Here is a 70,610-nt window from a genome sequence, read left to right on the forward strand (position 1 = left end):
GTGTGTCTCTCTGTGTGAGAAGTAAGTCAGTTGCTCATGGAGACTACTGGGAAGTGAAACCAAGAGCTCAAAAGCCCCTGTGGGAGACTTGGGGGGATTTGGAACCCAGGTTCTCCAGTGCTGTGAGCTACTGCACTGTCCTTTCTGGTGGCAGCCCTCAGTAAATCTCTTTTTCTGAACAGGTCGGTGTGGATTCTTCCTACTTGTGAGCATTCATAACCAGCCCTGTGTGGCGTGCATCATCACCCCCATCTTACAGAAGGAGAAACTGAGGCTCACCAGGTTGTGCAGAGTCATGTAACTATTATGCGGCACAATGAGATTCTGCCCTTCTCTTCTGATTCTGCAAAAATAAGGCAGAATTCCTTTGTCCTTCCACAGAAATCCCTTGGCTCTCAGTCCCTACTTAGGCAGGTCAGAGACATACCCCTCCAGTGTGCAGCCTGGTCCCATGCTGGTGGGTGGGGTTGTAAAGATCCAGGCCACTGGCCTTGCCTTAGCTCTAACTCTGAAGGTCTCCTGGGCCTCAGCACCCCTCTAGGGTGGGCCAGAACCTGCACTGAGACTCTCCGCTCATGCCTCTGTCCACCGTGCCTCCCTGCCTGACTTTCCTGGGGCTCCCAGAGGCCTCCCACACTGACCTTTCTCTCAGGGAAAGCTTTCCAGGCTCCCAGCCCTGGGACACGGCAGTGGTCAGAGAATGCACCGGCTGGCCTTGTAGGCAGTGAGAACCCTGTTGCTGGAGGTGGGGGAAACAAGAAGCTGCAGCATGAGGGCTGCCACTTTGTCAGTGTGAGAGGAAGTCCTGTTGGGGGTGACTGTGGTTGAGGGACAGGGACAGGGTAAGGCAGAGGGCGGGCAGTACGGATACCTGTTGAGTTGCTGTGAAACACGGCAGAGGCTGAGCTGGTCTGAAGAGCTGCATGGTTGGTGGGGCAGGGAGAAGGACTCAGTCTCCAGGGAGGACCCAGGAAGCTGAAGGATCAGTTCCAGGTCTGACTCACAGGAATATCTGTAACTCCCAGTCTGGGCAGGCTGGCAGTGCCCAGGTACAGCCTGAGGGTGGCAGGCCTCAGCTTTGATGTGTGAAGGGGTTGGCACTTTTACAAATCTGGAGCTCCCTTGTTCTCCAGAAACCTCTGAGCCCAACAAAGGGATTCCTCCTTCACAATGGAAGCAAGCACTGCCTCTCTGGCTGGGGTGACACAAGGGCCTGGCACTGCACAGCAACACCAGTCCCCGGGACCTGCCCCAGGGCCCCTGCTGGCCCCAGCATATCCAGCTGGAGAAAGCATATCCGGCTCTGGCTAGGGAGGAAGAGAACAGTAGGGCCCAGCCAGTTCCCACCGGCAGGGGTGGGGAGCAAGCTGAGTGCCGGATGGAGAAGTTATTTGCACAGAAGGGCAAGGGAGGCAGAGCACAGTGTGGTGGAAGGGAGCGAGTGGACTTGGGAGTGCCACTCTGACCACAGGGCTCAGCTCTGCAGGGTGCCTGGGTGGTGAAATACCCTTAGGATGCCTCTGGGGAGCAAGGGACATACGGTGGCCCCTGTGGGTGATGGCAGTGCCAACATTCACATGGCAGATGGTGAAGGGCTGGTGAGAGGCACAAAGAAGTGGGGGTACATGACAGAAGATGTTCAGTGGGAGGCTGGAGACCTGCAGAGAGCTGCCATCCATATGAGGGCCCAGGAGATGCACTGGTTCCCATGTTCCCTGCATGGTGGAGGCAGGCGGTGTAGACTTACTCTGTGGGTCAGGCTGGCTGTAGAAGAGGGTGTTACAGAACAGGGACCACCCAGGGAAATTTGGATGATGGAGCTTAGAATGACAGAGGCCAGGTGTCAGGAGCCTATGGGTACAATTGCCATATCTGGGAGGTGGGAGAGGCATTGGGGGACCCTCACATCCCAGATATCCATGGAGAGGCTCAAAAGAACACAGTACCCCCAGGGCAGAGCAGGCACGTGGCCAGCATGGGCCTGGAAGTGCAGCTGATCTCTTCCAGAGGAATCTGGGACATGCTGGCAGGACCTGACAGAGTTGCAGCCTTGGACCAGTGGCTGTGGCAGAAACCAGTGTTCCTCCCACTCACCATCCCTTATAAAGTCCCCCAGGAAGGGTGGACCACCTGAGTCCTGGAGAAGCTGCCAGGTTGTGACCAGTGGCATTGGACCTGGAAATGGACTGCCCAGGTCCCCTGTGTTGAAGGAGGACTTATTAACTGTCATCAGCCCCTGGGAGCACCTGGTGGATGGGGGCTCAAGGTCACATCTCTCAGGGTGGTCCACATCCAAAGACTGGCTGACCACTCAGCAGTTTCTGAAGGGACATCCAGCCTCAGACCCACTGTATTAGTCTGTTCTCATGCTATTAAGAAACACCTGAGACTGGGTAATTTATAAAGAAAAGAGGTTTAATTGGCTCACAGTTCCCCATGGCTGGGGAGGCCTCAGGAAACTTACACTCATGGTGGGAGGCACCTCTTCACAGGGTGGCGGGAGAGAGAATGAGAGCTGAACAAAGGGAGGAAGCGCCTTATAAAACCGTCACCCCCATGCTTCAATTACCTCCCGCTGGTTTCCTCCCATAACACATGGGGACTGTAAGAACTATAATTCAAGATGACACGTGGATGGGGACACAGCCAAATTATATCATTCCACCTTGGCCCCCTCACATTTCAACACACAATCGTGCCTTTCTAGCAGTCCTCCAAAGTCTTAGTTCATTTCAGCATTAACGCAAACGTACAAGCCAAGAGTCTTATCTGATTCAAGGCAAGTCCCTTCTACCTATGAGGCTCTAAAGTAAGCAAGTTCGTTACCTCCTAGATACAACTGGGGTACAGGCACTGGGTAAATACACTGGTTCAAAACGGGAGAAATTGTCCAATGTGAAGGAGTTACAGGCCCCATGCAAGTCTGAAATCCAGCAGGGCAGTCAATTGTTAAAGTTTCAAAATGATCTTCTCTGACTCCCAGTCTTACATCCAGGTCACACTGATGCAAGAGGCGGGTTCCCATGGCCTTGGGCAGCTGTGTGCCTGTGGCTTTGCAGGGTACAGCCCCCACCTGGCTGCTTTCATGGGCAGGCATTGAGTCACTGGCTGTTCTAGTTTAAGCTGTTGGTGGATCTACATTCTGGGGTCTGGAGGATGGTGGTCCTCATCTCACAGCTCCACTAGGCAATGCCCCAGTAGGGACTCTGTGTGGGGGCTCTGACTCCGCATTTCTTTTCCACACTGCCCTAGCGGAGATTCTCCATGAGGGCTCTGTCCCTGCAGCAAGCTTCTGCCTGGACATCCAGGTGTTAATATATATTCTCTTTAATCTAGGTGGAGGTTCCAAACCTCGTGTTTTGAATTCTGTGCACCCACAGGCCCAACACCACATGCGAGCCACCAAGGCTTGGGACTTACACCCTCTGAAGCAATGGCCTTAGCTGTGTGTTGGCCCCTTTCAGCCACAGCTTGGACACAGGGCACCAAGTCCTGAGATGGCACAAAACAGCAAGACCCCCTGGGCCTGGCACAGGAAACCATTTTTCTCTCCTAGGCCTCCCAACCTATGATGGGAGGGGCTGCTGTGAAGACCTCTGACAGACCCTCGAGACACTTTCCCCATTGTCTTGGTGATTTAACATTTGGTTCCTGGCTACTTATGCACATTTCTGCAACCAGCTTGAATTTCTCCTCAAGACACAGAGTTTACTTTTCTGTTGCATCGTCCGGATGGAAATCTGGATTTTTATGCTCTGCGTCCCTTCACGTGTCTTGTGACTTCATAAAGCCGAATGTTTTTAATGTTGCTCAAGTCACCTCTCAAACACTTTGCTACTTGGAAATTTATTCTACCAGATACTCTAAATAATCTCAAGTTCAAAGTTCCACAGATTTTTAGGGCAGTGGCAAAATGCCACCAGTCTCTTTGCTAAAACACCAAGTGTCACCTTTATTCTAGTTCCAACAAATCCCTCATCTCCATCTAAGTCCAGCTCAGCCTGAACCTAATCGTCTATATCACTATCAGCATTTTTGTCAGAGGCATTTAACAAGCCTCTAGGACGTTCCAAACTCTCCCACATGTTCCTGTCTTCTTCTGCGCCTATCAAGCTGTTCCAACCTCTGCCTGTTACCCAGTTCCAAAGTCACTTCCACATTTTCAGGCCTCACTACCCAGTACCAATTTACTGTGTCAGTCCCGTCCTCATGCTATGAAGAAATATTCGAGACTGGGTAATTCATAAAGAAAAGAGATTTAATTGACCTGCAGTTCTGCATGTCTGGGTTGGCCTCAGGAAACTTACGATCATGGTGGAAGGCACCTATTCACAGATCGGCAGGAGAGAGAATAGAGCCCAGCAAAGGGGGAAAAGCCCCTCAAAACCCATCACCCTCCTGATGTAATTACCTCCCACTGGGTCTGTCCCATGACAAGTGAGGATTATGGGAACTACAATTTAAGATGAGACTTGGGTGGGAACACAGCCAAACCATATCACCCACGGGGTTGCCGACATTCTTCAGCAGATGCCCCACAGCAAGAGTTCCCTTTCTTCTGACTCCCTCCCTCCCTACTCACAGAGCCTTTGTAGTAAACCACCTTCAATCCCACATCCCGAGGGGCAGCGCAGGACAGGAGAGAACACAGGACAGAGGACATGGTGCTGGTGGCCAAGGAGGGGCGTGGAGGGCTCAGTGCTGTTTCTCCACTTGTGCTCACTCACAGGAGTCAGAGGTGCTCCAGGGCCGTGTCCTCAGGGCTGCATCCTGAGACTGCTGGGCTCCCTCAAAGAGATGGAGCCTTGATCTCTTCCACCATCAGGCCTCAGCAACTTGTCCCCTCCGTAGAATGCAGAGGGCAGCTTTGGAGGCCTGAGGCTTACTCAGAAGGAACTGGAAATCTAGGTGGATGTTCCCAAACCTCATTTCTTGACCTGCATGTTTTTGCCAAAGTCCAGTGTTCTTCGAACACCACATATGGCATCCGCGGAAATCAGGAGAGAATTTCTAGCACCTGCTGGGGAGGCTGCCTGGACAGGGTGTAGCCTCCGTGGGCAAGGAGAGGAGAGGCTCCCTCAGTCCTGGCCAAGGCCCGTGGCAGTGAAGGGAGCAGCCCAGCACCTCCCTGTGGCCAGACTGACCCCTGAGTTACGCTGCTGGCCTCATGTGGAGAATTGCTCCCCCAGCTTTGCATGAGTTTGTGACCCACACAACTGTGAGATATAATAAAATGAGGGAATTGTTAATCCATTAAGTTCTAGGGCAATTTGCTATGAGCAATTGATAAATGGGGCAACCAGTGAAGTCTGTTAAGGATGTTTGGTGAGGGTTGTATGCCAGCATGTCCCCCGGCAGGGTCCCCATGTTCTGGGAGTGGTGTCCTGGAGAGCTCGGAAGTGGCCACCATGTTGCCTCCCGTCAGTGGACCTGGTGCTAGGCAGACAGGGTGTCCGCAAAGGTCTCTACTCTGGTCACGGAGGCAGAATCTCCTTCGTTTTTATCTTTCTCAGCACCTGGCGCAGCCTTTTTTACGGGAAGCAAGTGGGCATCTGCAGTGACTGTGGGCAATAGAACAGTGAGTGTGGGGGCGGCAGAATGCGTTGCTGCAGGGACGTTGGGGCTGGACAGAGGAGCATGTGCTGAAGGCTGGAGGGCTCTGAGAGAAAGCGGGGAGCAAGACAGGATGGGGGAACCCGAGGGGGGTGGAGGGGGCCCCAGGGAGAAGTGAGAGGACTCAGGAGCCAGACCATGCGTGAGAGAGAGAGTCAGGTGGCAGACGGCAGAAATAACAGGAGGGCGGGGATGCGCAGATGTGGAAATGCCTGATTCTGCAGGGCCCCCCCGGCAGAGACGAGGTCTTGGGATCACCCACCCATGTGGGAGCTGCGGGGTCTCTGGGGTTGGGGCACTCCCAGGGCCGCACCTGGGTTCTGGGTCGTGGAACTGGGTTTTAATCCTCACCATTGCTGTGCGCTCTGAACCGGCTAATTCTCCGGTGAATATGAAAATTAAGGAATTGAACACGTCTAGGATGCTTTGGCTGTGCTGGGCACCAGGTTAGTATTCGCAGTCCAAGGAGCAGCGTTTCCCTGGAAAGGTGCTGGTGGAGACACGGGCCCTGGACGCCCGCCAAGGTTTAGCCCCATGGGAAGCTGGAAGGGGAAAGACTCCCCAGACGGCCCTGCTTATGGCAAAGTAGACCTGGCATCTGCCGACTGCAGGTGATTGGCACAGAGGGGCTCTCATGACGTGGCTGGTCACTGTGGTGGCCTCATGCCGTCATCTGGAGAGCAAAGGCAGGGCAGGTCACCAAGCTCAGGTACAATGAGGCTCTCGGGGGCACAGAGGCCTGGCTCTGAATGAAGAAGGCAGGTATTCCAGGTGTGCACGGCAGTGAGAAAGGCGCCAGCACCCACCCACCCACCACGAGAGGGGTTTGCTCTTGGCCACACATGCCACACACCGTCTTACTGAATTTCAACACAAAGGCCATCAACTGCTCCATTTATAAATGAGGAAATGGAGGCACAGAGAGACTGCGCTGGCTGACCAGAGTTGCTGGGCTGAGGACCGGCCCTGCCAGGTGGGCTGCAGGCTTTGGGCCCCCATGCCTAGACTCTGCACTGGCCTGGCTGCCTCTAGCGATGATCGTGGACCCAGGCCCACCCAGGCAGGCTTGTGTTGCTTGTCCCACCTCTCTCTGAGGGTTATTCAAGGTGGCCGTGCTCCAGGATGGCCTGTCCTCCTGAGATGAGTGTGTGCACACATTCCCGGCAAATCTGGGAAGACTCGGCCCGTGGAAATCTGAGGGGCTCAGTGGGAAACCCAGGCTCCTCTTACACAGTTGCTCCCTGGCTCTTCCTGAAGGGACAGAGCTCCTGTTTCCATCCTGAGAATGGTGTTATTTGAGTAACACTCATGTTCAGTGTGAAACAAAGAGAAACCACGAGAGTGAGGCCCTCCCCACGCTCAGGCCAGAGGTTCTAATTTATTCCTCATCATACCCTTGTGACGTGGTAAAAAGACCAATAACACTGCATATCTCAACCACACCTCAGCGTTCTGTTGAAACTGCTGTCATAACCCAAATGTGAATAAGTAATTAAGGACTGTGATCCCCACCCTCCCCAGACGATGTGTAGACGAATGCTAATCTTGGCTTTTGTGAACCACTTAAGTAACTATCAGAATGTCAAATAGTCCCCTGGCCGTCGGAATGTCTGAAGCCCCTCGCCCTCATCCCCGCTCCTCACCCCCACTCCCAAGGTGGTTTTACGGGTATAAAAAGGTCTTGTCACTCTTCTTTCTCTGCCACGGGTTGGAGAGACGTGAGTCCTCCGTGGTCACCAGCAATAAACCCTGCAATTTGGCATCCTTTTGTCTTGGTGTTGACTTTCTGTGCTCGGTCCTGTATAACACCCTCGGTACAGGCACACCTGGTCCTATTTTTAGGTGAGGAAACTGCAGTTTAGGGACATTTGGTGATCTGACAAGTTGCATCGCCAGTGAATGGCAGAACCATAATTCAAAACAGCGTCTGTTTTACGGGAAACAAACAAAAAACATATGTAATTCCTGGTCCGCTTATTTCCTTATTGATTTTTCCAAAAGTCAGTGTTACATCCTCAAGTGGAATACGTGCAGACTATCCGTCTTCGCGAATACATAATTGTTCCAATACTTTCTTTCAAATGTTCTGTTACTGCCTCGGAAGTCTGGCCATAGGGTCCAGAAGAGGGACAGGCCCGCTCTGGGAAGAGCTGTGCTTGAAGATTTCTGCAGAGCTGCCTGCTCCCGAAGCCCGCATCCCCGGCTCTGCTCGCCAGGCACGGCATGTGTTTTCTGAGTTTACTTCCCCTTCAAGAATCTCAAGGAAATTTGTACTTTGAAAGGGAAGAAAACTCCTTGGAGAAACGGTTGATTCTGGACGAATGCAGTGAATGTACAAGATGAGCCCAGAGCATCTTCCAGAGCCAGAAAGCAAGGAAGTGCTCAGAACCCAAATTAAAAACAGCATCCAAACAACGGGCGGCAAGGTCGGGGGACGCAGGAGCCGACTGCGAGGACTCTCCGGTGGCTGAAGCTGCGGCAGTGTGAGCAACAAAATAATGTGATGTTGAATTATAACCCAGAGCACAGAATGCATGCAGTGCTTTCCTACAAATGCAGACATATAACTGAGTAAGTGGAGAACAGACATCTCTCACGCAGGGAAATTCTAATTTGTGAAGATCCCACACCTTCCTGCAGGCAGGGCCGAGCTCCTGCCCCAACAGAATGTGCTGTGCGCAGTGACTTCTCCAACAGAGGCAGCCCCCAACGGGGAGGGTCATTTTCAGTGAGAAGCCTCACAAACCCCTCCTCGGCCAGGTGACTACGTCCCGCAGCAGCAAAGGTAAGTCACCCTGGTGGCAGGCACCGGTGATAGGACATGTTACCTCTGTGTCATCCTCCCCAAACCCAGAACCCAAGTCTAACCATGAGGATAAAGCTCAGCAACACCCCACCTGAGGGGGCACCCTACAAAGCACACCTTGCCAGCACCCCTCACAACTGTTAACAAAAACTAGGAGAGTCCCAGAAACTGTCTCAGCCAGGTGGAGCCCAAGGGGGCGTGGTGGCTCAATGTCCGGTGGGATCCTGGGTGGGAAAAGGTGGCAGATAACAACTGTGTCCACCTGAATACATTACAGGCTTTAGGTAATAACGTAGAAATGCTAACTTACTGATTATGATAAATGAACTGGACCTCTGTGAGGTGTTAGGAATGGAGAGGGGTGGCTACATGGGTACTGGGACTGATCTTGACAACTTTACTGTAAAACTATCCAAAAATAAAAAAATGATTAAAACAAACACAAATAACTGAACGTTTTAATAAACCTGGCTTTCACATAGTTTATTGATATCTCATTTAAAAATGAGCCCATCCCAGTCCATCCCAGCTGAGAGGTTGGCGTGTGCCTGTTTGGGTGTCCCCACCCAAATCTCACGTGGAATTGTAATCCAGAGTGTTGCAGGTGGAGGCGGGGGGAGGTGACTGGATCGTGGGGTGGTTTCCTGTTGCTGTTCTCATGTTAGTGAGTGCTCCAGAGAGCTGGCTGTTTGAAAGTGTGCGGCGCCTCCTCCTCCCTCTCTCTGTCTTCCTCTTGCCCTGGCTGTGTAAGACATGGCCGCTCCCCTTTCACCTTCCACCATGAGTGAGCGTTTCCTGAGGCCTCCCAGCCATGTTTCCCATAGAGCCTGCAGAACTGTGAGCTGAGTAAACCTCTTGTCTTGACAGTTACCCAGTCTTGGGTAGTTCTTCGTAGCAGTGTGAGAACAGCCTAACTCAGCATGCCACAGGACTTCCGTCACCAGGGGGCCGCAGCATGTTCCTTAACAGAAGCTATTTTTACTTTTCTTGAGGTTAACACATTTGGGGCTATGAGACATGTAGGATCTGTAAGTATTTAAATAAGATAATGGTGATAAAAGGACCTACCCAAGGACCTACCCATGCAAGCTGTGAACTGAGGGTGATGGCCATTACCAACGGTGAGAGTCAGCAGGGGCTCCAATACGGGTAGATCTGACATCCTTCTGAAAAACTTCAGGCACCCTAGAGTTGCCACAGCTGGGAGACAGGTGTGGGCGTGTGGTCCAGTGAGAGCACCTGCTCTCCTGGGCGGAGCCAGCTGCTTCCGTACTTAGTCCATGGGATTAGGGTCACACATGCACGTGGCTTCTGAGGCTGAGAGGAACGTGAGAAACGTCACTGATGGATAGAGGACTCTGTTGCAAAACAAACAGTTCTGCAGCCTCTGAGTGTACATGGCCAGGCCATGCTGTAGCTCCGGGCCTTGGACGTGGGAGTCAAATAATGACAGACGAAAACCAAAGATGGAACCCAGCAAACGTCTTCAGAACAACTCACAGAATAAAGGGGTGAGAGGTGTGTTCTTTCTTCGGCTGCCACGGTCCTCAGCACTGAGAATCTGGGATACTTGAGCTTCTGGGAAACTGGCATCCATGACCTGCTTTCCACTCCAGCTGGGGTGAGCTGGAGGCCCAAGGCTGTGTCCTATCTGCCCTTGGTCTGCATCGATGGACATCTACTCCCCGATCCTGAACCAAAGGCTGCTGAGTCTCCATGCAGATGTATTTTACCTGCAGGCCCAAGTCTGTAAACTGGGGTTTGTCTACCACTTGGAGAATCGTGAGCTAACTTCGGAAGCTACAAAGCCAGCCTCAGAGCTCCAGGATTTTTCAGAGATGCTGATCTGAGTTGTCCAGAGTCCACCTATGTGCTTCCCATGACAGTTTTTCTCCCCATATTCACTAAGAGAAAAACACTGTGAGAAAATACTAGCACTGTCCTTCTTGGCGCCTGGCTGCTACAGGGCTGTTGGCCCTGGGTAGATGCCTCTCAAGCCTTTTTGCCTGGCCCCGCATTGCAGGCCTGTGTCTCCCACAGTTCCTGCACCACTGCACCTAGCGCCTCCTCTGCCGCAGAAGCTGAGCTGACCTTCATTCTCCCTAAATGTCTGCCCTTCGGTTCTTCTGCGTTGGCTGACAGCAGAGTGCTGTCAGTTTAATTTTCCACTCTTTTTTTTTTTTTGAGATGGAGTTTCACTATGGTTACCCAGGCTGGAGTGCAATGGCGCGATCACGACTCACCGCAACCTCCGCCTTCTGGGTTCAAGCAATTCTCCTGCCTCAGCCTCCCGAGTAGCTGGGATTACAGGCACGCACCACCATGCCCAGCTAATTTTTGTATTTTTAGTAGAGACAGGGTTTCACCTTGTTGACCAGGATGGTCTCGATCTCTTGACCTCGTGATCCACCCTCCTCAGCCTCCCAAAGTGCTGGGATTACAGGCGTGAGCCACCGCGCCCGGCCAATTTTCCACTCTTAAGTGGAGAACTTACTGTGTGCTGGGTTTTCTTCCACACAGCCAAGACAAAAATAAGAAGCCATGAACAGGGGAGAAGGAGACAAACATTGACGGAGTATCTGCCATGTGGCAGGCTCTGTAAACACACGGAAAAGTGAGTCATATCCAAACCTGAGAGGCGGCCAGCTTTATTCTCCTTTAGAGGGGAAACTGAGGTGTAGTGAGGTCAGCACTTCTCCAACATTCACGCAAGCAGTGGCTGGCACAGGCTGAAGTGAAGCCCAGGGGTGCAGGTTCCGGATGTGATCCTGATAGGGGATCTGCCTCTGAACAGCTTTAGCGCAGTTGGGGTGTCTGGAATTACATACAACCTCTTGTAAAAAAGAGATTCTGACGAAACACGTCACTTTTTCCAAGGAGAACTGATTTAGGACAGCAAAGACAAAAAGGAGTGAGCCGATGGAGACCATCCTGGCCAACATGATGAAACCCCGTCTCTACTAAAAATACAAAATAAATTAGCGGGGCGTGGTGGTGCGCGCCTGTAGCCCCAGCTACTTGGGAGGCTGAGGCAGGAGAATTGCTTGAACCTGGGAGGCAGAGGTTGCAGTGAGCTGAGATTGCACCACTGCACGCCAGCCTGGCGTCTGGCAATAGAGTGAGACTCTGTCTCAAAAAAAAAAAAAAAAAAGTAGTGGGCCACAGACTGAAAGAAAGAGCGGGGGATCGATCCAAGATGGCCGACCACTAACAGCTCAGGATTGTAGCTCCCAGTGAAAGCTCAGAGAACGAGACGATGCCACATCTTTAGACGAATTTTCGTCACTCACCGATTAGCCGATTCCCAGTGGAGGAGCCCCACGGGTCGCCAGCGCGACTCTTGTGGCCGCCGCAGCGGTTTTGCTGGCGTCTCGGCGCAGCAGCTCTTCATGCAGAGCCAACGGGACTGCTTCCCCTACTGACCGGAGTTTGGAGCTCCGGGAAGTCAGAGCCGCTTGTTGCGGACTCAAGAGGGAAGCCAGACCAGGGATTCCCGGGCAGAAGAGCACCATCAGTCTTACCGCTGCTATTTAGGCTGCCACAGTGGGTTGCTCGGATCCCAACACTGGGAATCAATAAGTCGGACGTCGACTCAGAAACCTAATTAGAAAGGCGGTTCATCTACAATGAAGGGAAAAAGACAGCCTAAGAAGGCCGAGTATACTCAAAATCAGAACCCATCAGCAACGGAACAAGCCCTGATGGAAAAGGACTCATCAGCAACCGAAAAAGCCCTGATGGAAAAGGACTCATCAGTAACGGAACAAGCCCTGATGGAAAAGGACTGTGTTCCATTATCTGAAGTAGGCTTTAAAAGGTGGATGATAAGAAACTTCTGGGAGTTAAAGGAACTTGTTCTAACCCAATGTAAAGAAACTAAGAACTTGGAAAAAAGGTTAGATGAAATGTTGAAAAGAATAGACAATATAGAGAGGAATATAAATGAACTTATGGAGTTGAAAAATACAACACGAGAACTTAGTGAAAAATGTACAAGCTTAAACAGCCGAATGGATCAAGCAGAAGAAAGGGTATCAGAGGTAGAAGACCAACTTAATGAAACAAAACGGCAAGACAAGAATAGAGAAAAAAGGATAAAAAGGAATGAGCAAAGTCTCCAAGCAATATGGGACTATGTGAAAAGACCTAATATACGCTTGATTGGTGTACCTGAATGTGACGGAGAGAATGAAGTCAAGCTGGAAAATACTCTCCAGGACATTATCCAGGAAAATTTTCCTAATTTAGCAAAGCAGGACACTATTCAACCCCAGGCAATACAGAGAACACCACAAAGATACTCCTCAAGAAGACCAACCCCAAGGCACATAATCGTTAGATTCACCAAGATCGAAACGAAGGAGAAAATATTAAGGGCAGCCAGAGAGAAAGATCAAGTTACCCATAAAGGTAAGCCTATTAGGCTTACAGCAGATCTCTCAACGGAAACCCTACAAGCTAGAAGAGAGTGGGGGCCAATATTCAATATACTTAATCAACAGAACTTTCAGCCCAGAATTTCATATCCTGCCAATTTAAGCTTTACATTTGAAGGAAAAATAAAATCTTTTAGGAACAAGCAAGTACTCAGAGATTTTATTACCACCAGGCCTGCTTTACAAGAACTTCTAAAAGAAGCATTATACACAGAAAGGAACAACCAGTATGACCCTTTCTAAAAATACACCAAAAAGTAAAGAGCATTAACATAAAGAAGAATTTTTATCAATGAAAGGACAAAATAGCCAGTTAATAACAAATGGCAGCAACCCTAAATTTAAATCGACCAAATCTCCCAATCAAAAGATACAGACAAAATCTAACGGTATATCCAAAGATATACATAGACTCAAAATAAAGGGTTGGAAAAAAAAAAACAAAAACGTACCAACCAAATGGAGAGCAAAAATAAATAAATAAGAAGCAGGAGTTGCAATTTTCACATTTGACAAAATAGATTTCAAAGCTACAAGGATACAAGGGTAAAAGGATTAATGTAATAATAAGAGATCTTAACACCCAGATACATAAGACCCATAATGAGATTTAGATTCAACGAGACAACAAATTGATAACGATACCCGGGACTGGAACTAAGATCCAGAACAAATAAACTCAATAGAGCTCTCCATTTTAAACACACAAAATATACATTATCCACAAAATCTAATGATATATCTGAAGATATACAAAGACTCAAAACAAGGGGATGGAAAAAAACTCACCAACCAAATGGAGAGCAAAAATAAATAAATAAAAAGCAGGAGTTGCAATTCTCACACTTAATAAAATAGATTTCAAAGCTACAAGGATGCAAGGGTAAAAGGATTAATGTAACAATAAGAGATCTTAACACCCAGATACATAAGACAGATAATGAGATTTAGATTCAACGAGACAACAAATTGATAACGATATCCAGGACTTGAACTCAGAGCCAGAACAAATAAACACAATAGAGGTCTCCATTTTAAACACATAAAATATGCATTAACCACTTTAAACACTCAAAATATTGATCGGCCATTATTGAAACCCATTTTAGGAATGAAGTAATATTCCTTTTTCCCTCTTTTTCTTTTTTTCCCCTTCTTTTTCTCTTTTTCCCTCTAAAAAATAAAAAAATTAAAAAAAAAAGTAGGTGACTGGATTGAGCAAATAAAAATTCAGGATGCCCAAAAAAAAAAAAAGAGCGAGCAAGGTTTATGGTCTACCTGTGCTAACTGGTGTCCCTTCTTCATTAACTCAGGTTGTAACAGTGCACACAGTGGCTCAGCTCTCACTACAGGTCAGAGCACATATGCCAACGATGCCCATGTGCCCTCGCTCCATAAACTTGCATTCTGGTGAGCAGGGGAGGCAGACACTAGACGCACAATTAAGCGAGCCAGTATTCTAATAGGATTCTGTCGAGTTCTGTGAAGGAGAGCGGCATGTTGGCCTCTAAGGAGCAGCGGGGACTCATCGGCTCCAGGGCAGCCAAGGAGGCTTCCTTGAGGAGGTGACTGTCACTGCGTGGCCTGCAGGTTGAGGGAGAGTTAATTAGACAGGAAGAGATGGGGATTCTGGTGGGGTGTAGAAAAGAAATCTTACAGACACATACCAGGACAGACGAGAGGGTTCTCGCGGGGGAGGGAGCACAGACGGTGGGTGCAGGGTAGAGGCCGGGCTGGAGGAATGCAGGAGCTGCAGAGGTGCTTGCTAAGCGGGGCAGATTGCAGACGCACCCACCTCTGCACCCTCCTGGGACTTGTGGCCTTCTCACTTTGACTTGCAGCTTCTGTCCTCAGGCGTTGGAGTCTAAACCCCTCCAGCCACCCCGCTGCTGACACCGGGCTGGCCTGGCTTTGACCAACAGGTCAAAGACTTTGAGACGGAGTTTCGCCCTTGTCACCCAGGCTGGAGTGCAATGGCGCCATCTCGGCTCACCTCAACAGGCCATGGTGAGCACGGAACCCTTCTGAGCCTCAGCCTCGAAAGGCCTGTGCGCTTCTTCCCTCTCCGTTTCTCTCAGTTCTGCCCAGCAGAGGCCAGTGACACAAGCCAACGCCATCCTAGGCCAGCCAGCTCCCGCTCACCCCTCAGTGACAGACTCACGCATGAGCAGCTGAGATCAGCACATCCAGCCCCCACGGGAAGGGCTGCCAGCTGACTCATAGACTCGGTGGGAAATACGTAGCCGTGATTTTAAACCGCGGAATTCTGGAGTGGTGCATTAGGCTGCAGTAGCCATTTCATCCACAGGGATAAAAAGTAGCGATGTGAGAATTACAGGTCACATTAAGAATTTTGTATTTTATCCCAAGGGCAAAGCCGGTGAAGCGGTTTTCTTTTCTTTTTTCTTTTGCAGGAAAGTCATATGATTAAGTTGGCCTTCTAGAGAGATAATTTTCTGAGCAGTCAGAGAACAGCAGCTGTGTGGGAGGCCCTCACTCACAGATGACATCACCAGTATGTCGCTAGGAAGCAAAGCCTGACCTCCTTGTTTCTGTTACCTGCTATCCTGTTCATTAGCTAAACTTTATCAACCCCTCTGGGTCTTAAATCCTGGAGCCTTAAGGCAGCTCTGAGTGAGAGGCTACAACCATCAACTATGGGCACAGATTTCACCGAAGAGCTGGTGACAATCCATAAATATTCATTAATGTGTTCCATGCACAACTCCAACCAGCCACCCACATGCCTCCCCATCCACACATCTGCCCACCCTGTCATTTGTCACCCCTTCCATCCCACCGTCCATCTGTCCTCCCTTTCCTACTTTGATGGAGGAAGACCTTTGTACCTGTCTAGCTAAGTAAACACCTCCACTGTTCCTGAGGTCCCAGCGCCCTTACCTCCGTAAAGACCTTACTTTCTAGATACTCTTCACTCTAAATCCTGCCTTGTCCCTTTGTCTTCTTCACTGTTTTGTTCCCAAGAGCAGATACAGGTGATTTAGCTCTTCACTTTTTTTTTTTTTTTGAGACGGAGTTTCGCTTTTGTTACCCAGGCTGGAGTGCAATGGCGTGATTTCGGCTCACCGCAACCTCTGCCTCCTGGGTTCAGGCAATTCTCCTGCCTCAGCCTCCCGAGTAGCTGGGATTACAGGCACGTGCCACCGTGCCCAGCTAATTTTTTTTTTTTTTGGTATTTTTAGTAGAGACAGGATTTCACCATGTTGACCAGGAGGGTCTCGATCTCTTGACCTCGTGATCCACCCGCCTCGGCCTCCCAAACTGCTGGGATTACAGGTGTGAGCCACCGTGCCTGGCTCTCTTCACTTCTTAAAGCAACCCTTTCAGCTTAGCTTTCTCCTCTAGTACCATCCCGCGTATCTCGTTCCCTTTACGGAAAAACTCCCTGGAAGGCACCTACACGCCCCACCTCCCACTTCTCCCCTGCCGCGCTCTCCCGGCTGCTCTCAGTCCTCTCTGCACCCCCGAACACAGCTCTTCCTGTCCACGTCAAGTGATCAGGCCTCACTCTTTCCTCCCTGAAGCCGTTTCTCTATGTGGCCTTCAGCATGTCACCTGCTTCATGTTCAGCCTACCGCCCTGTCACCTTCTCAGCCTCCTTTGCAGATAACAAAGCTGGAACCTCAGAGCTTTAGACTTTGCAATGTTTTTCTTATGTTCATATTTACTATTTAGTGATTCCCTTCAGAGTCATAGCTCTTAACACCCCCTGGAAGTTGGTGAGTCCCACTGCATATATCCAGCCGCATTCTCTCCACAAACTCCGCACTCATCCATAAAACTCTATGTGTGGCGGGTCTGCTCAGGTGTTGAACTGCAGCGGCTCCCACGTGAACTTCAGAGCCTGCTTCTCTGCTTTCCTCCCAGTTCAGCTAAGGATCGTCACATGCTTCCAGTTACTCAGCTCAAATTCTTAAGAATGACCTTCATCTCTCAATACACTACCAATCCATCATCAAATCCTGTTGAGTGTGCCATTGAAATGCAAACAGCAATGACTACTGCTCAACAGCTTCCTCTGTCTGGGTACAAAATGGCCCCCAACACATTCTTCCTGCACTCACCTTGAACCTTAGTCAATGTTCAACACAGGAACCAAAGTCACTGCAAAATGCAAGTGATACATGCCACTCCACTGATGTAAAGCAAGGTGCTCAGAAGATCTGCTGTGTACTCAGAGTAAATCTAAATCAAAGCCTGAGGCACAGAGTCCTGCAAGATCTTACCTCCATCAGGACTCTGACCACTGTGTTCCACAGTCACTTACACTTATTCTTTACCCATGCTAGATGCCTTCTGGTCCTTAAAGAAACTAGGCAGGACAGCCTAAGAGCATGACATTGATATTCCTATTTATCGTATTGCTCTGCCATCAGCCTGATCCTGACGCCAGCAGGAGCTCCTCCATCAGCCTCCACCTCATTCCAGCAAGTGCTCCTCCATCAGCTTCCTCCCTCAGTCCATCTCCTCCATCAGCCTCCTCCCTCAGTCCAGCAGGTGCTCCTCCATCAGCCTCCTCCCTCAGCCCAGCAGGTGCTCCTCCATCAGCTTCCTCCCTCAGTCCAGCAGATGCTCATCCACCAGCTTCCTCCCTCAGTCCAGCAGGTGCTCCTCCATCAGCTTCCTCCCTCAATCCATCTCCTCCATCAGCCTCCTCCCTCAGTCCAGTAGGTGCTCCCCCATCAGCCTCCTCCTTCAGTCCAGCAGGTGCTCCTCCACCAGCTTCCTCCTTCAGTCCAGCAGGTGCTCCTCCATCAGCCTCCTCCCTCAGTCCAGCAGGTGCTCCTCCACCAGCTTCCTCCTTCAGTCCAGCAGGTGCTCCTCCATCAGCTTCCTCCTTCAGTCCAGCAGGTGCTCCCCCATCAGCTTCCTCCTTCAGTCCAGCAGGTGCTCCTCCATCAGCCTCCTCCCTCATTCCAGCAGGTGCTCCTCCATCAGCCTCCTCCCTCACTCCAGCAGGTGCTCCTCCATCACCCTCCTCCCTCACTCCAGCAGGTGCTTCTCCATCACCCTCCTCCCTCAGTCCAGCAGATGCTCATCCACCAGCTTCCTCCCTCAGCCCAGCAGGTGCTCATCTACCAGCTTCTTCCTTCAGTCCAGCAGGTGCTCCTCCATCAGCCTCCTCCTTCAGTCCAGCAGGTGCTCCTCCATCAGCCTCCTCCCTCAGTCCAGCAGATGCTCATCCACCAGCTTCCTCCCTCAGTCCAGCAGGTGCTCATCTACCAGCTTCTTCCTTCAGTCCAGCAGGTGCTCCTCCATCAGCCTCCTCTCTCATTCCAGCAGGTGCTCCTCCATCAGCCTCCTCCCTCATTCCAGCAGGTGCTCCTCCATCAGCCTCCTCCCTCAGTCCAGCAGGTGCTCCTCCATCAGCCTCCTCCCTCATTCCAGCAGGTGCTCCTCCATCAGCCTCCTCCCTCATTCCAGCAGGTGCTCCTCCATCAGCCTCCTCCCTCAGTCCAGCAGGTGCTCCTCCACCAGCTTCCTCCTTCAGTCCAGCAGGTGCTCCCCCATCAGCTTCCTCCTTCAGTCCAGCAGGTGCTCCTCCATCAGCCTCTTCCCTCATTCCAGCAGGTGCTCCTCCATCAGCCTCCTCCCTCACTCCAGCAGGTGCTCCTCCATCACCCTCCTCCCTCACTCCAGCAGGTGCTCCTCCATCAGCCTCCTCCCTCATTCCAGCAGGTGCTCCTCCATCAGCCTCCTCCCTCATTCCAGCAGGTGCTCCTCCATCAGCCTCCTCCCTCAGTCCAGCAGGTGCTCCTCCATCAGCCACCTCCCTCACTCCAGCAGGTGCTCCTCCATCAGCTTCCTCCTTCAGTCCAGCAGGTGTTCCCCCATCAGCCTCCTCCTTCAGTCCAGCAGGTGCTCCTCCATCAGCCTCCTCCCTCAGTCCAGCAGATGCTCATCCACCAGCTTCCTCCCTCAGTCCAGCAGGTGCTCATCTACCAGCTTCTTCCTTCAGTCCAGCAGGTGCTCCTCCATCAGCCTCCTCTCTCATTCCAGCAGGTGCTACTCCATCAGCCTCCTCCCTCATTCGAGCAGGTGCTCCTCCATCAGCCTCCTCCCTCACTCCAGCAGGTGCTCCTCCACTCTTCAGCAGCTGCTCCTCCATTGGCCTCCTCCCTCAGTCCAGCAGGTGCTCCTCCAAGAGCCTCCTCCCTCACTTTCATTTTTTTTTTAAGTACCCATCTCACTGAGGCCTCTCTCTCAACCTCATTTCTCAGTTTTTACGCCACACGCTTCCTGTCCTGGCATCTACTTGTTTTTTTGTTAGGATACTTCCAATGTCTTACGTACCTTACGTCTTTCTGTTACTCCTTGTCCCCTACACTACAAGGCCTGAGCCATGGGGAGAATGATTCTGCTGTTTTCAAGGCCAGATCAGGCATCACGTTTTTCAGTACTGAGGAAATATTGATAGGATGAGTGAATAACTGGATGAACACACAGAACTGTGCCAAGCATAAGGGCACGGCAGGATCAAACTTGCCAGAGACACTCTTTGCCTGAGTATCTCAATCTGCGCCAGTGCTGGGCGTGTCGGTGGCCATGGCCCTGCACAGACACTCGGGAAATGTGCCTGGATGTTACCGCCGAGGTGAGCCAAGAGGCTGGACCTCCCTCCTGCATGGTCCTGAGGCCTTGGAGAGGTGAGCTCATCTCTACTGAACCTTCGCTTTGTGCCAGGGACCATGTGACTCCACGTAGAGGTCAGCGCTGATGTTGGGTAATGGGGTCCCTGCTCCCCGTTAGACATGAGCTGGAGTTGGCAGCTCCTCTGTCCTGGGCTCCTCACCTGCGTCCTAAGGCTGTGGGCTGAGCCCCCAGCTCTGTGTGGTCCGAAGCCGATGCACCATCCCCTGCTGGCCTTGTTCACTCCCTGCTCCTTTCCCAGGCTTCTTCCCATGACTCTGCCTGACCTGTCAGCCCCACGCTGCAGATCAGCTTAGAAATGCATGTTGTCAGCAGCACCTAAGCCTCAAGTTCCAGGCTGACGGGAGAACCATGTTGAATATTTAATTGTTTTTCACATGGTTGCTGCTGAGAGCCGCCCAGGGTAAGGTTAGCTCTGAGATCATCCGAGTTCGTCCGTAATCACCATCTTTACGGACTTCTCCAAAGGTTCAGTAGGAGGCTCAATTTTCGCCCCATTAATATTAATTCGTTGGCTGTGGGGGCTTGTTCTGATGACATATTCTCTTGTTAAATATTCATTGCTGGAGCTAGAGGTGCACCACAGACTAACTATTACTGGAGGGAAATTGGAGCAAATCACCATTAACCGCTCCTGACAATCGTCCCTGATTTGTCTCCCTGCCCTTTGAGAAGCAGCCTCCCTGTCAGAGAATGTCCAGCCTAGTCCTTGTCAGGAGAGGAGAGGGGTGGGAGGCTTCTGGCCAGTTGTACAAGGGCCCTTGTGCGGCTCTTGGATGCACAGAGGCCGTGTGATGGGGCCCCTGCTCTGAAGGAGAGCCCCCGCCGGGGCCGCGGATGCCCAAGCGCCACACCCTGCCGCCTCTCCCTGTGCATAGCCTTCTGCTGGCTCCACAGACAGTGGGCTGTTTGGGCAGAAGGTATTTTCTTCACCACATCTGCGTGTTTATGGATAAGAAACCGATTAAGAGACGTGAAGGGCATTGATCAGAGAGATGCATATTAACTAGGGTCGGGCTGGGAGAAAAATCCATGACACAGTAGGCTTCTTATTGGTAAATCAAAACCGGTAATGAATATCCCACAGCTGGTTCCTCAAGTAATGTTTAGATCCCCCAGACCCTCAAAGCCAACCTGCTCATCAAATTATTTCAGACGAGAGCAGGTGCATTTGGGGTGGTGTGACTGTGGACTCAGCCAGTTATTTTAAACAGCAATCAGTCAACAGCAGGTGACTGACCCCGTGCCCAGCTCCGGGCACCGTTCTAGGCCAGTGGAGGAGCCCCTGATGTCAGGGTCTTCTGTGACTGTAGAATGAGTACCCAGCACAGGCACCGGCATTGCCACAGCACTACCCGCCAACCTGCAGCGGCCTCCGATGTGTGTTCTATCTCACTTTAGTTAGACAGAACCAGGCTCTATGGCATGCTGTCAGAATCTAAACCATTAGGTTGATGCAAAAGTAATTACAGTTTTTTCTATGACTTTCCATGGCTAAAACCATGATCACTTTTTTTTTTTTTTGAGACGGAGTTTCGCTCTTGTTACCCAGGCTGGAGTGCAATGGCGCGATCTCGGCTCACCACAACCTCCGCCTCCTGGGTTCAGGCAATTCTCCTGCCTCAGCCTCCCACGTAGCTGGGATTACAGGCATGCGCCACCATGCCCAGCCCAACCATGATCACTTTTGAACCAACCTAATAGTATCAAGGGTCAGTTGAAAAGAATTGGATTAAATTCCTTCTGGTGCAAAGTCCTTCTTGGGGAGTACACGGAGTGTGCTGGGCTAGAATCTACCTCTTGGCTGGAAGCTCGAGCCCGCGGCCGCTGTTCTTTCTCTTTGCTGTTGTTGTCTTGGACCTTCCTTTTCTTTGCTCATTTGTGTTTTACTTCAATTGTCCATTTCTTCATCTGATCCTAATGTAAAGGGACCCTTGAAGCCAACAGCCACCTGAAGTGTGGGAAGGAGCCGCCAGCTGCGGCCACACAGGAGGGGCCTGCCAACCATGCTCTCTCTCTCTCTCTCTCACACTCACACACAGACACAGACACACACAGACACACACTCAGATACACACACACACACTCACATACACACATGCATACACACTCACATATACACACTCTCAGACACATTCACACACAGACACAGACATACTCAAATACATACAAAAACACACTCATGCACGCACAGTCTTACACACATTCATACTTAGACACAGGCACTCAGGCATACTCACACATATGCACACACACATAGACACACACACGCAGACATACACACACTCAGACACACTCATTCTCACATGTACATTCACACACACATGTGTGCAGCACATACACCCAGACATGTTCACATGCACACATGTGCTGTACACACATATACACACATACATGCACACACATTCACATGCACACACACGTTCACTGCACACACACACACACCCTCACACACACACAAATGAATCCTGTGCACATCCATGCATTAGGGCCAGAGGAGGTGGGACTATCCTCAGTGAGAACCATGAGTTGCCACAGAGTCTCCCTGCTGCTCTTACCACTGATCCCACTTCAAGGAGTTAACTATCCTCCATGGCTGAGAGCAAAAAGAGTGTGCTGTCTGAGCTAGTTCTTCACTTAATGACGTCCCCCTGGCTCAAGTCCTGTTTTCTCTAGGGTTATTAGTGACTTTCCTGGAAATTTTTGTCACGAAGCCTCTGGGGTTAGTTGTCCATTGTGGCGAGATGCTGTCTTGATCTGATGTCTGCAAGCTGGGAACCTGATGTGTGCTGTTTCTTTGTAAGAGGAGGTGAGCGTGGCTTTCCACGGATGCAGGGCTGTGTCCTACACATGCTCTTACAGCTGTGCCCCTCCTTCCTGGGCGCTGCTTTCTCGGAGCCTCCCGGTCACCGTCCCTCAGGCCGGTTCCTTCCCGGGCTGCTCACAGGTGGGTTTCAGGAGCCTCTTCGCAGCCTGCACGTGCTTATTCTCAATTGTTGGCTCAGGATGTGAATGGAGAAAAGCCCCAAATGGGCTGTGTCTCTGCTGCTCAAACTGCAGCTGTTTCATCTTCCCAGCCAGTAATTTCCCAGGACCCGACCTCCTATTACACCCCGGAACAGGTTCCTTTCCCTCACCCTTCCCCAACGATGAGGCATCAGCAGGCACTTTGGATGCGCGACGGCTGCCTTAGGACCCCGAGCTCTGCGGGGCGGCTGCACTCCGTGGCCATCACAAATTACAATGGCCACGATTTGTTGAACCACCTGTTAGGTTCCAGGCATTTTCCAAATGATTGTCTAGCAGGCGTTTCTTTCCCAAACCTTACATAGAATGGCCCCTTTCTCTGCTTTATGCATTTCCAAGTGCACTGTTTAGTAAAGTATGTTCACATTGTTGCACAATCAATAACCAGAACATTTTTATCTTAAAAAACTGAAACTCTGTTCCCATTAAACAATAACTTTCCCCCTTACCCTCAGGTCCCAGCAGCTGCCTTTCTTTTTCTTTTCCTTTTCTTTTTTTTTGAGTTGGGGTCTCTGTCTGTTGCCCAGGCTGGAAGGCAGCGTCCTAATCTCAGCTCACTGCAACCTCCCAGGTTCAAGCAATTCTCCTGCCTCAGCCTTCCGAGTAGCTGAGATGCACACCACCACGCCCGGCTAACTTTTGTATTTTTAATAGAGATGGGGGTTCACTATGTTGGCCAGGATGGTCTGGATATCCTGACCTCGTGATCCACCCACCTCAGCCTCCCAAAGTGCTGGCATTACAGGCGTGAGCCACTGTGCCCCGCCGGCAGCTGCCTTTCTGCTTTCCCTCCCTATGAACCTGGCTACTCTAGATATTTCATATAAGTGGAATCATGCAGTGTGTGAGTTTTTGTGTGTGACTGACTCCTTCACCTTGGCATAATGCCGTCAAGGTTCATGCATGCCGTGGCCTGTGTCGGGATTTTCTGGCGCGTTTCTCTCTATCCTTTCCAGCCCTTGCTATTTTCTGCCTCTTCAGTGGTGCCATCCCAACAGGTGCAATGTTCCTTCGGGGACTGCTCAATGGGTCAGGACATTGAGACCAGCCACTCAGACAGGAAGGGCCAATATAGGAGCAGGTCTGTGGACAGAATGTGACCATCACTGCACCTGGGGCCATGAGTGTGGGTCTCAGTCCTGTGGCTCACGACATGCCCTGCAGGCTGATGTGAGGGACAAGCCATGGTCAGTGAGGCTTGACCCTGCTCCACGCCGTTCACAAACTCAGGAGTAGCTGGGACATGAGTCCCCACAGTCGCCACTGTCTCTTCAAAGGAAGGGCATTGCTCAGACCCAGCCCAAGTCTCCTTGACTGGAGCCTTTCAACAGCCCAGGGCCCTTCCCTGGGCAGACCCCAGACCAATCTGAATAATGGCACCCTGTGTGTGTCTGTGACGTGCAGGAAGGCAGTCTACAGGCCAGCCTCGCCCTGGCCTCCATCACCCTGGGGTCTGCATGCCTCTGCCGCGCTCAGCCTCGTGAACTTAGGGCCTCTGGGTGGAGAAACGAGGATGGATGCACTGAACTCTTGAGGCTGAGTGGACATGCCCACCAGGCCAGGCTGTGGCATCGTCCTGGGCCGGGGCTGCCCTGTATTGCTTGCTCCTGGGGCTTGGAGAGAGGGTTTCTCAAGGGTTTCACATCAGGCGCAGCTGGGCGAGCACTGTGGGTTGCTGTGGAGCAGCTGGGAGGACTGAGGGACTGAGGGAGAAATGGGCTCTCTGTGAGACACAGTTCCCTCCTCTCTGAAATGTGGGTGAGGGGGTGCCCGGGCTGCAGAAGGCGGCCCTGCCCACAGTCACTCTCTGTCTTGGAAATGGGGCTGAGGGTCTGCAGATGCTCGTCCCAGCTCTGACTGGACCCTCTGTGGAACCTTGGACCCATGAGTCATTACCCTGTGAGTCCCGGTTCCACACCTGGAAGGCGGACCCTCCATGTGGCAGAGACTTCCTGCCGGCTGCGTAGACTGAGCGAGACCGGACGCGGGCGGGGGGCAGCACGGTATGTGCACACGCGTGTGCTGCGGTCCTCAGCCGCCCTGCTCCCGAGTGTCCCTCTTCCCACCCACACCCTCTGCACGGCGTTTAACACCGAAGGTGCAATGCAGTCTCGCGGGGCCTCGCTTTCACCCTAGACAGGACCTGGGGCTAACTTCGAAGGGCAGTTCTGACTCTAGTACTTGGGTTTATTTAAAGAAGAAAACCACAACAATATTCATCAAACTATCTGAGGCAACCGATTAGCTTCTTGCCGTCGCTGAACTCAGTAATGAAGGAATTGAGAATTTTGTTTTCCCTCCATCATTTTAATGTTGCCTCGATGGCTGTAATGAACGTTGCCACCCTCTCTCAGGTAACTATGCGGAGTGACATGAGCTAATTACACACTTTGTAACCTCCAATCAGCAGAATCCCACAATATATCATGATAATGCCCCTGTATTTCACTGCGGGAATGGCTGCGGGTTAATTATGCATGCATTTCATAGAATCACGGTGTGGGGCAGGAGCCGGGCCTCCGGCGAGGAAGACGCAGAGTCAGCTCCTCCGCCCTTCCCAGGATGACGCTTGTCCTCTGCTGCCTGGGTGGACGCGTTGCTTGCATTTATTTGCACAATTATAAAAAGCCCTTACCCTTGCAAAGCAATTTATACTGAACAAAATATATTCACAGGTGATATTTCATTTGATTCACAAATAAACTTAGGAATTGGTAGACAAAGGAATATTACCTATGTTTTGTTTTTATTTTTTATAAAGGAAACTGTGGCTCAGAAGTACGATGCCAAGTTCTGGCAGAAGCAGGACTCAAACCCCTGTCCCTGGACCCTGAACTTGGGGAAGAGACTTTTAGACACAGGGAGCAATGGCGAGCTAAGAGTCCTCCATCTCTGACCACCCAGGGCTGTCTTTGCCACACGTGGTCACCCTCAGTGACGTCCAAGTCCACTCATTCACTTCCCTTCCACCTCACAACGTGCATGAGGCATTGCCTGCTGTCCTTGCCACCAGAGGCCATCCTAAAGACCGGAGCTGCTGTGTGAGTCTGCGATGCCCACGGGCCCTGTTGTTGAGAGGAAAGTGTTCCGTTGTGGCTGGAACAGACTGCGTTCTCTCTAAGCCCTCGCTCGTGTTTTGGCCACTCCTGGTTCTCCTCTCGCTGTCAGTGGCTGTGTCTTGCTGTGGTCTGCTGGTCACTTTCTCATTGCTGTGTGCCTTACCACGTGTCATCTTGTGTGGCCTGGTCCCCTGGGCATACGTGTGTGAGGACCAGGTGGCAGTGAGAGCCCATGGGAGTCTCAGGCAGGCGTCGGGATCTCTCCACAGCGTTAATTCTCTCTGACAGCCTGGAACCACCTCTGCCGATATGCCTGGTCTCAGCTGTGTCCTTCATAGCTGAGGACACTGGCGGTGAGCCCTCTGGATGAGCGATGTGTGTGTGTCCCACAGTGCCACGACCTGCAAGCTGTAGGAGCCTCTTCTCATTGACTGAGGGGGCAGTGCAGATGGGTGGACGCCCTGTGAGCAGCCACAGCCAGCCCCTCCTCTGTTAGTCTGTTAAAATCATCAAGTGTGTGTGTGGGGCGTGGAGGGGTGGGGAGAACTGGAAAGGGCCCTGAGCATTCGTGGCAGATGCTCTGTGCAGATGTAACTGGCTCCCGTTCATCAGGCCTCCAGGGAGCAGGCACTGTGCTCCCTCCTCACAGACCGAGGGCTGCGGCTGGTAGGACAACCTGCTCTCTACGAGGGACCGAGCCCTCTCCACCCCCCGCCTCCCTCCCCAGCCTCTAGCACCCCAACAACTGAGACTCTAGCTAGCTCCCGAGGCCTGGCCTCAGGTGCGGTGCAGCCAGTGTGGGGTGAGGAAAAGGCCGCCGCACTGTCAGGCTGTGCAGAAGGCTGTGCCCAGGGCTGAGGGGACACAAAGACTTGGGCGTCACTGGCCGCCTATGATCCTGGCAGCTGCTCCCCAGGACAGAGGAGTAAAGGGACCGTCCTCTTCTTCCAGGCTTCACTTGCCTTTCCTCTCTGACAACAGCCAGGGGTGGACTTTCGTGCTGGGAACAGCCTCCAAGGACAGCTCCCCTGATTTGGGGGAGGTGCTCACACCTGGTAGTCCCCAGTCCTGGGAGAAGAGGGCCTCATTTCTGGGTCTTTCTGCAATGAAGTGGGGATTGCCTTGTCCTGGGGTCTGCCTAGCTCTGAATTTCCTCTCTTCCAGGGGGTCTGGGTGCCTCTTGTCCAGGGTGGGAGCCCTTGAAGGAGCTTTGGAGGGGAAGGAAAGGGTGTTGCCTCCCGTCCAGGTCTTCATGGGGCAGGAATGTGCCTAGTGCTGTGAAGCTGGGGCCTCCGAGGGAAGGGAGTCGGGGATCAGCAGCCAGAGGAGGAAGTGGCGTAAGGGGATCTCATGTCTTTCTTCAGAGATATTTGCAGAATTCTACCCTCAGGAGGTTAAGGCCGGGCAAGGCTGGGGCTGCGGCACTGTTCACCCAGCTCTGGGGTCCCCCTCTGGAGGCCCAGGTCACAGCGGGCTGGTGTAGGACAGACAGAGACCCAGTCTCTGTGGCACTAGGGGAGTCTTTTCCTATTCAAATCCTCTTGTTCATCCAGCCGCAGCTCCCAAGCGTGGCACCAGGTGAGTAGTAGGGATACCAAGGCTTGACAGGTCCCTGTGGAGTACGGAGCCCGACCCGAGAGAGAGGTGCACAGTGAAGGAGGATGCGGAGGATGGCAGGGCCTGCTGGCTGTTTTCTTCAGACCTTTGGGAATTCAAAGAGGCTGGTGGGCAGAGCTCATGGGTCCACCCTGCCCAGGGGTTTGCACAAGTGTCCGGGGAAGATGTATTGGCAACACCTGCCAAGGGCGAGATGAGGGCCGGATGCAGCCCTGGAACGCCCTGGCCAGCGGATGCCGCGTGGTCGTCTCCATGGAAGCCTGAGTGTGGCAGCAGCGGGACAGGGCAGGCGGGTGTCCTCCAGGTCCCCATCCCTCCTGGCAGGAGGCTCTCTCTGCTGCAGCCCCAGGCAGTCATGCCTTCTCTCCCCTGTACCCTCATGTCTCCCCTCACTCTTGCCCTCCCATCTGGAATGAAGAGATGGGAAGCTGGAGCTTCTCTTCTGAAAATGACCCTCCAGCTGCAGCTGCATCAATTCCTGTGGCTGTCCTAGAATTCTTGACCCGGGCACCATTGCGGCGTCCCCCCTCCCTCCCTCCCCATGTTCTCTCCTGGTCTTCCTGCTGTCTGCTACCCACTCTCCAGGGGCCCGGCCACCTCCTCACTCCACCAACCTCTTCTCCCCAACCCTGATGGCCGGTCACTGTCACTCCCTCCCTCTTGAAAACGTCCCCCCTTGTGACTGCCGTCACCACACTCACCCCAGGTTTTTCTCCTCCCTCTCTAGCTGTTTCTGTCTGGGCTTTTGTGGGACCCACCTCGACACAGAGTCTAGCATTTCTGGGTCTCTTGTTCATTTGCATTGGGCGGAGGTGACCGCCCACCTTTGGTGACTTTTGAATGTTGCAGCAGTGAAGGCCCTGAGACCAGACACGAAGGCCCTGAGACCCTAATGGGAAGGCTCTGAGACCCCGACACGAAGGCCCTGAGACCCTAATGGGAAGGCTCTGAGACCCCGACACGAAGGCCCTGAGACCCTATCGGGAAGGCCCTGAGACCCTAACGGGAAGGCCCTGAGACCCCGACACGAAGGTTTAAGAAGAAAAGCTCCTGGAGGGGATAGACCTTCCTTCTCTGCTGTGTTTCCTCACAAGCAAAGAGACAAGCAGGTCACAAGTAAGGGGCCCAGCCACATTTGTGTGTGGATTGTCCACTTGGGGTGGGATGCGAAGCCATCTGCAGCCACATGGGCTCACACCCAAGGCCTCATTCTATCCTTGTGGCCACTGGGGGATGAGCATGGGGTCCGAGCACCCCAAAACTGCATCCAGGCATGATTTGAGTCAAGGAAGGCTGAAAGCAGGGATGGCCGTGAGGAATGGGCCTGGGGGCAGGGTTCCCACCTCCAGAAGGTCCCTGGCTGTGCAGAGCAAGATGAGGACGCCTCTGGTGGGATTTCATGGCCTCACCTTCAGCACCGAAGAAAAGGCCGAGTTCTGGGGTTATGTGTGCATTACTTAAGCTGGCCATGGTGGCTCATGCCTATAATCCAAGCACTTTGGGAGGCTGAGGTGGGCAGATCACCTTAGGTCAGGAGTTCGAGAACAGCCTGGCCAACATGGTGAAACCCCATATCTACTAAAAATGCAAAAATTAGCCAAGTATGGTGGCAAGCGCCTATAATCCCAGCTACCTGGGAGGAAAAAAAAAGTGAAATAAAACAATAAATGCATTACTTCATTACAGCGTATGAATTCTGCTGTTTACTTGAGAAAGCTATTTGATGTCTCTAAGCTTCTCTTCTCATTTTGAAAGCACGAGAGTCATATTGTCTCGTAGAGTTGTTATGAGATTTTAAATAAATTGCATTTGTAAAGTAACCTCAGATATGCGAGTCTGACAGCCACACAGCAATTGTTCACCAAACGGCAGTCCTGCTTCCCTCCCCAGTGGGAGGCCAAAGCTTAGCTTTTATCTGTGTGCTTTCTCTCTGCGGAGTGGAATAAGCCACTGTCAAGGGTCCGAGGAGTGAGCTCTAGCCACGTTGCTGGCCTCAGAAATATTCCTGCCGTTGCCACAATGAAGGGTCCAAGGAGTGAGCTCTAGCCACGTTGCTGGCTTCAGGAATATCCCTGCCATCTCCATGCCTGGGATGGTCCTTCCTTTCTCACGGAGGGAGGGAGGAAGGGGATGAAAGGCGAGGTGAGCATCTCTACAGCGTGAGGGTTCAGTGCCTCAGTGTTTCTGCCTCTTGAATAACCTTGAAATATACAGTTTAAATCAATTGCGTCTTTCCTCTTTCTTCCGAATCATAATTAAAATGGCCAAGGTAGCCGCTTCCCGCAGGACCTTTGCCGTTTCTCCATGAGCACCGCGTCTACGTCCAGCACCGTCCATTCATAAGGCATCACACTGAGGTTCTTTTAAACACAGCTCCACTCAGCTTCACGGAAACGCTGAAACATCCTGTAACTGGCCCTTCGTGAGAGTCTGCGTTCATTCGTTGTCATCCCTTTGCTGAATGCTGTTTGGGGGACACTTCGCCCACCCAGCCCAGGCACGGGAAGGCGCTGCACTCAAACCCACACGACTTTTGTGGGTAACCACAGCTCATCAATTTGATTGGCAAAACTTAAACACACAAAAATCATTTTGAATGTTGATTAAAATATTTCTAAAATGGATAGCATGCTTTCTCACCTACATTCTATGAGAAAGGTAGTGTAATTGCTTATTGATGTATCATACATATTTAATATATAAATTATTTAGTATATAATTATATAATATATATATTATTCCAGCCTATAAACAGTGTCTCTTGGTAGCTGTGGAACTGTATTACACTGTCTTTCCCTGCACTAAATGTCCTAAACATGTAATGATTTCTGAGTTTCAGTGGAGTTTATTTTTCTTCTCTTATGGCAAGCTGTTGGCAGTTTTTGCAAGATAGGTTAATGATTTATTTTCTTCTTTCTAAGTTTTTTTTCTGATTTTTAAATAAAACTATGTAGTTAATGGTCATTTATTTAGTGGGAAATCTTTATTGTACGTGAAATGAGTGCTCATAGAGGCACAGATGACATACTCCTGAAAGCAGTGAAAGGAATCATCATTTTGGTGCTGGGATGGGGTCTCTGGGGAAAGGCGCAGGTCAGGACTCCCTTCTTTAGGGAAGTCAGCCCTTGAAAGATGGCAGCTATGTTGACAGATGAGAAATCTAGGGGTGAATTCCTCTAAGAGGACTAATGTGATTGAAGCTGCAGGGCCACATCCAGTGTGTCCCAGAAGACAGGTGTCCAAGCCCTGGCTCTGCCCAGCAGCTGTGCGCCCTGGGCGGGACCCACCTGTCTCGTTTGTAAACTGTGGCTGTGAGGCTGCACCAGGTCGGAGAAAGAGCGGCAATTATTCAGGACTCTTTGATGAGGGACCTGAAGACCGGGCACACTTCATCACAGCGTGTTTCCTACGAGTTACCCACAAACTCAAACCGTTTTAAGGCTTAGGAACGTGGCAGCTGCAATGCTGGGGCCGGAGGATCCTTCACTTTGTTTCCGCTGGCCCTTAAGATTTCAAAAGCATCACTTTGCATATGTCCAGTGACCAGAGGCAGGGGTTCTCCTTACGGAGGCACGTGTGTCCAGCCGACTCATCACATTCCGGCTGCAAACATCGGTCTCGTATGTGACGAGTTTGCAGGTCAGCGCTGGCATTCCAGGCTCAGAGACTCTACACAGCATCATCTCTTCTGTCAGAGGAGGGCATAGTAGGGGGTGGAGGATTGCTTCGCCTTTGAGAAAGGGCCACAGCACCAGGCCTGAAGAGCAGCCAGATACCAGAGGCGGCCACTCGGAAGCATGGAAAAAAAAGAACTGGCAGGTTAAGAAACTCCAGGTGAAAAGAGACATCTTGCAGAGGAGTGTGGAAGCTGCCTCCCCTCCCAGGGGACTTCTGCCAGTTCCACGGTTCCCACCACACACACCCCAGGAGGGCCCTGCTGCTCTCTTGAAATCCCATGTTCTTCGTTCTCCCTTATTATAGTGGTGACAGGGTGACATTTTAAAAATCCTTGACAAATCCTAAAGAGAAACTAGAAGGGAAAGATTATAGGTTAAAAATAGTCACGTTTCCACAGTGCTGAGGCTTCTGCCCTACGCTGACTGCACTTCCAAGGCTGTTGCAGCTCCTGGGCAGGCTGGCTCGGCAGTCCCCGTCCTGTGTGTCCCCTGCTCTCTGTGCAAACTGGCTTCCTTGCCTTCCACTCCCCACCTGCCCAGGCCTTCCTGGCACTGCAGCACTGTGGACTCTGCCTTCCTGCGGATAAATTCCGCAGGCGCCCAGGCTACCCACTTCTGCTTGTCCCCACAGAGAGAAGCACCCACTGGAGGTGGAGGGGGCAGGTGAGGGAAGCTGGTGTCCTCCCTCTTCTCCTGCCCTGGATGGTGACTGGCAGCCGCTGCTCCTCCCTGTGCCCGCCTGTCATTCAGGTGTCATCGGGGGCTCGTCACCGCCTCTTCTTCCTCCCTCGCCTAAACATGGTCCTTGTCGCTGGCCGCTGAGGGCAGTGCTCCTCCCGGCTTTGGCTCTGGCCTCTTGGTTTCTGCATCCCTCCTGCTCTGCCTGCCAAGCTCTGCATGGTGTCTGCTTCTGACTGGAGCCTCGTACACTCAAGGCATCACCCACGGCTTCCAGATTGTCCTCTCATCCCCCCTGCGCCTGGCGTGGCCTCATCGTCAATTCAACCTGATGTTTCTCTCTTCCGCCCTCCAGTGAGACCTTCCTGGATTCTTACCTTGCTTCCAGCTTCTGACCTGAGAGAAGCACCCAGTTCACAAATGATTCCCACAGTGCCAGCATCGTGCACTTCCAGCTTTCCAAATATCAAGTCCGTCACTGCAGCAATGAGCGGGGTTCTTCAGGAAAAAACATGGCACCGTGGGAAAGTGGAATTGTGGAGTCTTCGCACATGGGTTTCAGGCTCACAGTGCACCCCTCCTATGCTGCACCCCTCCCACACTACACCCTTCACACTATGCCCTTCAACATACAGCCTTCCACACTGCACCCTCACACAATACACCCTTCCACATGACACCCTCCCACCCCACACTGCACCCTCCCACGCTGGTGACTCCCACACAACACCACACCAGTACACCACCCCACACTGTGCCCTCCCACGCTGGTGACTCCCACACAACACCACACCAGTACACCACCCCACACTGCGCCCTCCCACGCTGGTGACTCCCACACAACACCACACCAGTACACCACCCCACACTGCGCCCTCCCACACTAATAACTCCCACACAACACCACACCAGTACACCACCCCACACTGTGCCCTCCCACGCTGGTGACTCCCACACAACACCACACCGGTACACCACCCCACACTGCGCCCTCCCACACTAATAACTCCCACACAACACCACACCGGTACACCACCCCACACTGCGCCCTCCCACGCTGGTGACTCCCACACAACACCACACCGGTACACCACCCCACACTGCGCCCTCCCACACTAATAACTCCCACACAACACCACACCGGTACACCACCCCACACTGCACCCTCCCACGCTGGTGACTCCCACACAACACCACACCAGTACACCACCCCACACTGCGCCCTCCCACACTAATAACTCCCACACAACACCACACCAGTACACCACCCCACACTGCACCCTCCCACGCTGATAACTTCCACACACCACCACACCAGTACACCACCCCACACTGCGCCCTCCCACGCTGGTGACTCCCACACAACACCACACCGGTACACCACCCCACACTGCGCCCTCCCACGCTGGTGACTCCCACACAACACCACACCAGTACACCACCCCACACTGCGCCCTCCCACACTAATAACTCCCACACAACACCACACCGGTACACCACCCCACACTGCGCCCTCCCATGCTGGTGACTCCCACACAACACCACACCAGTACACCACCCCACACTGCGCCCTCCCACGCTGGTGACTCCCACACAACACGACACCAGTACACCACACCACACTGCACCCTCCCACACCCTCCAACACTACACCCCCCTTTCCACAGATGAGCCTGTGTTGGCTGTGGGGTTCTCTCCATGTAGATGTCAACCATGGAGCCATAAGTTCACTTAACAGTCAAAAGAGTGAACACTGAGCCCTTCAGGTAATGATCTTGGTGATTGGGGTATGTGAATTTGGGAAAAGAAAGACAATTACAGTAGTTTACAGTCCGATGAAGAAAGACAGAAAATGATAATACTTAAGCTAGCTAAAAAGCTTTAGAAGTCAAGTTGGTGGAAATCAAAATAGAGGGTGCAACCGGGTGCAGGGTTTGGAAGTGCCGTGGGGAACCCAGGAGTCTCTCGTGTTGCACAGGCCAGGAAGAGTAGCACCATGGTAGAGGTCATTTCCGAATATGGAGAGAGCGTCAAAGGTGCGGAAGGTGCTCTGCTGTGGCCAGTGTCAGGGAAGGTGGCCTGGGAGGAGATGGGGACGCAGTCAGGGCGGCATCAGGGATGGGTCAAGTAGAACCGCGCAGCCTGTGGTGGACACTCAGCCTTTTATCCACAGGGACCTGGGGCTGTGGGGGAATTGAGAGTCATTTGCTGGGACCACCCTCAGCTCACATGGGGAACTGGCTGCAGGAGAGGAGGGCTGATGTCCACGTCCTGCTAGGAGCTCCCGGGTCCTCCATGTGAGGAGACTGGAAGGGGCACGGTGTGTGGGAGGAAAGAAGGGACCCCACAGTGGCACAGTCAGTGGGGGAGCCACCGGGGATCCCAACCAACCTTTCCCAGGGCTTCTTCCCCAGGGCTCCTTCCCCAGGACCCTTCCCCAGGACCCTTCCCCAGGGCTCCTTCCCCAGGGCCCCCCCAGGACCCTTCCCCAGGGCTCCTTCCCCAGGGCCCCCCAGGACCCTTCCCCAGGGCTCCTTCCCCAGGGCTCCTTCCCCAGGACCCTTCCCCAGGGCTCCTTCCCCAGGACCCTTCCCCAGGACCCTTTCCCAGGGCTCCTTCCCCAGGGCTCCTTCCCCAGGACCCTTCCCCATGGCTCCTTCCCCAGGGCTCCTTCCCCAGGACCCTTCCCCAGGACCCTTTCCCAGGGCTCCTTCCCCAGGGCTCCTTCCCCAGGACCCTTCCCCAGGACCCTTCCCCAGGGCTCCTTCCCCAGGACCCTTCCCCAGGGCTCCTTCCCCAGGACCCTTCCCCAGGGCTCCTTCCCCAGGACCCTTCCCCAGGACCCTTTCCCAGGGCTCCTTCCCCAGGGCTCCTTCCCCAGGACCCTTCCCCAGGACCCTTTCCCAGGGCTCCTTCCCCAGGGCTCCTTCCCCAGGACCCTTCCGCAGGACCCTTCCCCAGGGCTCCTTCCCCAGGACCCTTCCCCAGGACCCTTTCCCAGGGCTCCTTCCCCAGGGCTCCTTCCCCAGGGCTCCTTCCCCAGGACCCTTCCCCATGGCTCCTTCCCCAGGGCTCCTTCCCCAGGACCCTTCCCCAGGCTTCTGTGGCCTCCCAGTTGGGTTCAGCCAATGGTCAACACCACAGGAGGACTGGGGACGGGAGAAGCAGGCTCTTGCTGTTTCTTCACTGCCTCCTCCTGGTTGGGCGGAGGCCCCCATAACCCTAGCTCCCATCAGGTGGGAGTCCCATGGCTGCAGGTCTCTGTGCTTCAACACCTCCTATTTTCTTCCTTGCCTCTGCCGTGCTCTCTTTATTAAAGTCTTCGGAGCAGCCTGGGTCTTCTGTTTATTTCTAGAAGGTGGATACCATTTTTCACTGAGTGTTGAGGATTCCCATACTCTCCATGGCCCGTCAACCATGCATCTGCTCACAATGACGCCTCTCTCTCCCTGGCTCTAGACCCTGACTGGCCACAGACCACATGGGCGTGTAGCACGTGTGTGTGCCGAGTGAGTCTTCCAGAAATCCGACCTGAGAACTGGTGTTTGGATATGCCTCCGTGTTAAGCAAAGTCCCCCACCGTGGCAGAGAACAGCCAAGGCCTCCCCCACCCCCACCAACACCCATCCTTGCTCCCACAAGAGACAGGGGGAGACACAGGCAGGAAAGAGAAAGTCTCTGAGCCACCCCTGGGGGCAGAGGAGCAGTCCGGGTCACTGGACAAGAACATGGATATATAAGTGTGCAGGCTGGGTGCATCCACTCAGTCAGAGGGAGGGAGAGGGTGTGCAGGCTGGGTGCATCCTCTCAGCCACAGGGAGGGAGAGGGTGTGCAGGCTGGGTGTATCCACTCGGCCTCAGGGAGGGAGAGGGTGTGCAGGCTGGGTGCATTCACTCGGTCAGAGGGAGGGAGAGGGTGTGCAGGCTGGGTGCATCTACTCGGCCTCAGGGAGGGAGAGGGTGTGCAGGCTGGGTGCATCCCCTCAGCCACAGGGAGGGGAGGGGCTTTTGCCTCCAGAGCTGGCAACAGAGTCCTGTCCTTTGCTCCACAGGAGGCTCAAGGCTGCTCTGGTCCAATGCTGCAGGCAGTGGACAAAGCAGCCCCAGTGTGCTGAGGGGTGCCTTTTCCTGACTGAGCATGTCCTGGAGTGGGGGGACCTTGGGAGGCAATGAAGAGACGAGGAAGAGGCTGCTGTGCTGAGTCAGCTTGTCTGAGGGACTTGTGGTGTCCTGCCCTGGCATCTTGTCCACCCTAATCACCTTGAGGGTGACACTGAGGCCCTCGGAGGACCTGCCTGTGAGTCACAGCCCACCTCATGTTTCCCGGGTCCAGGCACCCACTCTGTGCTAAGCTCCTCCTGGTATCCAGCAGAGCCTAAGGGCCAGAGAATGTAGAGGTCATGACACTTAAGGGACGTCTCATCCAGGGTCTATTTAGAATGGCGAGGGGGGTGGAGGGAGCCTTAGGTGATGACGATCATGGTTTACCAACCACAGGCCTGGTGAGCAGGCGTTGGCCGCCATTGCCTGGCCTGGGGCACAGCCCAGGGACCCGGTATCAGGACGGGAGCTTCGTGTGTGGGGGCTGCGTTGAGCGAAGCTGCCATCTTGACGTGGGAACACAGACCTTGCTGTGACAGACCTGGGGCCGTGACCGCCTCTCCTCACCCTTCTTTCTCTCCACTCTCCTTCCCGGCCTCCCTGTCCAGAAGGAGGAGGGCAAGAAGCCACGGACACTGTGTGCATCCAGGCCAGAGCCCCACAAGCATGGCCAGGGTCCACCGCGGGTGCCTCGCCTTCCGGAGCAGCAGACCCTACTCAGCCCACCCCCGAGATCACGCAGCCGGCACCCGTGGGCTGCACGCTGGGGGGCTCTGGGCCTTGCTCTCACCACGTGAGTCTGAATAAGCCGCCTCGTCTCTCTACGCCTTAAACGCTGCACCTGGGAAGGAGAGATAAAACTGCAGCTCCTCCACAGGCTTCCGTGAGGGTGAATGAAATAACAGGCGCATGGCATCTGACACGCAGCAAGGGTGGCCACCAGGAGCATCTCAGCCTCCCGCTGGGCTGCAGACCCAGCGCCTGGGGCCTCACCTTCCCAGAGGCTGGCCCAGGTGGTAAAAGCGGGAGTGTGAACTTCCCGGGAGTGAGGGACCAGGGGGAGCAGAGGGCAGGGGAGGGAACAGGGCTGTATTTCCTACCCCTTAAATGCAGGCAGCTCTTCAAGGGCCTGAGAGCACTCTCAGCTGAATGGCATGCTGAGCCCGAGGCCGCCAGAGAAACCAAGGCATCCTAATGGTGCAGACAGAGCTCCCGAGGCTCACAAAGGCTGGGCGCTGAGCCCAAGGCCACGTGGCTCGTTACCCACGGCGCAGCCATCCATCTGGGATCTGATTCCGGATTCTGTGTCTGTGCCACTCACATGTATGTTTGTACCCAGCCTTAGGAAGCACGTATACCAGCCTATGCTAAGTCACACACTTTATACGCACAGAGCCTGAGTGCATGTGTCTCTGTGCTCAGTCTCCCCACGGGGACGGCAAGCCCCCGAGGGCAGGCATCGGGTCTGAGGCATCTTTGTCTCCAGCCGCACACAGTGTGGGCCGAGTCCACGCATGGCCCGTGCTGTGTCCTCTCTAGAGCCCGCTCCAGGAGGACAAGCGTGCACTTATCTGTACCTTTTCTCCTTCCATGCTGAGGTTTTTTTACCTCTAAAGATAAACAATGGCAACTAAATTAGCACATGGAACTCTATAGCAAGGGTGGACCCAGCCCTGCAGGAGGCCACCGTCACAGTGCCCCCGTTCAGGTTCCCAGGTGTACCTGCACTCCAGGCGGAGTGGAAAGAAGGCCTCCCCAGAAAGCCACCATCTCAGCACTGGCAAGGCCAAGGCTCCCGCGGGGCTTTCTTTCCAGAACTGGTGTGGCAGTCCCATGAAGAATGCTTGCAATCTCCTCTCCTGGGTGTGGGCGCTGCTGGGAAACCAATTAATTGGTCCCACAACTCTGCCATCCAAGACGCAGAGCTGAGCTGACATCCCCCAGAGAACCCCAGAGACTCACGCCCGGGCACCTCGGCCTGTTCACCTCGGAGCAACGGGCAGGCCCTGGGTGTGCTGTCAGCTGGGCAGTGAAAAGGGACAAGCTGGTGTGTCAAAAATGACACGCCAGCTTCTGCTGGTCTTGCAAAAGAGCTCTGCAGTGGTGTGGATGCAGCTGACATCCCGCAACAGCGCGGCTGGTCTCTGTGCTGGGTTGAAATTCATCCAGCTCCCTGTGTTCACAGCGATGACTTCCAATGCTAATTCTCAGTGAGCCGGGCATGAAATATATTCACAGGCATGCTTGGTGAGGGCCCTTTGGAGTTATTTGAGGTACCTGTGATGAAAACATCTGTGCCACTTGTTTTTGTGCATTTTCGTTCCCTTGGTTTCAATTATGCAAAGAATCTTTGGGCAAGAGAAAGAGAGAGGGGGAGAGAGAGTTTGCTGATGTCGTCTTTTTCCTTTTTGATAAGAGTGAGTGCCTGGTCTGATGCCTGAGCTGGGGAAGCATGAGAGGAGAGAGGAGGACTTTCATCTTCCGCAAAGACACAGGGACGCTCTGCCTCATGCAAATGAGCTGTTCTAAAAGCATCCCTGTGTCCTGCTGAGCCACCCAGGCTCCCCTTAGCCCTTCTCTCCACAGGACAAATAAAGGGGTGAGTTTACTGAGCTCATGTCTGTGAACATAAGTAATTGAGGGGGCTGCTGGCAGCAGCAAGGGTGGGCGGATGACGCCGTGGAGGAAGCCCACCACCCGGGTAGCGCATGTGCGTGCTGGGCAATTTCCATCAAATGCCTTTTTCTCCGCCACTGCAGCCTTGAAGAGCCTCTTGTCTTCGCTGCAGTTCTATCCATTTAGAAGAGCGTGGCCCAAGCACTGGGTGTACAAAAGGTGACCAGAAATTCAAGACTTGGAGGCGGGCCAGGGTCCCCTCGAGGCAGAGATGAGCTTGGAATCCAGGTCTGGTCTCACAGGGATTGTGGTTGGAAAAAGCTGCTGGGAGCTGCTGCTTTAAGTGCTGACCGAGCTGGTCGGCCCATCCCATCCCAGGGCCCTGGCGTGGGGTGTGATGGACACTTTGCTGTCTGCAGACTTTCCCATCCACTAGGGCTCTCAGATCTACTCGCTGATGTTCTCACAGGAGGACACATGGATCCCCGGTCTGTCCGAGCTGTCTTAGCAGTGGTGGGAGACACAGGAAGATCTGCTTCCTATCATTCTGAAAGCGGGAGCCACAGGCAGGGGCAGCGTGGTCATGGGCTCCTCTAAGTGTCGGTGTGGAGCAAGGGCTTCTGGGAGGCCTGGTCACTGGGGAGGGGGACAGCACTGCCCCACGCTGGAAGGGAGGCAGGAGAGGCTGAGTGCTTCCCCCTGACCCTCAGCCACAGTCTCCAAGCCCGCGCTGCTCCCAGGCCAGAGCGCCCCAGTGCAGCACCATCTCCTGAGCTGGGATTTGTGTGGGAGTCTGCTCTCTCCACTGCATGCTGCGCTCTCTTCTCTGCATGGCTTGTGCCCTCACACCCCTGCACCCAGATCAGCTCTCCCTCTCCGCCATGCTCAGGAACCACGAACTCCTTGCCTTCTGGTTTCTGACCCGGTGGAACCAGGGGCAGCACTGTGAGATCAAAGCTTGAAGGCGGTGTGGGTGGAGTCTGTGCTTCCTGTCCCTGCGCTGGGTTCCCCTAGCGGATGGGCTTCTTGGCCTGTAGCCCCAGCCCTTCAGCCAAGGGTTTCTTGTCTTTCCATAGCTGCCCACAATCTCAGTGAGTGCAGAGCCACCATGCTGTGTCTCAGCGCTGGGGCGGGAGGTCCTGGCACCAGGTGTCCGGGTCAGCAGGGCCAGGCTCCTCTGGGGCTCTGGGGGCATCTTTATCTTTTTCAGATGGAGGCACCACCCGGAGTCCCCCGCCCTGCTCCTTCCTCCCGCTTCACAGCTCGCCGGGAGCATCTTCAGCCTCTCTCTGGCCTCAGCCTCTGCCCTCTAGCTTTTTCTCTGCCCCCTACAGGGACCCGAGTGGTTGCCTTGGACACCCCGGATAATCCAGGAAAATCTCCTCAATCCCCAAATTCTTAATTTACTGGCATATGCGAGTGAGTCTCTTTGCCAGTGAGGTGATGGATGGCGATCCCGGTCAGGGTGTGGACCCCACGGCATCGACGGTTCTGCCCAATCAGGCTCCCTCCTCCGTTCCGGGGCTACCGCTGGTGGGTGCGCAGCTGCCCTGTGGCTTCCGGCTCTCTGCTGAGCCTTCAGAGAGACAGTGAGACGCATCTCCAGTGACCTGCTTCTGCAGCAGTCCTGGCTGCTCTGCACGGCCCAGCGGGGCTCCCCGCAGTGGTGTCTCCTCAGAGCTCAGGTCAACAGCCCTGAGCCACCTGCAGCCCTGCTCCTTTTTCCCATCCAACAAGGCTGCTGTCGAAGAGTGGGAGGGTGGTGGGGAGATCCCCGCTGGCCGGTGGACCTGGCGGGGAAGGAGAGTGTCCCCTCAGGTCTCTGCTGCCCGTGGGCCATGCAACTCTGATCTGCACACTTGCTCTTGGTGTTGCAAACTGTCACCCACTCAGGCCACTCTCCTCCGGCAGCTCTGGAGACCATGGACAGCAGGCCCCAGGCTAACCTGTCTTGTACCCTCCCCGCCTACCCTACACAAAGCTGGTGCTGATGTCGACGTCTGCCGGTGAGGCTCACACCGCATCTTCCCTGAGCCTCCCTTTTCTCTTGCTCTCGTTGCATTTTGCTGAAATTATGTATTTAGCCATTGCTGCATTTCCTGCTGTGGCGTCTGTGTATCAAGTTCTCACTCCTTAGACCAGGAGCCGTGCACGTCAGGCCTGGGAGGCTCCCCAGCGGCTGCGGAGGAGGCCGGGAGAGGGGACAGAGGCAGCGGCACTGACTTGATGTCCTGAAAGCACTATTCCTCCAGGCGGCACTACTCCAAGGGGCCTCCTCCTTCCTCCTCTGCCCTCAGGGCCCACCTGTACTGCTGCTGCCGCCCTCTCATTACAGAGAAATAGGGCACCCAGCTAAGAAACCAGCAGCCTACAGCCAGTAAGGACAAGCTTTGTACTTGAAAAGAAAAAGGAAGAGGGAAATTTTCAACATAAAGACCTGGACTGTAAATGGAGGAACTTCAGACCCAAAGCAAATAAAATTTGGAAGGGACAGGCCAGTCCCCAGCCTCAGGCTCCGTGTAACTCCATGTCAGAACCTGCTGCACCCTCCTGCCTCCCTCCCTCCCTCCCTCCCTCCTGGTCTCCATGGGCTCCATGGGCTCCAGTGGAGCATGAGGACGGAGTGCACAGTGTGGGTTCCCACAGTCCAGATCTCTCCCACCCCACTGCTTCTCCCAAGGATGCAAAGACCCCGCTTGTCTGAGAGCCTTGTGTCCACCCAGCCCAGGAGGGGGCTGTCTGGGTCATGGGAAGAGCCCAGCCTTGCTGGAACCTGCCCGTCGTGGATGAGCAGTCGCCCCAGTGGTTCACCTGCCTTTTCCGTCCTCCAGTTTCCTCATCTGTAACATGGGTCTATTAATCCCAACTCGCAAGATTTTCACGGGAAGGACGCTCAGGACCGCGCCCGGTACAGAGCCCTCACTCAGTGGTGTGGAGGGCTTTATTTCCACCAGCGTCTCCCTTCAGTTCTGCTCCCAGGACAGCGTAGAGGTGCGATCCCAGGGAGGGAAGGACAGTGAGGGGAGGAGTGGACGGCAGCCTGTGAGGCCAAAGCATGGTCCAGAACGTCCTTGACCGCAGGCCCTTCTGAGAGGCAGCTAGGAGTGGGGATGAAACACAGCCGCCAACCTGATTTTCGAGCTTTTGCAGTCGGGGTGTGTGTGTATGAGATGGAGAGAGGGTGGAGGACGAGGGAGCCTTGGTCTCGGGCTTTTCAGAGAGGAGGTGGAGCTGGAGAGTCCTTTTCTCCTCTAATTATTTCTGGATGGCTGCTGCGTTCTCTCCCCTCCTGTCTTAACGGCCTCCTGCAAAGTGTCTACAATCGATAGCGGCTCAGGCTGAGAGCTCTTGGAAGGAGCCAGCAGAGCCACTCTAGCTGCCAGGCAGGATGGAGCCTGAGGTATTGGGCAAAAACCCAGGCTGGGGAAGTGGGCAGCCTGCCGCGCTCCATGGCGCTCCCCTCCCATCCACGCTTGCTTTGCCCGGACCTTGAAAACACAAAGGAATGAGCCAGCAGGTTTTCCAGGCCCTCAGGGACCCTGGCAGGCCCCTACATGGTGGGTCATGTCTCATTTACTTTCCCACCAGCCCTGAGGGGAGGATTTTATCCTCCTTTTTGTGAAGAGCATGGGTGAGGCGCTGTCCCGAGGACAGAGCTGGGGTTTGCCATCTCCCAACTGCCGTGGGAGGGGTGGGAGCTCTGCCCCCCTCCCTGGCATCCTCAGGGGAAGGGCACAGAGCCTGGGCTCCCACCTGCCGAGCGGCGAATGTGGCTTGTGAAGTCTAACATAGCACCCGCTACCCTCCCAAAGACGAGGGGGTCGGAATGTTGTGCTCACTGAGTGACAAGGTCTCACCCTCGTGGGTTGAGGCCACAGCCCCCAAGTGCCTGCTGGTTGCTCTGCTCCTTCTGGGGCAAAGGGGGTGGGGGTTCTGTTAGTCAGTTTTACACCATTTTCCCCAAAACCAGTTTTGTGACCCTGACCACTGTGACTTGCACAAGGGATGGGTGCCTGAGCCAGTGAAGACCTCGCAGCAGCCTGGTGAGCAGCCAGAACCAGCCTGGCCAGGCTGTGCCAGAGGCTGCAGGGAACAGCGTGGCTGCAGGAGCCGGCACCAGCCCTGCAGAGTGGCTGCGAGGTGCTTCGGTGAGAGTCTTGGCTGAACGTGCCGGGTGTATTCTGGAGCAGCCACACTGTAATAGGGTCCTCTTTTCACAGTGAAATGTAGTACTCCTATCAGCCTAGCTAATCGCGAGAAATCAGCAAGGAAATGAAGCCAGGGACGCTTCTCCCCTTTCAAATTGCAAGGACACTTGTGCTATTGTGAGCTCCCTGAGGGATGAATAAGGCAAAGCCCCTGCCTTCAAGGTGCTCACAGTCAGGAAGCCCACCCAGAGCCCCTGCCTCTGCTGAAGGGCTCAGAGAGCTGAGGTGAGGAGTGGCCTCTCCCGGGACAGCCAGGTGGCTGCATGGAGAGACGGGCATTGCACGCCCACCTGGGCTCACCGTGGCTAATCCCACTGCCCAGAAAACTCCTACAGTCACAGAGTGGGTGGCAGAGGCTGGGTGCAGCCGGATTCAGCAGGCTGCAGAGTTTGCATCTGTCTCCTCCAGTACCCACCACCCCGGACCTTTCCTCTTCATGTAAGGAGGGTGCTTCCTCCAGGCAGAAGGGATGCAGCTCGCAGGGACGGGGTAGGGGGGTGGGACAGCCTGCCAGGTGCACATCTTCTTATAAACGGAGCACAGAGAAGTAACTGAATGGGACGGGAGTGTGCTAATCCCCGATCTGCTCCAGTAAATCCCATCAACTGTAAGATATTTATGGACCGCCGTAAACATGGCACCAACTACATCTGACACACCCGCGATATTAAAATGCATTTTCCATGTGTACCTCAGGATTGGTGGGACATCTTATTCACAGCGTGCTCTTCAGGCAAACTGCGCTGTGCCTCAACCTAGTCATCTGTGAAAAGGGAGGACAATGATGTCCCACAAATTGAGAGACACGGTGTCCAGTGCATGATGATTTGCGTTTATGATCCTCCAAATGCACCTTTTGCTTAAAAAAGCCCGGGGCCTCTCTCCGACCCTCCTGCCACCATCCAGCAGAAGGAAAGGCCCTTGGGATCAGGATGGTCCTCCGGGTGCTCTGCTGGGTGACAAGCCTTGCTCTGGCCTGGCCTGGCCGTGTGTGCTGCATCTGGGCCTGCCCTTGCTTCCAGGGAAGGGAGATGGGAGGAAAACAAGATGCCTCTAAGTGCAGCTGAGGCTGGTTCAAGCCACGCTCCGGGCTGGTCTGTCCTAGCATTTGGGCATTGAATAACACAGACAAGAGGCTCTCGCCCCATTAATTATTAATTGCACTTTTTGCATTTCTAAGGACAGCGAAGAGAAGAGCTGTAAGGCGGAAGGGAGGGAGACGGGGAGGGATCAGCAGGCAGAGCTGCCCCCATGCTTGCCCCCGAGCGACTTCCCAGATTCCGCTCCAGTCTCGTCCTCAGACTCGGGACGTGCAGCAGCATCCCTCCATCCTGCACGTGGGTCTGTGCAGACGGGTGTGGGGAAGCAAAATTTCCAAGTGCCCGGGTGGAGGGGGCTGTCTCTAACGGGAAAAAGCAGGAGGCTCTGGAAAGAACCTTCCTTGTCTCTGAGCCCAGCCTCAGCCTGAGCCTCCTGAGAAGGTAAAGAGCCAGCCCCGCGTGAGACCTGCAGGCCATGTCGCTGTCACCCGTGGGGTGGGACGATCACTCTCCCTGCTCCTGCACATGTTCTGGGGACGTTGCCTGTGTCTGCCATCCTTTCTCAGCAGCCCTCCCTGCTGCCAGGTGACGGTTCCCCGCCCTCCACACCCGCACCCACTGCAGCCCTCCAAGGCCAGTGAGAGCAGGTGGGGTCATTCTCTTCTGCGAGAACCAGAATCCTTTCCTTCCCATCATATCCCCTGTTATCTTCCTAATGTGTGGCTTATTCTGGAGAACTAAAAAGTGAGAAGACGGAGAAAGAAAAGAGAAACGTTTGGTCTTAGTGCCCTTGGTTTAAACTGACTCCTTCCAGGACACAGGGGAGAGCTCGCCATGATCGCCATTAATGTTAGAGTCTGCTCCAGTAGGGAGGGGAGGACGGAGAGGGGCCGCCTAGGGCGGGAGCGTTCTCCTCACTGTGACCTTGCCACACCCTGGCCCTGAAGACAAGGACCAGCCTGCAAGTGTAGGCCTGGAGGAGGGAAATAAGTTGCCTGGCCAGGACCTACGTCTCAGGGTCCCCCACATATTTTGCCAGATGGTAAAACTGAGTCCAAAAGAGAAGGCATCTTGCTCCAGACCTCAAAGCCTGCTAATAACTGGCAGGATTTTTATAAAGGCTGCCACAAAATCAGCCGAGAGAATGGACCCTCCACTCTGAAATGGATCACTTAGTATTCACGAAACCGTAGGCTTAAAGGCAGGCACACAGAGCCAATTAAACAGGCTTAGCTGGGGTTTTAGCGTCCTGACCTCACCAGGTGCTGGGGGCGCAGCCAGGAGGGGCTCAGGTCTGCAGGGGTCCTCTCTGCCCGAGGAGCCCCTGTTCCATTCACCATTGAGGTCTCACGCCACTGCCTCTGCCACAGACCTGTGTACGAACCCCAGCTGGCTACGGGAGGACTCCAGGTGTCTTCTGTGTGTCTACACCTGGTCCGTGTTATCCACCGAGAACACCAGGTAGGAGATCAGGGCTTTATCTGATTTTCACCCTCACTCCAGCCGTGGGAGACCAGCGATTTCCTCTTCCTTCCTTCCTTCTTTCCTTCCTCCCTCCCTCCCTCCCTCCCTCTCTCTCTCTCCTCTCTCTTTCTTTCTTTCTTTCTTTCTTTCTTTCTTTCTTTCTTTCTTTCTTTCTTTCTTTCTTTCTTCTTCCTTCCTTTCTTTCTTTTTCTTTCTTCTTTCTCTCTCTTTCTTTCTTTCTCTCTTTCTTTCTCTTTCTTTCTTTCTTCTTCCTTTCTTTCTTTATCTTTCTTTCTTCTTTCTTTCTCTCGCTCTTTCTTTCTTTCTCTCTTTCTTTCTTTCTTCTTCCTTCCTTTCTTTCTTTATTTTTCTTTCTTCTTTCTTTCTCTTTCCTTTCTTTCTTTCTTTCTTTCTTTCTTTCTTTCTTTCTTTCTTTCTTTCTTTCTTTCTTTCTTTCTCTTTTCTTCCATCTGTCTGTCTGTCTTCCTTTCTTTCTGTCTTGATGTAGTCTCACTCTGTCGCTGTACTGGAGTGCAGTGGTGCGATCTCAGCTTACTGCCATCTCGGCCTCCCGGGTTCAAACGATTCTCTGCCTCAGCTTCCTGAGTAGCTGGGATTACAGGAGAGCACTATCCCGCCAGGATAATTTTTGCATTTTTAGTAGAGACAGTTTCACCATGTTGGCCAGGCTGGTCATGAACTCCTGACCTCAAGTGATCCGCCCTCCTCGGCCTCCCAAAGTGCCGGGATTATAGGCGTGAGCCACCGCGCCCGGCCTCAGAGGAGCATTTTACCTTTGCTTTACAGAGCGGGAAGGCAGAGCTTAGGGAGGTTCGGGGAGCCTCCACCGTGGCTCGGACTGTGGCTGTGAGATTCCGCAGCGGCCCAGGCCTCTCCCAGGAGCTGCGCTGCATTGCGCAGGACACTCCCCATTGATTCATTCTCACGTCAGTTCTCTGCCACTTCTTCGGTCTCGGCGTGTGGACTCATCCCGTTGACTCTGACATCGGCCTCACAGCGCACAGAAGTGGTGTCACTGACCATTTCCCTAACTGTGGACGCTGCATTGTTTTTATTTTAAATACCATAAATCGCACTGTAGTGAACACCCTGGTGAATACATTTTATTCTTGTTTCAGATTATTTAATTAGAAAAACTTCCCCAAAGTTCCTTGACAGCTATTGCTTTCTGTGAGAATCATTCTATCTCACGTGTTTGCTTTTGCCGTCAGCGTAAGGGAACATGTGTATTGCTGCTCTCACTCAGCAGTAGCAGGCTGTACTATTAATCTTATTGCTGAAGGGAAAACAATGTCTCCTTTTGCCCTCATCGCCGGGACAGTGCTCACAGCTCTGTGTGCCGTCTTTGTTTGCTCCTCTGGGAGCTAGTTGTTTCGAGCAGGCGGCCTCGGCCGTGAGTGTGGGCTGGATGGAGACCTGCATTCCAGGCCTGGTGTCCTGGGTCAAGGCCTCCAGCCAGAGCGTCTGTCCTTCCTCACAGCCCTGATGTCCTTGAACCCAAGGTCATGTCCCGAATCTCCTGCCCATCCTTGTTCTTCACGACTGGCCCTGTGGGTGGTGCAGCGCCCACCTCCTTGGCTCCTGTCCTGAAGCCTGCGTCCCTCCCTGCAGCCAAGGCTGGGGCATCTCCAGAGAATCTATCCCAGGCCACGCCACTGTTTCCTGACTCCCATGGCTTGATCAAATCCCTCGTTCCACCCCGGGCCTCTGGGCTGGAGGGCTGTGGTCATGCTGGTCCTTGTAGCTCTGCTGGCCCCCCTTGGGCTCTTGGTGCCACGTTGCGCCTGTCTGAGCCACTCAGCTTCAGGATGAAGCAGTGTTTGCCCTGCTGCCCCCACTTCCAGGATTGAGTAAGTGTGTGTCAGGTGACAGCTTCCACCTGCAGGCAGGTCTGACCTCACCCATGGACACCACAGGGCGCCCTCAGCACACTAGCAAACACCGTTTCTCTTCCGCCACAGGAGGGTGAAATCATAGACTTTTGATCTCAAGAAAAGATAGACACTGGGAAAGTGCAAAGTACGATGGTGACTCAGAAACCTTCTTAGCCGTGCAGACAAGCCTCAGCAACCATGAGGAGCATCAGATCTAAGGAAGAACATTCTCAATTAATTCTGAGTTGGAAGTGAGGAGAGAGGATTTGATATCGGAAAGGACGCCATGAAAACTGTCATGTGCATGTCACTTAAAAACGGGAGTGCCACTGGGCTTGAGCCACCAGCGCAGTGAATGTGGAGTCATGGAGAACTTGAGCAGCCACTGGGCACATGCTGGAATTCCGGGCTCAGGGGGGCTGCGGTCAGGCTGGAGCTCAGAGTTCCTGGTTGGGGCTGCCCTCTGGGAGTGTCCTTGACCATGCAGAGGTCCTGGTTGGGGCTGCCCTCTGGGAGTGTCCTTGACCATGCAGAGGTCCTGATTGGGGCTGCCCTCTGGGAGTGTCCTTGACCATGCAGAGGTCCTGGTTGGGGCTGCCCTCTGGGAGTGTCCTTGACCATGCAGAGGTCCTGGTTGGCAGAGGTCCTGGTTGTTACAGGGCATGCCTTCAGCTTTGCGAGGTCCGGTTCAGGGATGTTGGTTCCAAGAGCTGGTATCACATCCACAGAAGCAGAGCTGGGGCCAAAGCTATTCCTCTGTAACAATTTCCCTCTTTGTGAAATGGAAATAATTCCCCTTAAAGCCTTCATTCTTGTCCTTAAAAATAAAATTCTGACTGTAGAATTCCTGGGTCACAGCCCCATGCTGTGCGGACATCCTCCTCCTTCCTGCTTATTCCACAGAGGACGCCCGTCCCCGTCATCTTCCTCCAGTGTGCGGTGTACCTTATTTCATGGCTTGTCCTTGCCACATCTAGGCTCTGGTGGACACTTCAGCCTGTGGTTCTGTCACTGTTGGCTGTGACCTGCGTAAGCAAACTGGTCATGGCAGTGTGGCTGTCCCAGGCCTCTCCGGAAACCCATCACAGCCCTCACTGGACTGAGATCCTTTCTCTACCCAAATGCACTCTTCCTCGAGCACCGCCGAAGACTCCGAGGAATTCTCCAGCCAGAGCCTCCCACATCCCGGATTCCCTTCCTAGGCCTCATGGCTATTTAGCAGCAAGTCCTGTCCGTCTCTGCTGCACTCGACCATCCTACGGCCTCAGAGGCTTAGGACGTCCTTGTCCCCTGCCTGGAGCCCCACCACAGCCCCGAGCAGGACTCTTCTGCTTTTCGCTCCCTCAAATCCGTCACAGAGAGATCTTCCTGGGGGAGATTTTTTTTTTAATTTTCAAATTTGTAATATTTTATTAATAAATGCTAGCTGTATATATTTATGGGGTACAATGCGTTTCAATGTATGTATAGATACACGTTGTGTAATGAACAACTCAAGCTGATTGCAGAACCTGCCACCTCAAACGCCTGCCGTTCTCTGTGGTAGGACATATTTAAAGTCCTCTCTTAGGGTCTGCTGGTCAAAGGGAGCAAAGTTTCAGATAGGTAGCAGGAATCAGCTCTGGTAACCTCTTGCACAACAGTGACTATCTAAAATAACAACCTATACTCCTAGTGTAAATCTCGACCAAGTCACCTCCCTATTTAGAATATTCAGAGGCACTGCGCAGCCCACAGGGTAAGACCCAGACTCTAACCTGATGCGTGAGCCATTGATGCCAGGTGCCAAGCACCTCTGCTGCCTGTGTCCACCAAGCCCCTGCCCCCGACCCAGCCACCATCACACACACGTCCCGCTGTACAGCATCCTGCTTCTGTGATTCGCGGGTATGGCCATCCAGGCTTTGATGCCACTGTTTCCTCCGTTTCACACACTCACCCAAGCATCATGACTTTAAAAGACATCCAGACTCCTCCTGGCTCTGGATTAGGCATACATCCCCTGTGCTCCTATGTGCATCCCCAGTGCTCCTGTTCACATGCCTAGTGCTCCTGTGTGCATCTCTGGTGCTCCTGTGTGCGTCTCTGGTGCTCCTGTGTGTGTCTCTGGTGCTCCTGTGTGTGTCTCTGGTGCTCCTCTGTGTGTCTCTGGTGCTCCTGTGTGCGTCTCTGGTGCTCTGTGTGCGTCTCTGGTGCTCCTGTGTGTGTCTCTGGTGCTCTGTGTGCGTCTCTGGTGCTCCTGTGTGCGTCTCTGGTGCTCCTGTGTGTGTCTCTGGTGCTCCTGTGTGTGTCTCTGGTTCTCCTGTGTGTGTCTCTGGTGCTCCTGTGTGTGTCTCTGGTGCTCTGTGTGCGTCTCTGGTGCTCCTGTGTGTGTCTCTGGTGCTCTGTGTGTGTCTCTGGTTCTCTGTGTGCGTCTCTGGTTCTCTGTGTGTATCTCTGGTGCTCCTGTGTGCGTCTCTGGTGCTCCTGTGTGCGTCTCTGGTGCTCCTGTGTGCGTCTCTGGTTCTCTGTGTGCGTCTCTGATGCTCCTGTGTGCGTCTCTGGTGCTCCTGTGTGCGTCTCTGGTGCTCCTGTGTGCGTCTCTGGTGCTCCTGTGTGCGTCTCTGGTTCTCTGTGTGCGTCTCTGGTGCTCCTGTTTGTGTCTCTGGTGCTCCTGTGTGCGTCTCTGATGCTCCTGTGTGCGTCTCTGGTGCTCCTGTGTGCGTCTCTGGTGCTCCTGTGTGCGTCTCTGATGCTCCTGTGTGCGTCTCTGGTGCTCCTGTGTGCGTCTCTGGTTCTCCTGTGTGCGTCTCTGGTGCTCCTGTTTGTGTCTCTGGTGCTCCTGTGTGCGTCTCTGGTGCTCCTGTGTGTGTCTCTGGTGCTCCTGTTTGTGTCTCTGGTGCTCCTGTGTGTGTCTCTGGTGCTCCTGTGTGCGTCTCTGGTGCTCCTGTGTGCGTCTCTGGTGCTCCTGTGTGCGTCTCTGGTGCTCCTGTGTGTGTCTCTGGTGCTCTGTGTGCGTCTCTGGTGCTCCTGTGTGTGTCTCTGGTGCTCCTGTGTGTGTCTCTGGTTCTCCTGTGTGTGTCTCTGGTGCCCTGTGTGTGTCTCTGGTTCTCCTGTGTGCATCTCTGGTGCTCCTGTGTGTGTCTCTGGTGCTCCTGTGTGTGTCTCTGGTGCTCCTGTGTGTGTCTCTGGTGCTCCTGTGTGTGTCTCTGGTGCTCCTGTGTGCGTCTCTGGTTCTCTGTGTGCGTCTCTGGTGCTCCTGTGTGTGTCTCTGGTTCTCCTGTGTGCGTCTCTGGTGCTCCTGTGTGTGTCTCTGGTGCTCCTGTGTGCGTCTCTGGTGCTCCTGTGTGCGTCTCTGGTTCTCTGTGTGCGTCTCTGGTGCTCCTGTGTGCGTCTCTGGTTCTCTGTGTGCCTCTCTGGTGCTCCTGTGTGCGTCTCTGGTGCTCCTGTGTGCGTCTCTGGTTCTCCTGTGTGCGTCTCTGGTTCTCTGTGTGTGTCTCTGGTTCTCCTGTGTGTGTCTCTGGTGCTCCTGTGTGCGTCTCTGGTGCTCCTGTGTGCGTCTCTGGTTCTCTGTGTGTGTCTCTGGTTCTCCTGTGTGTGTCTCTGGTGCTCCTGTGTGCGTCTCTGGTGCTCCTGTGTGCGTCTCTGGTTCTCTGTGTGCGTCTCTGGTGCTCCTGTGTGCGTCTCTGGTTCTCTGTGTGCGTCTCTGGTGCTCCTGTGTGCGTCTCTGGTTCTCTGTGTGCCTCTCTGGTGCTCCTGTGTGCGTCTCTGGTGCTCCTGTGTGCGTCTCTGGTTCTCCTGTGTGCGTCTCTGGTGCTCCTGTTTGTGTCTCTGGTTCTCCTGTGTGTGTCTCTGGTGCTCCTGTTTGTGTCTCTGATGCTCCTGTGTGCGTCTCTGGTGCTCCTGTGTGCGTCTCTGGTGCTCCTGTGTGCGTCTCTGGTGCTCCTGTGTGCGTCTCTGGTGCTCCTGTGTGCGTCTCTGGTGCTCCTGTGTGTGTCTCTGGTGCTCCTGTGTGCGTCTCTGGTGCTCCTGTGTGCGTCTCTGGTGCTCCTGTGTGTGTCTCTGGTGCTCCTGTGTGCGTCTCTGGTGCTCCTGTGTGCGTCTCTGGTTCTCTGTGTGCATCTCTGATGCTCCTGTGTGTGTCTCTGGTGCTCCTGTGTGTGTCTCTGGTGCTCCTGTGTGTGTCTCTGGTGCTCCTGTGTGCGTCTCTGGTGCTCCTGTGTGCGTCTCTGGTGCTCCTGTGTGCGTCTCTGGTGCTCCTGTGTGCGTCTCTGGTTCTCTGTGTGCATCTCTGATGCTCCTGTGTGTGTCTCTGGTGCTCCTGTGTGTGTCTCTGGTGCTCCTGTGTGTGTCTCTGGTGCTCCTGTGTGCGTCTCTGGTGCTCCTGTGTGTGTCTCTGGTGCTCCTGTGTGTGTCTCTGGTTCTCCTGTGTGTGTCTCTGGTGCTCCTGTGTGTGTCTCTGGTGCTCCTGTGTGCGTCTCTGGTTCTCTGTGTGCGTCTCTGGTGCTCCTGTGTGTGTCTCTGGTTCTCCTGTGTGCGTCTCTGGTGCTCCTGTGTGTGTCTCTGGTTCTCCTGTGTGTGTCTCTGGTGCTCCTGTGTGTATCTCTGGTTCTCCTGTGTGCGTCTCTGGTTCTCTGTGTGCCTCTCTGGTGCTCCTGTGTGCGTCTCTGGTTCTCCTGTGTGCGTCTCTGGTGCTCCTGTTTGTGTCTCTGGTTCTCCTGTGTGTGTCTCTGGTGCTCCTGTTTGTGTCTCTGATGCTCCTGTGTGCGTCTCTGGTGCTCCTGTCTGTGTCTCTGGTGCTCCTGTTTGTGTCTCTGGTGCTCCTGTGTGTGTCTCTGGTGCTCCTGTGTGCGTCTCTGGTGCTCCTGTGTGCGTCTCTGGTGCTCCTGTGTGCGTCTCTGGTGCTCCTGTGTGCGTCTCTGGTTCTCTGTGTGCATCTCTGATGCTCCTGTGTGTGTCTCTGGTGCTCCTGTGTGTGTCTCTGGTGCTCCTGTGTGTGTCTCTGGTGCTCCTGTTTGTGTCTCTGGTACTCCTGTGTGTATCTCTGGTTCTCTGTGTGCATCTCTGGTGCTCCTGTGTGTATCTCTGGTTCTCTGTGTGCATCTCTGGTTCTCCGTGTGCATCTCTGGTGCTCCGTGTGCATCTCTGGTGCTCCGTGTGCATCTCTGGTTCTCCGTGTGCATCTCTGGTGCTCTGTGTGCGTCTCTGGTGCTCCTCTGTGTGTCTCTGGTGCCCCGTGTGCATCTCTGGTGCTCCGTGTGCATCTCTGGGGCTCCTGTGTGCATCCCTGCTGCTCTTGTGTGAGTCATGCACATTTCCATGGCCACCCATCTCAGCTGTATTTTTAGTCTCTCCTTCCATGGCGACCCCTCTAGATGGAGGAGTCCTCCAGTGTGGATTCTTGAGTTTGCAGGCTCACGGAAGTCTAGGCTCAATACACCCTTACTGAATGAAAGCACAGCTCACTTTCCCCTTCCTCAGACCAAAATCTTTATGCATCTGAGTTCTTCAGAGAAATGGATTGAGAGAGAGAGGGACTGATTTCAGGGAATTATTTCACTCCCTCGTGGGGCCTGGAAATCTGAGGTCTGCAGACCAGCAGGCTGGAAATTCAGGTCGGGTGAATGTTGAGTCAAAGGCAGTGGGAGGCGGCACCAGCTTCTTGCTCACCATGCAGATCTTCCTGTCTGTTGCAATGGGAGGAGGCCATTGTCACCTCCATGGTCCCCTTTGTTTCCCATCTCAGCCATTGTGTTATCTCTACTCATTTTACTGGGAGCTCATCAGGATTCCCAGCATCAGGACCCTAAACTTGCAGTCCTTTCCCTTTCTCCCCGTGCCCTCCTCCTCCTCCTCCTCCTTCCCACCTCTCCCTCCCACTGGTACCTGTCTCCAGCTCCCTGGCGGCTGCACGCTCCTCTGCCCTAGCTTTGACCCTCATTTCACTCATCTGGACCCGACTGTCAGGAGGCTCTAGGTCTCTCCCGGGCCAGAGAGGACCATCTCTGATCTCAGCACAGCCCCCTCCCCACCGCCAGTTCCGGGTTCTCCCACTTCCCACTCTCTCTGCCTTCCCTTCCTGACTGCTGAGCTTTGCTGGGAAGTCACAAAAATGCGGAAATTGATGAGACCAAGAAGAAACCCCGTGGAATTTTGAGATGCCCTGCCTCTTACTCCTTTTGAGGCCAGCCAAGGACCTGAGGGTTTGAATAAAGTTGAAGAGTAGATGAGAAGCTTTCTCCTCTGCATCTTCCTGACAGCTCACACCATGGTCTTGTTTTCATTTTATTCTTTTTCTTTGACTTTTTCAGCTCTCCCCATTGTCTTTGCCCCGACATCTGCAGCATCTGTTGCTGGCTGTGGTCTCCTGCCTCCAGACATCTTTCTGTCTGCATGGAGGAGAGAGGTGCGGACCCCGCTGGAGGCGTCCGTGTGTGCAGAGGGCCCGCCGTGTGAGGTCTCCACAGCATGAGGATGGGAGCCGGTGGTTTTGTTGTGGTTATCTATAAATCTTGCGTTTGGGAACAGCCAGGCCTTTCCCTGAGTGGTCAAGATAAGACCGTGTGGCCATGCCCTGGCTACACCAACCTTGGATCTGAGCTTCAGGAGAGACGGGATCTCTGTGAATATTACGTAGACATTATTTAATCCCATTTCCAGCATCGCACCCCGCCGACCTCTGCTGGGCGTGTGTTCCTGAATGCAAGCTTTGTTAAGTGTGCTCCCAGCTGACAGACACAAGGGACTCCCTGCGACCACCTACGGCACTCAGAGTTAAAACCGAAGCAGGGGCCATGGCAGGGTAAGGAAGCGGTCACCTACCCTGTCCTCAGGAAGATGTTGTGAAAGCCTCACAAGACCTCCCTTTCTACAAGCAGGCCAGACCAGTCCTGTTGTTGGTGCTGCGCTAGATCCTGGCTTGAAATTCTGCAGTGGCCCCCCACAGGCCACCTGAGGCTGATGTGGAGAGGCTGGCAATGTCTTGCCTAAAGGCCTTCCCATCTGATCCCACAACAGATTCCCCCCGAACTCGGATTCTGAAGGATTTGCATCACATCCCCGACCCTTCCACCTGTCTCTTACACCAAAGGCTGTGTGTTCACAGTCTGCAGATTTTTCTAAATGCAAAATCTATTTGCTTTTAGAAAATAAGGTTCTCCTTTTCCTTCCACAGACATCACTGGCCTTTTGTTAACAGCTTCCATGGCATTCTGGATGCCTTATCCTCAGCAGGACCCAGGGTGAGGGAGGCGTGTGGGGAGAGGGGAGGGATGGGGCATCTCTGTCTCTCACGCAGACCTTGACCCCACTCTTCCTTTTCAGCCTGAGGGCTCCCCACCTCCCACGGTTGCTGTGCCCCAGTTTGGGGGCCTCTCCAGGGTTCTTCGCAGAGCAAGGCGTGATTCCTAACAGCGCTGCTCTCCCCAGGTGCTTGGGATTCCTTCTCAGCTCCACATGCCATCTTGCAGAACTACGCCAGCGACTTTACCTGATACTGTGTTATCTCATGTGGCCTATCTTTTTGTTTTCATGTATTTATAACATTTTATTCCTTTAGTTTCCATTTGAGAGAGGATTAGGAGAGAGCAGAAATGAACACTGTGTGAGTTCTACCACGTTTAACCCAAAGCCCATTGTCTGCTTAATGACACCTTCCCAGAGAGGAACTGCCGGGTCAAAAGCCACGTGTACTCCACACAGCGAGTCACATCAAACTGCCCCCCAAAAGCGCACTGACTGACCAGCAAGTACGTGGGACGGTTGCTTTTATTTTATAAATGCTATTTTTCTTTTGTATAATAAAAGAGACTTATTTTTGAGGCAAAACACGATGACACTAGTGTATTTTAATTGGTACACTTCATTACAGAGCATCAGAAAATAAAATCGGTGTGACGAGGCAGGAGGCCATGCCGGCTGTATTTTGTGAGCCAAATGGTCCGCTTGCCTCATTCCAGCCTCCGTCTCTCTAAGGGTGGGTGTTCCAGGCACAGGGTGATTGGATTTGAGGGGGCCAATGACTTCTGCAGGAAGACTTCACAAAAGCAGAAGCATTGTCAACGTTTGTCCAAGGCAGATATCTGCGGTTGGTAAATTTTCTTGGTTTGCTGGGCAGGACAATGGCAGGAAAGCAAACCTGGAATAAGGAAAAGCACTCGGATTTCCCGAAGTAGATAAGAGAAACTTTGCTTTTCGTGCCAGAAGTGAGTGGAAGACCCTGCTGCATTCCTTTGTGTTTCAGTTTTGCTCAGTGAGGCCGAGTTTGCACCAGGCCAGCTGTGCTTTTGAAGATCTGTGTGCTGGGGTGGGGGCATGAGGCTCGTGGGGTGGAGGCATGAGGCTGGAGCGGTGGGGGCAGGAGGCTGGAGGGGTGGGAGAACGAGACTGGTGGGGTGGGGGCACGAGGCTGGAGGGGTGGGGGCATGACGCTGGTTGGGTAGGGACACGAGGCTGGTGGGGTGGGGGAAAGAGGCAGGTGAGGGGCACAAGGCTGCTGGGGTGGGGGCACAAGGCTGCTGAGGTGGGGGCACAAGGCTGGTGGTGGAAGCACAAGACGGGGGGGTACGAGGCCAGTGGGGGTGGGGCACGAGGCTGGAGGGGTGGGGGCATGAGGCTGCTGGGGTAGGGGCATGAGGCTGGAGGGGTGGAAGCTTGAGGCTGGAGGGGTGGGGGCATGAGAGGGGGGGCACGAGGCCGGTGGGGTTGGGGCACGAGGCTGGAGAGGTGGGGGCACGAGGCTGGTGGGGTGGGGACAGGAGGCTGGATGGGTTGGGGCACGAGGCTGGTGGGTTGGGGGCACGAGGGTGCTGGGGTGGGGGCATGAGGCTTGTGGGGGGGCCCGAGGCTGTTGGGGGTGGCACGAGACTGGTGGGGGGGCACGAGGCTGGAGGGGTGGGGGCACGACGCTGGTGGGGTGCGGGCATGAGGCTGCTGGGGTGGGGGTCTGAGGCTGGTGGGGGGCACGAGACTTGGGGGAGGCAGGAGGCTGGAGGGATGGGGGCATGAGGCTGGTGGGGTGGGGGCACGAGGCTGGAGGAGTGCGGCATGAGGCTGCTGGGGTGGGGGCACGAGGCTGGAGGGGTGGGGGCACAAGGCTGGTGGGGTGGGGGCACGAGGCTGGTGGGGTGGGGGCATGAGGCTGGAGGGGTGGGGGCGCGAGGCTGGAGGGGTGGGGACATGAGGCTGGTGGGGTGGGGGTACGAGGCTGCTGGGATGGAGCACAAAGCTGGTGGTGTAGGGGCATGGGGCTGGTGGGGTGGGGGCATGAGGCTGGTGGGACACAGGCACCAGCAGGTTGGAAATGGCAGCTCTGTCTTCCTTCTGGCAGCCAATTGCCCTGGCTTGCCAAGAAGTTGTGGGTGCCTGGAAAGCACCCATGAGGACCTACAGTAGTCAGGGAGCCAGCAGGGGCGATGCTGGAGAGAGACTCTTGCTGGGGTCTCCGGGGTAGACTGAGGTGCGAACTAACGAGGTGGCCCCACTGCCGTGGAGACAGCCTTCCCTGACAGCGGTGAGGAATGGCGAGCAGTCCACTGGGGAGACGCTGTGTGACTTCAGGGGGAGTTTCCTGGGACGCCGCACCTACATTTTCTGCTCCTAGTGCTTCTTTCTCAGTTCTGCCTTCCTCCCTGTTTCTCCTTTGTTTTCTATCACGTGATCTCTCCTTCTGGGAAGGGAGTGAAGGGTTCCTGCTCTGGGGATGAGGAGCCAAGATGAAGGAAGAGTGGAGCGCAGAGGACTTGGGAGGCGGATCTCTGGAGAGCCTGCACCTGTGCAGAGCAGTCCCGGGTGTACGTGCAGAACTGCGTCTGAACACACGGCCTTTCTGGGGCATCCGGCTAGACTGGAAATGTGTTGGTCTGTCCCCCCCAGCAGCCCCAGCCGAAGGAGTACAATCAGACAGAAGCCAATCACTCCGAGTTGTCATCTTGCTCTTCACCGTGCCTGGGAGAGGAAGGCCATTGTTTTAGTTTGTTAGAAAAGAAATACAAACCCAGCAGCTGAGAGATTCCCCGACAGACAGGCCTGTGGGAAGGAAGGTTAAGATAAATGGGTTTCCAGGCCACTCGTTTGCTCTCACAATGTATCTGAAGTGCTGCAGGGTCCAGGTATCCGTGCAGTGGTGTTTTTGAGAGGAGGTAGCAGGTGCTCTGGAGCGAGAAAGACAGACTGTGGGTGGCTCACCTGGAGCCTCACTGAGGGTCTGCACCACAGATCTGTGCCCAGCAAGCAGAGCAGCTGGGATCAGGGCACTGAAACACGGGGCCATTCCCCACTCAGGCTGGCAGATAATTGCTGAGTCCTATAACAGAAAAGGACTTGGAAACAGGTGTATGAGGTGAATTCCTTGGCAACTGCTGTGTCTGGGCCGGAAACTGAGGACTCACAGGCTGCCTAGAGCAGCATCCTGGGCTGTCGTCATGGCAAGTAATCCGCAGACATTTGCAGAGTGCCCACTGTGCGACAGACACATCTCTGCAGGAGGATCCCGGCGTGGACACTGGGTGGGAGGGTCCCAGGATAAGAAGATCGTGAGCGTCAGGAGGCTTCACAGGGAAGCCAACTCCTGAGCTGAGTTGGGAAGAATGAGTCAGACTTGGCCACAGAGAGCAGGGCAGTATCTGTGTTCCGGCATGATCTGCAGGAGGAGAGGGAACCCACGTGCAGAGTCGGACCCGTCCTGGGGCTACCGTCAGAGGGACCTCAGAAAAGTCTGGTCCCAAGGTGTTCAAACGTGTTATAAACCATGAAGCCCAATATAAAAAACTGAGACAATTAGGCCATGTATCGAAAAGGGTTGGGGCCCCAGAGCCTGGCCTTCTGCTCTAGTCCCAACCTCCCAAGGCCCTGAGGCAGCTCCTGGAAATCCAAATGTCTGCAGAGCACGGCTGCCCTTAGAGACCAAGCCCTGATTTTTACAGGTCGAAGGGGCTCAGAGGTGCCACGTCTTGCTCAAGCTCAGTGTATCAGTCTGTTTTCATGCTGTTGATAAGTACATACCTGAGACTGGGTAACGTATAAAGAAAAATGAGGTTTAATGGACTCACAGTTTCCCGTGGCTGGGGAGGCCTCACAATCATGGCAGAAGGCAGAAGGCATGTCTTTCATGGTGGCCAATGAGAGAGGAAGAGCCAAGAGAAAGGAGAAACCCTTAGAACCCATGAGCCTTGTTCGCTACCACGAGAGCTGTACGGGAAAACCGCCCCATGGTTCAGGTGTCTCCTACCCTGTCCCTCCCACAACACCTGTGAATTACGGAGTTACAATTCAAGATGAGATGTGGGGGGGACACAGACGCAAACCGTCTCAATCAGGAAGGGACCCAGTGACAGACATGGGCTGGTGCTGGAGCTCTGGAGACAGGAGGCAGTAGTAACTTACCTTTGTGAGGGTGTGAGAGGGGAGGGTGTGAGAGGGGAGGGAGTAAGAAGAGGGTGTGGGAGGAGAGGGTGTGAGAGGTGTATCTGTGGGAGGTGTAACTGTAGGAGATGTATCTGTGGGAGGTGTATCTGTGAGAGGTGTATCTGGAGAGGTGTATCTGTGGGACATGTATCTGTGGGAGGTGTATGTGTGAGAGGTGTATCTGGAGAGGTGTATCTGTGAGAGGTGTATCTGTGGGAGGTGTATCTGTGAGAGGTGAATCTGTGAGAGGTGTATCTGTGAGAGGTGTATCTGTAGGAGATGTATCTGTGGGAGATGTATCTGTGGGAGGTGTATCTGTGGGAAATGTATCTGTGAGAGGTGTATCTGTGGGAGGTGTATCTGTGGGAGGTGTAACTGTAGGAGATGTATCTGTGGGAAGTGTATCTGGAGAGGTGTATCTGTGGGAGGTGTATCTGTGGGAGGTGTATCTGTGGGAGGTGTATCTGTGAGAGGTGTATCTGTGGGAGGTCTATCTGTGGGACATGTATCTGTGGGAGGTGTATCTGTGAGAGGTGTATGTGTGAGAGGTGTATCTGTGGGAGATGTATCTGTGAGAGGTGTAACTGTGGAAGGTGTATCCATAGGAGGTGTATCTGTGGGAGGTGTATCTGTGAGAGGTGAATCTGTGGGAGGTGTATCTGTGGGAGGTGTATCTGTGGGAAATGTATCTGTGAGAGGTGTATCTGTGGGAGGTGTATCTGGGGGAGGTGTATCTGTGGGAGGTGTATCTGTGGGAGGTGTATCTGTGAGAGGTGTATCTGTGGGAGGTGTATCTGTGAGAGGTGTATCTGTGGGAGGTGTATCTGTGAGAGGTGTATTTGTGGGAAATGTATCTGTGAGAGGTGTATCTGTGGGAGGTGTATCTGTGAGAGGTGTATCTGTGGGAGGTGTATCTGTGGGAGGTGTATCTGTGGAAAATGTATCTGTGAGAGATGTATCTGTGGGAGGTGTATCTGTGGGAGGTGTATCTGTGGGAAATGTATCTGTGAGAGGTGTATCTGTGGGAGGTGTATCTGTGGGAGGTGTATCTGTGGGAGGTGTATCTGTGGAAAATGTATCTGTGAGAGATGTATCTGTGGGAGGTGTATCTGTGGGAGGTGTATCTGTGGGAGGTGTATCTGTGGGAAATGTATCTGTGAGAGATGTATCTGTGGGAGGTGTATCTGTGGGAGGTGTATCTGTGGGAGGTGTATCTGTGGAAAATGTATCTGTGAGAGATGTATCTGTGGGAGGTGTATCTGTGGGAGGTGTATCTGTGGAAATGTATCTGTGAGAGGTGTATCTGTGGGAGGTGTATCTGTGAGAGGTGTATCTGTGGGAGGTGTATCTGTGAGAGGTGTATCTGTGGGAAATGTATCTGTGAGAGGTGTATCTGTGGGAGGTGTATCTGTGGGAGGTGTATCTGTGGGAGGTGTATCTGTGGGAGGTGTATCTGTGGGAGGTGTATCTGTGAGAGATGTATCTGTGGGAGGTGTATCTGTGGGAGGTGTATCTGTGGAAATGTATCTGTGGGAGGTGTATCTGTGGAAAATGTATCTGTGAGAGATGTATCTGTGGGAGGTGTATCTGTGGGAGGTGTATCTGTGGGAAATGTATCTGTGGGAGGTGTATCTGTGGGAGGTGTATCTGTGGGAGGTGTATCTGTGGGAGGTGTATCTGTGAGAGATGTATCTGTGGGAGGTGTATCTGTGGGAGGTGTATCTGTGGGAGGTGTATCTGTGGAAATGTATCTGTGAGAGGTGTATCTGTGGGAGGTGTATCTGTGAGAGGTGTATCTGTGGGAGGTGTATCTGTGAGAGGTGTATCTGTGGGAAATGTATCTGTGAGAGGTGTATCTGTGGGAGGTGTATCTGTGGGAGGTGTATCTGTGGAAAATGTATCTGTGAGAGATGTATCTGTGGGAGGTGTATCTGTGGGAGGTGTATCTGTGGAAAATGTATCTGTGAGAGATGTATCTGTGGGAGGTGTATCTGTGGGAGGTGTATCTGTGGGAAATGTATCTGTGAGAGGTGAATCTGTGGAAGGTGTATCTGTGGGAGGTGTATCTGTGGGAGGTGTATCTGTGGGAGGTGTATCTGTGGAAAATGTATCTGTGAGAGGTGTATCTGTGGGAGGTGTATCTGTGGGAGGTGTATCTGTGGGAAATGTATCTGTGAGAGGTGTATCTGTGGGAGGTGTATCTGTGGGAGGTGTATCTGTGGGAAATGTATCTGTGAGAGGTGTATCTGTGGGAGGTGTATCTGTGGGAGGTGTATCTGTGGGAGGTGTATCTGTGGGAAATGTATCTGTGAGAGGTGTATCTGTGGGAGGTGTATCTGTGAGAGGTGTATCTGTGGGAGGTGTATCTGTGAGAGGTGAATCTGTGAGAGGTGTATCTGTGAGGGGTGTGTCTGTGGGAAATGTATCTGTGGGAAATGTATCTGTGGGAAATGTATCTGTAGGAGGTATATCTGAGAGGTGAATCTGTGAGTGGTATATCTGTGGGAGGTGTATCTGTGAGAGGTGTATCTGTGGGAGGTGTATCTGTGAGAGGTGTATCTGTGGGAGGTGTATCTGTAAGAGGTGTCTTTGGGAAATGTATCTGTGGGAGGTGTATCTGTGAGAGGAATATCTGTGGGAGGTGTATCTGTGAGAGATGAATCTGTGAGAGGTGTATCTGTGGGAGGTGTATCTGTGGGACATGTATCTGTGAGAGGTGTATCTGTGGGAGGTGTATTTCTGGGAGATGTATCTGTGAGAGGTGTATCTGTGGGAGGTGTATCTGTGGGTGATGTATCTGTGGGAGGTGTATCTGTGAGAGGTGTATCTGTGGGAGGTGTATCTCTGGGAGATGTATCTGTGAGAGGTGTATTTGTGGGAGGTGTATCTGTGAGAGGTGTATCTGTGGGACGTGTATCTGGAGAGGTGTATCTGTGGGAGGTGTATCTCTGGGAGATGTATCTGTGAGAGGTGTATTTGTGGGAGGTGTATCTGTAAGAGGTGTATCTGTGAGAGGTGTATTGGTGAGAGGTGTATCTGTGGGAGGTGTATGTATCAGAGGTGTATCTGTGGGAAGTGTATTTGTGAGAGGTGTATCTGTGGGAGGTGTATCCGTGGGAGGTGTATCTGTGAGAGGTGAGGGTGTGGGAGTGAGGGTGTGAGAGATGAATGTGTGTGAGAACCGATTGTGTGAGCACTGAAGGTGTGCCTGTAATCCCAGCTACTCAGGAGGCTGAGGCGGGAGAATTGCCTGAACCCAGGAGGCGGAAGTTGTGGTGAGCCGAGATTGCGCCATTGCACTCCAGCCTGGGTAACAAGAGCGAAACTGTGTGTCAAGAAAAAAAAATAACAATAAAAAAATAAAAGCCACTCTTTGCTTTATTGATCAGGCCTTGCCCAGTGCTTGTTCGTGGGACTTGAGCTCAGCAAGGTGGCTGTGGACAGGGACCTGGACCATCTCCCTGGTTTGGGGCCATCTCTGAGCCAGAAGCTGGATCGTGGAGATTGGGGCCAAGTAGCAATGATGTTAGGAGGGTGGAGAAGGCAGTGTGAGCTCAGGGAAGAGGGGGTAGGATAGGTGGCAGCAGACAAGAGGCAGAAGGCCAGAACAGAACGGGAGAACATTCGAGAAGTCAGCTCCCATGGGAGGTGACCTTGGAGGATCCCACCCAGACAGCAGTCACCCACGCAGAGAGGGTGGGGGCAGTGGGGACAAGCCACAAAGCAATGGCCAGGGACGCCCACCCTGCCCCACTTCCTGGCTCCTCCCCCCACTGCAGCCCCTCAGTGTCACCCAGCACGTTGGCCTGATGAGACCGTCTCAGCTTTCTAGCAGCACCTGAGCCAGGTGGGGCTGGAACCCGAATGGACAGGACAGCCAGGTCCCACACATGGGCAGCCACAGTGGCAGCTTCAGAATAGCTTGTGAACCACATCAGGTGCTCAGGCTTTCTCCACAGACCAGACCTTGGAGGTCTTCCTAGGCCGTGTCTCCCCAGGGCTCCTGGTGGGGAGGAGGACAACAGGCCCCTTGTGAGCGCTGTGTCCCTGGTCACAGAACGAGTCAGGAGGACTCAGTCTGAGGCTGGTGCCTTGGGCTGATGGACACGGAGAGCCCTGGAAATGCCCTGTGTGTTCCTGTCCTGCCTGTCCCACAGCCCCATCCCTGGCTCTGAAACGTTGACAGCATGAGGTTGCATTAGGCAGACTCTGGGGTAGTTCTGTTCTCCAAATGCACCTGCAGAGATGGCTCGGGAGGGTTCCGAGTAAGCCCTCTGCTCTTCGCAGAGCATGGAGGAGCTCTGGGCAACGCCCTCCCGGGCAGGGTGGGGCTGTGAGATGCCTGCTCCCTGTAAGCCGTCACTGCCCAGGGCGCAAAAGCAGCTGGCAAGCACAGCCTGTCTTCAGAAAGGGTTCGGAAAACAGGCATTGTCTGAGGGTTAGGAACACCTGACTACCCTCCCGGCTCAGCGCCACAGCATCCAGGCTGTCCAGAGGAACTGTGGGAATAAATAATATTAAATGACAATTTGGCTGACAACAGAATGGGGTCATAAGAGCCCGCAGCACTAGCTAATGGGAGGCTGTGAGGCTTCGTTAGACCTGATACGGGAGGTTTGACTCGAAGTAATGGGGCAAATTGGAGGAGGAAAGTTGGTAGAATGATCAGGAAGAACAGGTGATGAGCTCTCCGGCCCTGCGGAAAGGTGTCCCCGAGGAGCGGCAGAGGTTCCTGAGATGCGGAACATTAGACAAGGCAAAGACAGAATGTGCTCTGGGGATCGATTCTGCCCGGGCAAAGCGGTGATCCCGGGGATCGAATGCGTCTCCTGTCTCTGGTTTAATGATGAGGTGCCTGGCAGAAGGCATGGCCTGAAAGGGAATGGGGCAGTTATGCTGTGAGCAGACTCAGGGTGGTCCCTCCGTGTTTCCTGTGCGGTTTAGAGCAGGGCACCTTGCTCAGTTAACCGCTGAATTCCCTTTCACTCTTCAAGGATTTCCAAGTCATCCCCTAGAAGACCATTTGATCCAACAGCAAACATGCTGCTTGTTTACAAAGTGCATTGCATCCTGGCTCCTCTAAGAGGTGAGGCACCCCAATTTGAACATGAATATTGTCACGAGGAACCCAACTACAAACTCAGCAGCACCCTGAGACGTACAGTGTGGAGTGTGTGAGGGCTCTAAGAAATAGGCCACAGTCGTTTTCCCTGTTCGTTAAGGACAGACCTGTGATGTGTCTGGGTCTCCTTCACACTGAGAGAAGGTAGGATATCAAATCACCAACGGGAAGAATGAGAGAAATTGTCCAAAACCAGCCAAGGCAGCCTCAAGTTCACCAGCCCTGAGGGTGTGGTGGGCTGGGAAGAGGCAGGTGTCTGTGGCCAGGAGGCTGAGAGGGGCCTCTACATAGGGAGAAAGCGGGTGAGAGGAGCGGCCGGGAGGCTTCCTGTGGCCTGTCCGCCATCCACGGCTGGAAATAAATGACGGTGTCTGATGATACTGATGGTCTCGTAGTTCCTGTGGGTCAGGAGTCAGGGCCCGGGTCAGCAGGGGCTTGGTTCGGGTCTCACGGGGCTGCATTTAAGATGCTGAGCAGGCTGCATTCCCATCTGCACCCTCCATTGCGGAAGCATCCACCTCCAAGCTCACGTGGGTGGTTTCAGAATCCGTCCCCTAGTGTTTGCAGGGTCACTGGCCCCAGGTCCTTGCTGTCCATCGGTTGGAGGCCACCCTCAGGTCCTCAAGGTCATTCTCAACTCCTAGAGTTCATCTGGAGTTCCGTGCTCACAGGGCTTCCTCGCTTTCTCAGGCCAGCAAGGAAAGCCTCCAGTGTGCATCTCCTGGAGAGACGTGTAACCGCAGGCCTGGCGCCCCTGTGCCTCACAACCGGCCCGTTCTACAGAGTAGACACCAGCCGCAGGTCCCACCCTCCCTCACGAGGAGAAGATGCTGGCAGGGCGAGATGCCAGGAGGGGACCCATGGGACCCCCTTAGAGCCTGTGTGCCAATCCTGACAAAATGTCCATCCTCAGGGTTGCCATTCTAACTCCCACGGTGAGGTGTTGAGTTGCATAATGTATTTTAAAATTTCTAGCTTCTTCTGAGTTTCACTCCTGAAAAAGCAATAATCTCTTTTAATCAAAACAACTTTTCCTGCTGATTGTTAGTTTTTAAGCTAAAATGTGTCCAATAGCGTTTTTTTCATGCACCATGTTAAGGCATTTTTTGAAGAGGCCTCTCTCTCCCATGAGCTCCTGCTCACCTGGGGGTGACAGAACATCAAGGAGCTCTTTGTTCTGTCAACCCAGGATCCTGCCTCTCCCTCCAAGGCTGGGGGGTCAGTGGGGCCTCTCGGGGGCCTGCTGAGGAGGGAGGCAGGCCTGTGGGCTTGAGTGGCTGGCAGGAGGTGGGGGAGGCCTCAGACAGACACATCAAACCGTGGGTGGTTCAGAATCCGTACTAATTATGCCATCAGAAATGCAGGTGAAAAAGGATGCACAAAGTTGCTTTTATTTATTTCTTTATTGTTTCAGTTTAAGTTACGGGATGCACGTGCAGAACCTGCAGGTTTGTTACGTAGGTGAACGTGTGCCATGGTGGTTTGCTGCACCTGTTGACCCGTCCTCTATGTCCCCTCTGCTCACCCCCACCCCCCAGCAGGCCCTGCTGTGTGTGTATAAGGACACTGTCCTCCCTGACAAGCCTTCCATGTGACAGGCGGAGGCGGCATCCCACGGCCAGGCCCCTGCTTGCAGCTCTTCTCACTCCGGCTCCTGCCTTCTCCAGGGCCCTCACTGGCTCCTGCATCCTTCCCCTCTGTCTCCCTGGGCTCCTCCCTGCAGGTACATCACATGCTTATGTCTCTTCCACTTAAACGGCGCATTAAACAGTCAGAACAGGGTCAAGTGCAGTGGCTCATGCCTGTAATCCCAGCACTTTGGGAGGCTGAGGAAGGCAGAGACCCTGAGCTCAGGAGTTTGAGACCAGCCTGGGCAACATGGTGAAACCCCATCTCTTCCAAAAAAAAAAAAAAAAAACCCCGAAAGAAAGAGAGAAAAGCAAGAATGTTTCTTGGTTCCCTTGCCCCCTCTGAGGGCTACTTTCTACTTCTCTCCACACCTTCCTTCCTCATAGAATCGTCCATCTTCCTCTATTCATCTGCCAACTCCCTCAGACAGGGACCCTGCCATCCTATGTGCCTTCCTCTTCTGTTCCTCCCTCACCACATGTTTCCCAGAGCTCAGTGACGTGCCCTTTGATGGGGAAGGAGGCAGATACAACCCAGTCTTGGTTTCTCCAGGTTCATCTCTGCACTGGATGCAGGAGAGCATGACCTGTCCTTTCCTCGACCTCCCCGGCTGCTCCTCGGCTGCCCGCCCCCTCCTGACCCCTGCGGATATGTCCTCAGAGGGCTTTGGCAACTCAGAACCACTTGCTGTGTGTTCTGAGCTCTCTTCATACCCCGCCGGTTTTCATGAACTTTTCTGTGTGATTAGACGGTTCTGCTGGTTATCATGTAACATTGCTGAGATGTCACATCCGCGTTGGCACCTCAACGATCTCATCAGGGTGAACTTGGGTGGGTTTCCTGTGCCTCAAGCCTCCGCTCCGCCCCTCTCTGTCTTCTCCAAATGTCCCTGCTCGGAAACCTTCCCGAATCCCCCCGTAGAAAATGATCCTTTCTTCCCTGAATTTTCTTCGCCTTTCTATCAGACTTTCTCTGTCATCTGTCATTTTTAACCTCGTTTTACATTATTTTCATCTGTACAAGCCTCTCAGAGGCAGTGGGAGTTGTGTTCATCTTTGTGGTCCTGTAAGATCTAACAAGACATTTAAAGGGATAATCAATGCAAAACTGCAGCCCACCTCTATTCCTGTTCACACTTTACCCTAGAGACAGTTCCTGCCCGCAGCTGACCCTCTATTTACTTATGTGCAAAATGGAAATATAACACCCGTTTTTAGATCTCATGGAATGATGAGATAGAATCACTAACCTGATGTCTGCTACGTTATAAGAATTCAATAAACACAGCAACTTCTATTATTATTTTACGAATAGGAGTAAGAATATTTGTTAAATGAATACATGAAAGGATGAATAAATGAATAATTATATGAAGAAATTCCTTAAGATAAGAAAGAAACAAAGCAAAGTAGGTAAACAAACACATCCAAAAGCAGCCGGCCACCTGGCCGACCCGTCTACCTACCTTCTGTTCTGTGGCGGAAACCGCCCAACAGCAAGGCCTAACCATGTCTGTGTATTGGAGGTGAAAGTGTCCATATTAACTCACCAGGGATCCCTGCGGCTATGCTTCGAACAGTCCCTCCAAAACTCAAGTTGGAACTTAACTGCCACTGTGATGTCTCAGAGCTGGGGCTATCAGGAGGTGGTCAGGCCTCACGAGGGATGAGTGTCCACAGGGCGCTCCTGGTAGAATGAGGCCGGCACCCTGCTGCCCACCCGTATTCTCTAAGAGCTCTTTTGCTCTTCTGCCTTCTGCCCTGCGATGGCACAACAAGAAGACCCTCCCCAGATGCTGGCACCTTGTCCTTGACCTTTCCAACCTCCAGAACGTTATCTCCCTTTATCAAGTGCCCAGTCTGTAGTATTCTGTTATAGCAGCACAAAACAGCCCAAGAAGCCTTCAAAAGCCTTTCTACAGATCTCCGCCACTTCCTCTGCCCTGAAAAGGATGGGGGGAGGGTGCCACGTCTTTTGGTGGCAGATGTTAGGGATTTTAGAGCTTTAAAATAAAAAGAATTAGAAATTATCCAAACTTTTAAGTTGAGGTTTATTTTTATCCCTATGGATTTAGATTCAAATCTGGACTTGCAAATTAAACGAGTGTTGGATGGAATGATTTTCACACTCTGCATTTTCTTAGGCCATTCACCTTATGTGCTCTTGATAGCATTGTAGACTTAAAAATATTCCTATAACCATGTTCACAGAGCTCGATTGCTTCTCCCCGTGGGAATTCATCAATATGTCTATAGATACTGCTGTTCACAATCAATGCAAACCTGCAATCCACCTCTATTCCTGTCATATGTTCATCTGTGAAAGGTTTGAGCCTCGTTTTTCACTCCATATTCCTCCTCCCATTTTAATAGTCTGGGTCTGGGAGAAAAAAACATCAGAATGGAAATTGCTTCTGGAGAAAGTTGCAGTCGTTCATTTCAGTGAGGACTTCGTAATCTTCGATTCTTTGAGGTGGCTGATGAGGATGTGGAAAATCCAGCGATATGATCTGTATTTCACATCTCCGAATTTATTACAGAGGTAGCAGCGTGTCGACGCGTGTGTCTCCTTGTCGATCTCCAGGAGTGAATTTCCTGACATTTAGCTATTAAAGAAAATGTATATGTGTGGCTTGTCAAAAGCAGGGTTATTTACAGGTCCTGTGATTCACAGGCTCCAGCAGCTAATCTTCAGGAACATTACTTGATGGGCCATCATAGACAAGATTTACTTGATATTTGCCCTTTTTCTAAATCTGCACATTTATTTAAAATAGTCTTCTGGGCTCTCAATTGAGGAATGGTCTCTAGACCTCGCCGTGCTCTACCTGGGCTGTTGCCACCCATTGATTATTGAAAAGATAATGGCATCCACAGAGGCAACCTAGGGAGGGGGAGGGAGAGGACCTCTTGTGAGTTAAAAATGAACAAGAAGGCAGCTAGCTTGCTGCCAAGAAGCATATGGCGTAAACACAGATAAAGCAGATGGAGAATTGAAGACAGTTCAGAAATGTTTGCACGGTACGTATACAAATAAATGAGCCAGCCTGGTCTCTGACAATTCTCGCCCCACTGCTAGGGGGTCTGCTGGGCTGGTGGCATGGATCCTCCTTCACAAAGGAGAAAACAGATGATGAAGTCGGGGGGCTTAGAAGGCACCACATTCTTGAGCCAAAGAAATGTTTGAGTCTGAAGTGGTCCCCAGTCTCCCAGGGAACCAGCAGGTGGGTTTTTGTTTCAGGCAGCCTGTGCAGTGGTGAGTGAAGTCAGCACTGAAAGCAAGGGACCGTAAATCAGAGCGTCTAGCTGTGAGCGTGAGGTCGAAGCCAGGACTCGGTGGTCAGGAGCCCGGCTCTGCTCCCTCAGTGCAGCCAATGCCTCTGCCCAGTTCTGCTCAGTTATCCAAGGAAGGGGCTGGGCTGGTTGTATCTGAGGCCTGCACCAGCTGTCACGCTGTGTGGTGATTCTCTCGTCATGTTTCTGACCCCCTGTGGGCACCATGGTGATGCCAGGTTCCTGGAATACTAAGATGAATGGAACGTGCAGAGGCAAGCACCCATGGGCATGACAAGGGGACAATTCCGGGGTCTGAGGGCCCCCATAATGGGCACCTGATCGCATACCAGGGAGAGAACGGAGGGCTTCTGCAGGGAAAGTATGGATCCTTGGAGGATGTGGCTGGGTGAAGAGAAGATGGAAGTGTCCCGAAGAGGTGACTACAGCAAGCTTAGGAAGGGCCTCAAGCAGAGGCCGGTGACACATTCTCAGACTTCCACTCCTCCACCCCTGTCCCCACCACACCCACCCAGGAAGTAACCCCCAACTTCCCCAGAGATTCTCAGTCTCACCAAGAACCACAGGGGCTTGTTGTCAGGGAAACTGGGAGCAACCCACCCTCCTGGAGGCTTTGACATCTCCTGGAACCCTCTGAAAGTCTCAGTCCGACTTCCTCAGCTTCTCCCTGTGCATTCCCATCGCCTTACAGCATTGGCAGAAACCTGGTTCTCCCGCGAGACTTTGCTGTATCTGCAGCTTTCCCTGGGGATGCGAGGTTTCCTGTTTGTCTCTGCCTGATGTCCTCTGCGCCTACTCACCACCAGGCCTGGGCTTGGGAGTGGAGTAAATGATTCCTTTTCTTACTGCCGTGTCCAGCATGCGTTTCAAGCCTTCTTCCTAAATTCCCCAGTGCTGCCTCTTCTGTCTGAGTTGTGATGTTGAGTCCCGAGCTGTGGCTGCTCCTCGTTTCTGGAGGTTCCTGGCTCCTGACTCACAGCCTGTCTGCCCAGCACCCCTGCCCTGCCCTCTTGATTCCTGGGGATTCAGTGCCGGTGTAGATGGGATTGCTGATAATCTGATCTGAACTCCTTGAATGTACTTTCTCCCATGGCTGTGTCCTCCATCCTGTGCTGGCCACAGACCCTATTTTCATTCCTCTGTAGACTCAGTGTGGTGAATCCCAGCTCTCGGGTTGCCACCTCCTGCCCTTCTAGCTGAATCCCTCCCTCCCTCACTTCCTCTTTTCCTTCCTTCCTCCTCCTCCTTCTCTCTCTCTTCCTCTCTTCTCCCTCTTTTCTCTCTCCTTCCTTTCCTCCCACACGACCCCTGTCTCGCTTTATCCCTCCCTCCTTCCTTCTTTCCTTTCTTCCTTCTCCTCCTTCTCTCTTCCTCTCTTCTTCCTCCTCTCTCCCTCCCTCCCTCCTTCTCTCCCTCCCTCCCTCCCTCCCTCCCTCTCTCCCTCCCTCCCTCCCTCTCCCTCCCTCCCTCCCTCCCTCCTTCTTTCCCTCCCTCCCTCCCTCTCTCCCTCCCTCCCTCCCTCTCTCCCTCCCTCCCTCCCTCCCTCCTTCTCTCCCTCCCTCCCTCCTTCTCTCCCTCCCTCCCTCTCTCTCTCCCTCCCACCCTCCCTCTCTCCCTCCCTCCCTCCTTCTCTCCCTCCCTCCCTCCTTCTCTCCCTCCCTCCCTCCTTCTCTCCCTCCCTCCCTCCCTCCCTCGCTCTCTCCCTCCCTCCCTCCCTCCCTCTCTCCCTCCCTCCCTCCTTCCCTCCCTCCCTCCTCTCTCTCCCTCCCTCTCTCTCTCCCTCCCACCCTCCCTCTCTCTCTCCCTCCCACCCTCCCTCCCTCCCTCCCTCCCTCCCTCCCTCCCTCCCTCCCTCCCTCTCTCCCTCCCTCCCTCCCTCCTTCCTTCCCTCTGGCAGTGTTTAACTCCAGGACCATTTGTCTTTACCACAGCTCCTCCAAACGACTGCGCTGCAGCCTACACATCCCAAGTCTTTTCCGCTCTGGTCTGACCCCTTCCCTGACCAGGGGCTCTCATTCTTCTTGCACCTGCCCAGTTTCCTCATGTCTCTGTCGCTTCCTACAATGCTCTTGGCAGAGCCATAACCCTGGGCAAACCCAAGTTCCTATCTACGCTTTGCCTGCATCTGTTCAGCTGATTGTGTCTGAAGAAAAAATAAGGTGCACTCCCTGGCTCCCTTTGAAGTCATGGCCATGAGCCGCAGGGACCTTTATGACACCTGCAGCTTCCCCCGTCTAGTGCACCCCCCTCACATCTACCCCAGCCCCCACACACC

At 53.5% G+C, this 70,610-nt stretch overlaps 1 long non-coding RNA gene across 1 annotated transcript; it reads right to left on the reverse strand.

The window, feature by feature from the left end:
- Positions 1-8,875: 8,875 nt before the first annotated feature.
- LOC108588151 (uncharacterized) lies at positions 8,876-15,014 on the reverse strand. Its single transcript, XR_001906957.4, has 3 exons — positions 14,523-15,014; positions 14,134-14,439; positions 8,876-11,233 (listed from the first exon to the last, which is right to left on the reverse strand). It is a non-coding gene; the product is annotated as an uncharacterized LOC108588151 (long non-coding RNA).
- Positions 15,015-70,610: the final 55,596 nt, after the last annotated feature.

This window comes from Callithrix jacchus, chromosome 14, assembly GCF_049354715.1.
Source record: "Callithrix jacchus isolate 240 chromosome 14, calJac240_pri, whole genome shotgun sequence".
NCBI classification, from domain to species: Eukaryota; Metazoa; Chordata; class Mammalia; order Primates; family Cebidae; genus Callithrix; species Callithrix jacchus.